Below are 72,089 nucleotides of genomic sequence, written 5' to 3'. Positions count from 1 at the left end.
CATTCTTCTAATTGGAAATAATAAAAAGATGTTGTCATCAGTAAGAACTTGGTTGTCAAACCAGTTCGAGATGAAGGATATGGGAGACGCGGGACACATCCTCGGGATCAAGGTTCTTCGGAATTGAGAAAAGAAGATTTTGTGCTTATCTCAAGAATTTTACATCAACACAGTACTTAGCCGTTTAGCATGCAGGACGCCAAGAAAGGTTTCTTACCTTTTAGACACGGCATCCATTTATCTCAAGAGATGTGCCCCAAAATGCCGTCTGAGATACAAGAAATGACTCTAGTTTACAAAGTAGCCGAGCTCTGTCCTTTGGGATATACTGACTCAGACTTTCAAGCAGGACTCGAGAAAATTTACTTCAGGATATGTGTCCGCTTTAGGAGGTGGAGCCGTAATTTGGAAGAGTGTGAAGCAGAAATGCATCGCGGACTCGACCATGGAAGCTGAGTATGTGGCTATTTCGGAGGCTGCAAAGGAGGCAGTATGGTTCAAGAACTTCCTTATGGATTTAGGTGTGGTTACAAATCTGCCCAAGAGCATCACCATTTATTGTGACAATTCTGGTGCTGTGGCAAACTCGAAAGAACCAAGAGCTCACTAAGCGAGTAAACACATAGAGCGGAAGTATCATATCATTAGAGATATAGTGCAGAGAGAAGACATACAAGTGATCAAGATTACGTCAGAGAACAACCTGGCAGATCCTTTTACAAAGGCATTGGCGGTGAAACCGTTTGAACGCCACATTTAAGGGATGGGAGTTCGACTCATTCAAGAACTCAACTCGCTTTCAGTAAAAGTGGGAGAAATTTAGACGTGTGCACTACTGTTTTGTATACTCGAAAGCTATTTTGAGTATAAGTGGGAGATTGTTAGGGTTTGTATGCTAGAAATCACCTTTCGAGTGATTGAATACTATAAAACTCTAATTATTATTTTCCAATGAATGCAACAGATTATTTTTGTCATAATGTTGTTATGTTTTACATTTAATGGATGTTTATTGCATATTTAAATGTAAAAGTGAACGTAACATAGTCCATGTCTTTGTTTTAGTAGACCGGTTGTGGGCGTCGTCCAATTTAAGGTAACACGATCAGTTCTGAATAAAGAAAAATAAGAATTTCATGACCTAGATAGGCCTAGACTACCTATCGTGAGAGGTTGCAATGTCAGTCCAATTATTTCTAAGCCTTATTGAAATAAGATGACGTTGGTGTGGTATAGCATTGAATTGGATCTAAACGGCAAGACGAGTGTTTATGCTATCTACTGAAAGACGAGGTCTTGATAATTAATTTCTTAATCAATGTACGTTAGCATTGAGCATACGATATTGAGTATCTACTACTTTGACTTACCAATAGGTGCGGCTTTTTCGTCAACCAACGATCCTGGTATATTGGGTAGTGGCGATCATTATCTAGCGGTGCTAGGATTGCTAGTATGTTGAATCGTGCGCGAGGTGAGTCTCGTTTGATAAAATCCACAAGAGGAGCTCGAAACAAGGTTTTATTATTCGGAACCTAGCTAGTTGGAGTATGATTACTCTATGAATAATAAATAAGAGTTTCTTGCTAAGTCTACTCTTAGAGATTAAAATATGTTAATTTATTAAGTCCATAGCAGACATTGATTAATTAATGGATGTTTCTATCTTAAGCGCGGGAAATAAATTACACACGCAAAAAGGAAACCCGGAATACTTGTAATTTCAGATTTGGAAAGGCAGGGCAATATTACTTCTGTAGTGACTGCTTGTAATATTCCAATATAAGCTTGTATTAAATTGTGGGTTCATTTTAATTAGTAAAAAGCTAATTGGGTGAGGCCATATCCAAATTTTTCCTTAAGTCCCTGACTTGGCCCAATATGTGACTTAATATAAATAGGAGAATAATGGAGACAGAATTTACACTTGTGCATACACACAAAATTTTCGTCCCCTCCATCTAGAGAGAGAAACGAAATTTCCTCTCCTTCCTTGAGCAGGATTCTGTCTTCATTATTTAAGTCCTAGTACACTGGTGAGATTTTCCCACACAAATATCAGTTTACAGTCTGGGACACCAGTCAAAAGATCCGAGGTCTAGTACTCAAGATCTTCACGTGGAGAAGACGCAAGCCATCTTCGATTCTTAAGTGAATCAACGAGGTAAATTGGCTAACGCCGTAGCAAGCATGTTTTAGGGATTATTTGTGCTAAAGCATGTTTAAAATTCAAGTTATGAGCATGATACATGTGATAATTACGCGAATAGAATTTATCTAAATAATCTGCTAAATAGATCAGTTTTATGTGATCCGTTAGAACGCACGCTTCCGCTGCCAACCCCTTCACTATACCTATTAAAGCAATAGTTATTTTGAATAATACATGGTGGATAATGAGTAATATGTTAACATTCAAATTTATCTGACCTACTCTAGTTAATATTATTATTATTTTAAAATTTTTCTTGAAAAAGAATTATACAAAAAAAGATGATAATAATAAATTATAAGATAAAAAAATAAAGGAAAAGAGAAGACAAAAGATGGATTTGTATTCTATTTAGGAAAAAGGATAAATGAATTATCTAAAGATTATCTAAAAGAGAATGCTTCAACTTCATTTGATCCCAAAATGAAAATGAAGTAGTACTCTCTCTGTTTCCTAAAAATAGAAATTCTTTCCTTTTTTAATTTGTTTTCTATAAATAGAAACTCTCCATTTAGGAAATGGACCCAACAATCTACTCATCCTAATTTCACTACTTTTTCTCTTCATCTCCTTTATTTTAATAATTTTTTATCTTTCTTTATCTTACTTTACTAATTTTGCATTAAAATTGATATCATTTTCAAAATTTCTATTAAATAATGAGGGGTACAAAATATTTATGGTTATCTTTATAAAACAAAACAATAGTTATTCAAAGACCCCACAAAAACCTTTTGCATGATTCCGATTGAAATGTCAAGACGAAGGTTCTAGTTCGGCTGTTAATCAGTGGTCCGATTAACCTTGAGCACATGTAGTAGTTATAGTTTGTGACTGGTCAACAAAAAAATTGACCGACAAATTCAAATACCACTAAAATTTACCTAAATTATATTGTGGACCAGTGCAAATGATGAGATGCATTAACCATATTCAATATTAAACTGGCCAATCTGCACGGGAATATTATGTAAAGGCTTAAGTTATGTGTTGTTAATTTGACTTTATTAGAGATACAATTTGACAAATAAGAAAGAGGATAAGTGGATCCCAACTTTTGGTCAGAGTATACACTCACAACTCCCTTATGGATAGATGTTTCGTATTTTATAAACGTGGTACTATTACAATTTCGTCAATCCTTCGATCTAACGCTAATCGCGCTTCACAAGGTTTTCCCTCGTCTCGTCATCTCATCATTCCTTGGAATTCGCGCCTTTCTGCGCTCCATTCATTCTTTTACTTCTAATATGCTTCGTTTCAAACTTTTGCCTTATTTCATGTTGAGCGCGGCGAGACGGAGTGTTGAGCTTTAAACGGATACTCTTTTAGTCTAGCGAAACGAGTCTAGACTAGATTGAATAAACGACTCTCGGTCCAGAGCGGAAGGAAAAACACGGCTCTGATACCATTCTGTCACGACTGCACTTCCTAAGGATAGGAAACACGGGGAAACGTGACTAGTGGGGGAACTAAGAAGCGGGGAAGAAGGGGGAATAATCAATTCAAGGCAATACAACTTAACAATCAAAGAGGAAATTCCATTTAAATCGATCAACGTTTCACAACCCAAGTCTCATAATGAAAGATAACAGAGTTCAACCATAAAGGAAGTAACAGAGTTCAACAGTTCAAAGAAAATAACAGAAATTCTGAAAACATTGAGTAGCGGAAGCAATTTTGAGAGTTTAGCTACTACTATGTATGAAGACATAATAGTAACCGGAACAGTGATTTGATACATTCTTGGATCATCGCTCAACATCCTCCGCCTCCCGACCTCGCTCAACCTGCACATAGGGAAAACATATGCAGGGGCTGAGTACTTGGTGCACCCAGTGAACTCATGCCCAAAAACATTCACCGTTAAGATATGTCAAGCCATCATCGAATGAATCCCGGGTTTTACTTTAAAAAGGCCGAGAGACACTAAAGTTCATTTCCTTAAAAAAAGTTTCCGCGCGGACCAACATCATCCTCCATCATATACCATATCTGAACCATCATGTGAAACGAGACTGTGGCCACAATCTCGATCACTGGACCGGCCGACCTAGGGGACGGCTCACGATCCCCATCAGTGCACTAGTCTAAGTAGGGCGTAGACCCTAGTTAGACCCGAATCTGTTAACCATCAAAGTCTAGTAGAGTTTTATTCTAGTAGACAAACAGATAGGCAGTTTCAAAACATAAACACGGCATGACATACTTATAGAAACATCCTTATAACATCGTAAGCATATTGATTCAAAATAAACGTTAAAGAATAAAGCCCACCTCAAAAGCTTAGGATTTCCGTAAAATTCCTCGTTCCGACTTTTAGCGTGCGTGCGAACCACCTTTTCGGAAAACACATAAAATTCATATCAAACTTCTGTAACGACGATAATTTGAATGCATGCACTCTAATTAAAATCTTTTAATTCTCTTTCTCGATTTTCGCGTATTTTCGGTTATTCGGCGGCCGCCCAAGGCGTCGCGTGCGACGCCGGTCGGCCGCTTACGCTCGTTCTTCCTCCGTTGGCTCCTCGTATTTTCCATAACGTCGAAAATAATTTTCTAAAAAAAAAATTTATTTAAGCGTATACTTAAATTTTCCGTAACTATTTACCGTTGAAAAAGTATTATTTCAAACTTAGGTAAATTGTTCACTCGTCAAAAGAACTTACGGAATTTAATTAAATATTTTCCCCCGATTAAACTCTCCATTACCGGCCCGGGATTAAATTTCTTAGCCATCTTATTCCTCCAAAATTACATAGTGAGCCCCATCAAATTATTTAGACTTCCATTTTTTTTAAAAGGCCCAACAACGAAATAAACTATTCCAAGGCCCAAATTAAAAACACATGGCCCAGATTTAATTATCTCCCTCTCTAACATCTTTCTCTCTCTTCTCTCTCTCTCTCCGTCTCCTCTCTCTCTCGGCCACCACACAGCAGCCGCCGCCGTCGCCCCCTCCGGCTCGACGACGTCGCTGCTGGAATAGTCGGCAGGTCGTGAAGCCACCGTTGCCTTGCCGCCTCCACTCGTCGTCGTCGCAGGGTCGCCGGGAGGCTGCTGCCGCGGAGGGACTTCGCACGGCGTCACTGCCAGCTGGAGTCACCGGCCGCTGCTGTCTCCCGTCGCGTTGCTGCTGCCGCCGTCGCCATCGGGAGCCGTCATCCGCACCGGGAACATCGAGCGCGGCTGTCCGCCGCTACCCGTCGCCGGCGGCAACTTCTCCTCCTCCGAAACCACTCCGAACCCGCCCGAAAACACCCCGCAAGGACTCGCAACACGTGTTATTAACATAAAGCTAAGTTCTTTCTAAGCTTCGGCTAAGTACGGCGATCGTTTGGAAGGTTCTACGTTGAATTCTACTTAGTTTGATTATGGAAGAAAAGCTATGGAACAAGGATGTATATCATGTATGCAAAGCTAGTAAACGACTCATGCTTTGAGGATGGAAGGAATGGTATACCTCAAGAGCTTAAATTTGATGGTGGTTGAACAAAAAATGGTGGAACCAACTCCTTCTTCTTCCTCCTTCCTCTCGGCTATCTCTCGCCGCCTCTTCTCCTTCTTCTCTCTTCTCTCTTCTTTTTTTCTTTTGCCAAGTGAAAGTGGTGAGTGGGTTAGAGGGGTTTGAGGGGGTGTAGGTAATGATGAGGGAAGTGGAGAGGTGGAAAAAACCGATCGGTCATCATGGGGGGGAAGAAACCGTCGACGTGGGGGAAAAAATAAGGAGGAAATTAATTTGGCTTAGATAATTCAAAGCCATACTTTGGGCTTCCATAAATAATTTCCAAAGTTGTTGGGCTCAAATTAAATGGGAAGCCCAAAATAATAAAAGTACTATTACTTGGAGGATTTAAAGGGGTAATTATAATTCAAGTTATTTCATATTTAATTGGACTTCAAATTTATTTTGGAAAGTCCAAAATAAATTCATACATTTATATATTTTTCGTATTTTCCTTCATCAATTAAAATTCACGGTCCTTTATTAAATTTTGTTATCTCATTCTTCATAACCAAAAATTTAAAGTACGAGAAATCGTACATAATTTATATTTGGTGTTGTTCCAAATATAATATTCATTCAACCGTTCCTTGCTTTACGCGCGTCGTTATCCATAAAACATATATTTCTTTCCGTTTAATTCATTCGTCTTGCTAAAGAATAGCAATTTCATCATCGACCTTTCAACGAGACCTTAAACGTGTCTCCTAACGTTCATTTTTAAAAAGAAAACACATTCCTTTTTCCCATCAAACCCATAAACCATAATTTTTTCCCATATCACATTTATCGAGAAGCATAGCATTTCAAAATAATTTTATCAATTATTCCGTTTCATAAGATTAATTTCATACTTAAGGTACGGGTGTTACATTCTACCCACCTTAACAGAAATTTCGTCCCGAAATTTACTCATTTCTAACGAAAAGTTCCAGGTATTTCTCTTTCATTTTATCCTCGAGTTCCCAAGTAGCCTCCTCGTGGCTATGGTGTTTCCAAAGTACTTTCACGGACGCGATCGATTTGTTCCTCAACTCTTGTACTTTCCTGTCCAGAATAGCTTCGGGCTTCTCCTCGTAACTCAAGTCAGGATTCTGAATCATTTCCTCCTGATGCACCACGTGTTTAGGATCAAACACGTACTTTCGTAATTGTGACACATGGAAAACATTGTGCACAGTCCCAAAACTGGGTGGTAGTGCCAACCTATATGCTACGGGTCCCACCTTCTCAAGGATTTCATAAGGCCATACGTATCATGGCTTCAACTTCCCCTTTACACCGAACCTCGTTATCCCCTTCGACGGAGACACTTTCAAGAACACCTTATCTCCCATATTGAACTGTAAATCCGTACGCCGGACATCAGCATACAACTTCTGTCGGTCTTGAGCTTCCTTTATCCTTTGTCGAATTTGTCGCACGATCTCTATCATTTCTTCGACCGAATCTGGCCCGAGTATTCTTCTTTCACCAACCTCATCCCAGTAAAGTGGTGATCTACATTTCCTCCCATACAATGCTTCATACGGGGCCATATTTATTGTCGCCTGGAAACTATTGTTATAAGCGAACTCGACCAAAGGTAGTACTACTTCCCAATTTTCTCCTCTGTCGAGCACCACGCTCTCAGCATGTCCTCAAGAGTTTGAATCGTTCTCTCGGACTGTCCATCGGTTTGTGGATGGAAAGCAGTACTAAAATTCAGTCGTGTACCAAGCTCCCATTGCAGACTCATCCAAAACCTTGAAGTAAACCTTGTATCCCGGTCTGACGTGATTATTACTGGCACCCCATGTAGCCGAATGATTTCTTTTACATAAATCCGAGCTAGCTTGTCGGATCCATGAGTTATAGGGATAGGTATAAAATGCGCACTCTTGGTGAGGAGGTCTATGATTACCCAAATGGCCGTATTCCCTTGCCGGGTCTTTGGTAAAACTGTCACAAAATCCATAGCGATGTGTTCCCATTTCCACTCCGGAATCTCCAACGGTTGCAACTTCCCATAGGGTCGTTGATGTAAAGCTTTTACTTGTTGACATGCCAAACATCTTTCCACAAACAAAGCTATGTCCCTCTTCATTCCATCCCACCAAAATGATCCCTTCAAGTCCTGGTACATCTTTGTACTTCCAGGATGAGCGGTGTATGGAGTCTCGTGTGCTTCGGTCAAAATTTCATTTCGAAGTCCTTCGTCGCCTGGCACACATAGTCTCCCCTCGTAGGTGAGAACATTATCAGCCTCTTCTCGAAACTTCTCTTGTTCGCCCTTCCCCACCTTCAGTCGAACTTTCTCCAAATTTTCATCATTCTGTTGCCCTTCTATTATCCTTGTCCGCAGATCGGATGCAATTACCAAGGTGGCAATCTTTCCCTTCACGGTCTCCGGTGCTCTTACTACCTCCAATCGCATCCTGCTTAAATCGCGAATCAACTCCGCTTCCTGAGTGAGAAAAATAGCCAACTGCGGTTGAGCTTTCCGGCTCAAAGCATCCGCCACCACGTTTGCTTTACCCGGATGATAGTTAATACCACAATCATAATCCTTGACTAGCTCGAGCCATCTGCGTTGCCTCATGTTCAAATCTTTCTGCTCAAAGAAGTACTTCAGACTCTTATGGTCGGTAAAAATCTCACACCGAACTCCATAGAGGTGGTGCCTCCAAATCTTCAATGCGTGCACAACAGCCGCTAGTTCTAAGTCATGAGTAGGGTAGTTCAACTCGTGTGGCCTCAACTGCCGCGAAGCGTAGGCAATCACCTTACCATTCTGCATCAGAACACACCCCAGTCCAATCTTCGATGCATCAGTGTAAACCACATAGTCTACTCCCAGTTCCGGCACGGCTAGAACAGGTGCGGTGGTCAATTTCTCTTTCAACAACTGGAAGCTAGCCTCACACTCCGGTGTCCAATTGACCTTGGTCCCCTTCTTCAATTGTTGAGTCATTGGTCTTGCGATTTTAGAAAATCCTTCAATAAATCTTCGGTAGTATCCCGCCAGACCAAGGAAACTCCGAATCTCGTTTGGGGTCCTTGGTGCCTTCCACTGTTGTACGGCCTCCACCTTTGCGGGGTCAACTCGAATCCCTTCGGCTGTCACAACATGCCCCAGAAACTTTACTTCCTTTAGCTAGAATTCACACTTACTGAACTTGGCGTATAACTTCTCTGTTCGGAGTGTTTCCAGTGTGATCCTTAGATGCTCTTCATGTTCCTTTTCATCCTTCGAGTAAACTAGCACATCATCTATGAATACCAGGACGAACTTGTCCAAGTATAGATGGAATACTCGATTCATTAAGTCCATAAATACCGCCGGTGCATTTGTCAGTCCAAACGGCATTACTACAAACTCGTAATGCCCATACCTCGTTCGGAAAGTCGTCTTGGGTATGTCCTCCCTTCGTACCCTCAACTGATGATATCCCGACCTTAAATCCATCTTCGAAAATACTCCTGCTCCCCTGAGTTGGTCGAACAGGTTGTCTATTCTCGGTAGAGGATACCTATTCTTGAGAGTCAACTTGTGCAATTCCCGATAGTCTATGCACATTCTTAGCGTCCCGTCTTTCTTCTTCACAAACAGCACAGGTGCTCCCCACGGCGATACACTTGGTCGAATGAAACCCAAGTCCAGTAGTTCTTGTAGCTGGATTTTGAGTTCTTCCAACTCCTTCGATGCCATCCTATATGGCGCTTTCGATACAGGTGCGGCTCCTGGTTCCAGATCGATAGTAAACTCCAGCTGTCGGTCAGGCGGAGGGCCTGCCAACGCATCGGGAAATACGTCGGGAAACTCACGTACCACTGCCACATCTTCAACTTTCCTCTCTTTCTTGTCATGTCCTTGTAGATACACGAGATAGGCCGGACGCCCCTTTCTGATCATCGTGGTTGCTTGAAGTGCCGATATCACACAAGTTCGTTGATTCATCGAAATTCCGTGGAAGGTAGAGGGCTCCTTCCCCGGGGTTTGTAACGAGATTTGTCTCTCTTGGCATCGGATAGTGGCATAGTTTTCAGCTAGCCAGTCCATCCCCAGAATAATGTCCACATTATCCATCGGCATAACGTGCAAGTTGTGCACCACTAAACTAAGTTCTCCCACCATGAGTTCTATGTTCGAGCAAGATTGTGAAATTTCTACAAGGCCTCCTACCGGTGAGTTCACATTCATCTTATGTTCAAGTTCATCAACAGGCAGTCTTAAAGCATTCACGCAGGAGTGCGATATAAAAGAGTGCGACGCACCCGTATCAAATAGAACAGCAACAGGCATGTCAAGTAATGTTCCCATACCTGCCAGATTATCTTGTTTTGGCTCTCCCTGTGGGGCTCTTGCTTGATTGCGTCCCAGGGCATAGGCCCTGGCTTGAGTCGGGTATGGTTGGCGACGCTGCTGCTGCTGCTGCGGAGGTGGTGTAGAATTCCCTCGAGGTCCGTTCGGCTTTCCCCCACCTCCAGTATTGTTGTTGCTCGGGCACTCTTTGGCGAAGTGTCCGACTCCACCACACTTGTAGCACACGTTGGTCCCGACTCTGCACTCTCCCATGTGGTTCTTCTGACATTTGGCACAAGGAGGTGCTCTCTGACGGAAATCTCCACTTTGGAATGGAGCAGCTTGCTTTCCTTTTCCCTGGGAAGAGTTTGGGGTACTCTGGAACCTCTTGTTGTCGAAAGGTGCGCGGTTCCCATCCCATTTCCTCTTATCCCGGAAATTCTGCTGTGAGGTCGGCGGTGTTGGAGTAGTGGGTGTAACCGTCCTTTCCCGTGGCATCGCTTCCTCCACGTCCAATGCACGAGATAATGACTCGGCATACGAGAGTCTGCCACGGCATGCCAAAGCCATCCTGATTTCATGCCTCAGACCGGCACAAAACTTCTCCGCCATCTTCTCGTCGGTGTTTACTTGCTCGGGTGCATATCGAGACATGTCACATAGGGCACGGTCATATTCTGTCACAGTCATCCGCCCCTGCTTTAAATTGTAGAACTCGGCCTCCTTTGCCTTATGGTAGCTCCTTGGAATGTATTTGTCATACAGTTCCTCCTTAAAGTCTTCCCACGTCAGGGTCTCTAACTGCTCCTGCGTCATTGTCCGTTGCTTAGTCTCCCACCAGAATTCTGCGAACCCGGTGAGCTGATAAGTCACGCACGATAGGCGCTCCTGGTCAGTGCACCTCAAGAACTTAAAGATGCGTTCTATGGCCCGAATCCAGGTCTCAGCCTTGGTTGGATCTCCCATTCCATCGAACACGGAAGGACGTTCCTTTCGGAACTCTTTCTCGATGTTCCGTTCCGACTGTGGCGGTGGTGGAGGTGGTGGTGGTGGTTGCCCTTCAGGACCCACACTGCTTTGGGTCTTGTTGCTTGCCCCATTCTCGTGGTGAACTGCGGCACGTCGGGGAGGCATTCTGTTCAACACATGCATTAGTATAAAAACCAACTTTACCATCACCACTCCACACAACCTTTCCAAAGCGATAACACAACTTTCCATGCACAACATGGTAAAACGAACACAACGATAAAACAACGGAAACTTAATTATCTTTAAACCAACAAGTACGTGTTTCACAAGGTCTTTGAAACAGGGAAGGAAAAACAAACGTCAAAAGAAACTACTACATAGTTCGTCAAAGCAAAACATTCGAAACTAACAAAACAGTAAAAGAACACTACTCCTCGGGAGCTCTCTCATAATTCGCCCCTTCCTCGCTATCAACTTCAACCTCTCTCGCAAGGGGCTCTTCTTCGGGGTCTTCCTCATCCTCCATGGGATCCTCCTCGTCTTCAAGGGGATCTTCTTCCTCTTCCTCATCACTCTCCCGCACATCAGTAGCGTCGTCGATATGCTCATCAACCACAAGGACTTCCGTCGCGGGAGGTGCGGAGGTACGCATCCCAAGCCTTCTCCTCTTAGGGCAGTTTGGTTGCGGCGTCTCACTCTCGTATCGACCCCCGCTGTAGGGACTGCGGCTCGATGAGGACGCCTCCTTCCTAGGAGGAGCATAGGGTGGCGGTCCACCACGAGCATCGACCAGTGCTTCCAAGAGAACCTTCACAAAACCATGCATGTCTCCCTGCATGCTGTAGTCGGGAAGCTTATGCCAGATGTATGACCGTGAAGCCTCGTCGGCCCACCTATTCCAAGGTGCCGGTAGTCCATCAATCAATCTCTTGATTCCCTCATAGTGCCTCACTCCACAGCCATGAGCATCCCGCCATAAGGTCAAGTAATCGGCGACATAAGATATCAAAGGGGCCCTCGCGTCCCTCTCGAACTCGCGATACATTTCCACCGCCCGCAATCCATTCTTGACGTACCTTCCCCTTAGCGGTGCGTGGATCGTGATCGCCATCTACAAAAAGTAAGTTCCCTTAGCAACCACTCGCAGAAAAAAAGAAAAAAAAAACAAAAAGGGCGAGGTAGAAAAAAAAATATATAAAACGTATAGAGAACGTCATCCGTGTTACCGTGCATAAACCTGTCGATTTCCGTAGGAAAAGGTCATAGCAGTTCTTTTCTTGTTAAGTTATCATCTAAGGATAGATGTTTCGTATTTTATAAACGTGGTACTATTACAATTTCGTCAATCCTTCGATCTAACGCTAATCGCGCTTCACAAGGTTTTCCCTCATCTCGTCATCTCATCATTCCTTGGAATTCGCGCCTTTCTGCGCTCCATTCATTCTTTTACTTCTAATATGCTTCATTTCAAACTTTTGCCTTATTTCATGTTGAGCGCGGCGAGACGGAGTGTTGAGCTTTAAACGGATACTCTTTTAGTCTAGCGAAACGAGTCTAGACTAGATTGAATAAACGACTCTCGGTCCAGAGCGGAAGGAAAAACACGGCTCTGATACCATTCTGTCACGACCGCACTTCCTAAGGATAGGAAACACGGGGAAACGTGACTAGTGGGGGAACTAAGAAGCGGGGAAGAAGGGGGAATAATCAATTCAAGGCAATACAACTTAACAATCAAAGAGGAAATTCCATTTAAATCGATCAACGTTTCACAACCCAAGTCTCATAATGAAAGATAACAGAGTTCAACCATAAAGGAAGTAACAGAGTTCAACAGTTCAAAGAAAATAACAGAAATTCTGAAAACATTGAGTAGCGGAAGCAATTTTGAGAGTTTAGCTACTACTATGTATGAAGACATAATAGTAACCGGAACAGTGATTTGATACGTTCTTGGATCATCGCTCAACATCCTCCGCCTCCCGACCTCGCTCAACCTGCACATAGGGAAAACATATGCAGGGGCTGAGTACTTGGTGCACCCAGTGAACTCATGCCCAAAAACATTCACCGTTAAGATATGTCAAGCCATCATCGAATGAATCCCGGGTTTTACTTTAAAAAGGCCGAGAGACACTAAAGTTCATTTCCTTAAAAAAAGTGTCCGCGCGGACCAACATCATCCTCCATCATATACCATATCTGAACCATCATGTGAAACGAGACTGTGGCCACAATCTCGATCACTGGACCGGCCGACCTAGGGGACGGCTCACGATCCCCATCAGTGCACTAGTCTAAGTAGGGCGTAGACCCTAGTTAGACCCGAATTCGTTAACCATCAAAGTCTAGTAGAGTTTTATTCTAGTAGACAAACAGATAGGCAGTTTCAAAACATAAACACGGCATGACATACTTATAGAAACATTCTTATAACATCGTAAGCATATTGATTCAAAATAAACGTTAAAGAATAAAGCCCACCTCAAAAGCTTAGGATTTCCGTAAAATTCCTCGTTCCGACTTTTAGCGTGCGTGCGAACCACCTTTTCGGAAAACACATAAAATTCATATCAAACTTCTGTAACGACGATAATTAGAATGCATGCACTCTAATTAAAATCTTTTAATTCTCTTTCTCGATTTTCGCATATTTTCGGTTATTCGGCGGCCGCCCAAGGCGTCGCGTGCGACGCCGGTCGGCCGCTTACGCTCGTTCTTCCTCCGTTGGCTCCTCGTATTTTCCATAACGTCGAAAATAATTTTCTAAAAAAAAAAAATTATTTAAGCGTATACTTAAATTTTCCGTAACTATTTACCGTTGAAAAAGTATTATTTCAAACTTAGGTAAATTGTTCACTCGTCAAAAGAACTTACGGAATTTAATTAAATATTTTCCCCCGATTAAACTCTCAATTACCGGCCCGGGATTAAATTTCTTAGCCACCTTATTCCTCCAAAATTACATAGTGAGCCCCATCAAATTATTTAGACTTCCATTTTTTTTTAAAAGGCCCAACAACGAAATAAACTATTCCAAGGCCCAAATTAAAAACACATGGCCCATATTTAATTATCTCCCTCTCTAACATCTTTCTCTCTCTTCTCTCTCTCTATCCGTCTCCTCTCTCTCTCGGCCACCACACAGCAGCCGCCGCCGTCGCCCCCTCCGGCTCGACGACGTCGCCGCTGGAATAGTCGGCAGGTCGTGAAGCCATCGTTGCCTTGCCGCCTCCACTCGTCGCTGTCGCAGGGTCGCCGGGAGGCTGCTGCCGCGGAGGGACTTCGCACGGCGTCGCTGCCAGCTGGAGTCACCGGCCGCTGTTGTCTCCCGTCGCGTTGCTGCTGCCGCCGTCGCCACCGGGAGCCGTCATCCGCACCGGGAACATCGAGCGCGGCTGTCCTCCGCTGCCCGTCGCCGGCGGCGACTTCTCCTCCTCCGAAACCACTCCGAACCCGCCAGAAAACACCCCGCAAGGACTCGCAACACGTGTTATTAACATAAAGCTAAGTTCTTTCTAAGCTTCGGCTAAGTACGGCGATCGTTTGGAAGGTTCTACGTTGAATTCTACTTAGTTTGATTATGGAAGAAAAGCTATGGAACAAGGATGTATATCATGTATGCAAAGCTAGTAAACGACTCATGCTTTGAGGATGGAAGGAATGGTATACCTCAAGAGCTTAAATTTGATGGTGGTTGAACAAAAAATGGTGGAACAAAAACTCCTTCTTCTTCCTCCTTCCTCTCGGCTATCTCTCGCCGCCTCTTCTCCTTCTTCTCTCTTCTCTCTTCTTTTTTTCTTTTGCCAAGTGAAAGTGGTGAGTGGGTTTGAGGGGGTGTAGGTAATGATGAGGGAAGTGGAGAGGTGGAAAAAACCGATCGGTCATCATGGGGGGAAGAAACCGTCGACGTGGGGGAAAAAAGAAGGAGGAAATTAATTTGGCTTAGATAATTCAAAGCCATACTTTGGGCTTCCATAAATAATTTCCAAAGTTGTTGGGCTCAAATTAAATGGGAAGCCCAAAATAATAAAAGTACTATTACTTGGAGGATTTAAAAGGGTAATTAGAATTCAAGTTATTTCATATTTAATTGGACTTCAAATTTATTTTGGAAAGTCCAAAATAAATTCATACATTTATATATTTTTCGTATTTTCCTTCATCAATTAAAATTCAAGGTCCTTTATTAAATTTTGTTATCTCATTCTTCATAACCAAAAATTTAAAGTACGAGAAATCGTACATAATTTATATTTGGTGTTGTTCCAAATATAATATTCATTCAACCGTTCCTTGCTTTACGCGCGTCGTTATCCATAAAACATATATTTCTTTCTGTTTAATTCATTCGTCTTGCTAAAGAATAGCAATTTCATCATCGACCTTTCAACGAGACCTTAAACGTGTCTCCCAACGTTCATTTTTAAAAAGAAAACACATTCCTTTTTCCCATCAAACCCATAAACCATAATTTTTTCCCATATCACATTTATCGAGAAGCATAGCATTTCAAAATAATTTTATCAATTATTCCGTTTCATAAGATTAATTTCATACTTAAGGTACGGGTGTTACATGGAGGAGGGAGGCTATGACTAATTATCATGAGACTATCCATCTAGGATTAAGTTAAAGGGTTCAATCTTATAGAAGATGTCATACTTGTAGAATGACACGGAATTTTAGGAGGTTTTGTTTTATGTGTTAAGTGAAAAAAGAAAATATAAATTTTATATTAATGTAAGAGAAATTTTTTTCTAAAAATGAATGTGACCTCTTTAGTGCGACAAGTTAAAAAGGAAAGTGAGATATCTTTTGTGGAACAGAGGGAGTAATAAATGTATGTGTACATGTATAAATTAAACAAGTCTAAGACTTTTGCATTATAGGACGATAAGTGGAACATGTAATCACAGTAGGTGACTCGGTCAGTTCCTTGCAAAAGAAAAACATAGTTACGGCCTAGATAGACTTTGGTTACCTATCGTGAAATATTGCAGTGTCCGTCCGAAATGTTTTTCTTACCTAAGAAAAACAGACACTAGAGTGGTATAGCATTGAATAGGATATAAGGTGAGATATATCTGTATTGCTATCTACTTAAACATATAATCTTGGAGGTTTAGTATTTCTTAATCCTTGTATATAACATATGGCATGTTCCACTTAATCATATGCTACTTTGAGCTATTGATATGCGCAAATTTTCGTAACCCAATAAATATGATAGTTTGGTAAGTAGTAATTGATTACTAGGATATGTCAAATAGGTTATTGCATTGAATTCTGTGTCTGCGAGGAATGGTAATATCGCAAGAGGTGTTTGGAAAAAAGAATTTATTATTCAGTGAAATTGGTCAGTTGGAATTTATTCCATTAATAGTAAACGAAGTTCCTAACTAGAAACTCTTTGGAAAAGATATTAAATTTAATTCATGGTCTGTAGCAAACAAAGAATTAATTTAATAGATATTGACATCTTAGGCACGTGAAATATCGTAAATTAAATGGAACCCAAATTATTCGTAATTTATGAGATTTGATGGGAAGTTGCAACACCCGCGATTTTCGTATAATAAAAATTTTCCTATTGAATGCGATATAGTGATTAAAATGAACATTCTGAAAAATAATTTCACGCCGAACGAGGAATTAAATCTTTTGGGTTTGCACGAATAATTTTCTTTGGGGCGATGAGTTCTTTTAGTTCCTTTGTTGTCACGATCACACTTTTTAAGGATAGAAAACCCGGTTGATCGCGACTAGGGGAGGATGAAAGAAGCGGGGAAGAAAGGGTAAAACTGTGGCACAACTGAAAGTTGAACCGAAATAACTCAAATAATATATATCAGAGTGCACGATACAAGGAGAGCAAACTCGACTTTTACATTGCAGCGGAAGAGTCAAGAGCATATAACGTCATGTATGGAGACACGTCGCATCCGAGTACTATTCTATCGAAGGATCTTCATCGTCTATGTTCAACACCACCCGCCGTCATCACTGCTCAACCTGCACATTTTAAAAACATATACAGGGCTGAGTACTTGGTGTACTCAGTGGACACGTTCCGAAATATATTTTACTGAAAAACTAGTTTTGTCAAGTCACTCTTTGAGTGAGCTGGGGGTTTTAGGAAAAGGTCCGAGAACACTGAAACATTTTCCTTTTTTCCTTTTTCAAAAACGACCTGCCGATCTATTTTCCTAGAACACATGCTGTATCTGACTAACTCCTGGGGAACAGAAGCCCACTAGTGAACAGAATTCACGAAACTCCTGGTGAATCGGAATGTATGGGCTCATCCCACTTACAAACCCGCATTCACTAACTAAAATTGAAACTCCTGGTCTAGTAGGGACATCGCCTTGCTAGTCAATCAGATAGGCACAGTTCAAAACAAAACATGGCTCGACATAACTTTCGCAACCTTATTTTTCTCATAAAACATTTTTGAAACATAAACTCATTTTTTCTTTCCTCAAAATCCGAACACATAACCTTCAATACTTCATTTTCCTTGTAAACATATTTGGAACAAACTCATTTCTATCGGTCAAAGCCGAACTCAAAACTTCAATAAAAGCTACACTTCACAAGCACTCATAAGGCAACACATAACATCAAATAAATCACATCACTTTCACTTTAGGTAAATAGCACTTTTCATAATACCTCACATTAAATAGCAAGCTCGCACTTAACATCACATCTTAAATAGAAGCACACAAAAAATACTTTTCATAAAAACTGTAAACATACTTTAAACAGAAAGCCTTAAAAATATCTTAGTTCGAAAGCCCACATAAAAACACTTTAGTTCGAAAGCCCACATGAAACACTTTAGTTCGAAAGTCCACCTCGTACGCTTAAAACTCCTTAACTTGAATTTTCTTGACTCCACCCATAACTTGCAGAGATAGCCTTTTGAAAACAAACAATGTACTAAAAAAAAAAGAAAAAAAGAAAACAAACAATGTACTAATAAGACTCGAGAAATTCTTAAACTTTAATTAGAATTAGAATGCATGCCTAATTAATCATGGCCCAAGAACTTAATTAGAATTCTAGCATAAGACTAAATTAATTTCAGCCCAAGCTCCTTCGTAAAATAATTCCGTCTGACCCAACTGCTCTTCTCCCTCTTTGATTTATTTTGGCCCAAGGATCAATTTCAGCCCAACAATTAAATAAATACACTGGCCCAAGTATTGAGAGTTCCATCCCTGGCCCTCTCCAGCGAGCTATTTTGAGGTGACAGAACTGCGAGCTATTTTGCTCGCCAACTTAGAACCAAGATCACAACACAACAACTTCTAATGAGAATTTGTTCCATGTGCATTGTTAGAGGCATCCTGTGGTAAAACATTTTGCTCCTTCATTTTCTCTCGATCCTAAGCCAACAAATGAAACGAAGATGACTGTGACGAAACACTAACATGAGACTCCATCGATTAAATATAAGGACAAACCTATGAATATACTTGACACAAATTTTGAACTCATATATACTTCTATCAATTTTCCACTAAGAGACAAGTCCCACTATTTGCCCACACATTTATGTGAATCCAACAGAGCAGGACGGGGCTTAGAGCCAAAATCGTCAAAAACCATATGACATGATTTCAGAGGATTAAAAACGCATACCTTTCTGAAACTGCGAATGCCATTGCTTTCTTTAGCTCTGTATATAGCGCGTTTAATCCTATTAGTATTCATGAAGCCACCGGGCCACAACAAAGCCAGCTGCATTGCAACGAATTGTATCAATTATAATGGTTATCGAATAGTTTCACAAAGACAACATGCAAAGAAATAACCACCATCAAAGACACACACTAGATCGTGCAGTTCTATTTCATCAACGTAGGCACAGCAAAACTTACAGACGGACATGAAGTATTATCTTCTATAGACACAATTAAACCTTACAGACGGACACTAACTCAACATTTAGATTACCTCCCATTTACTCTCAAAATCATACATCCCTGGCCCTCTCCAGCGAGTTCACGCCCTTCGTCTAGCGCCCTCCATCCAGCGCTCTTCCTCTCGTCGTCATCTCAGACAGCAGCTCATCGATTCCTGAGCTCTTCCTCTCACGCCGAGCTCTCTGGGATGCAGCGGCCCCCCGACGGTTTTGCAGCGCCGCCGTCCCCGCTTCGGGTACTCGGTGAGTGGAGTTCCCGCTGCCAGCTGCCATTTCACCGCCTCTGTCTGCTGTCCGGGGTTCCGCCGTCGTCCGATCCTTGCCGGACAGCCCCTCGTCGCCTCCGCGTCCCGGCTCGCCTTGTCGGCTTATTCTTGGCCTAAAGCTAAGTCTCCCCCCTTTCCCTTCTACTTTTTTTTTCAATTGAGTTATGGCAGTAACATGTTGAGAGTTCCATTTGCATCTTGTGAAGCAAGTTATGACTTTTGGGAGGATTGTTAGCTCACTGAAATGAGTTCATTATATTGGGGACTTCAACTGCTACTTGTTCTAAGAGTTGCTACTGTCATGAGATTTCTACAGCCATGATTCTATGTTCTTGGACCTAGTATGATGTTCGAAACAAAAGCAGAGGGTGTGCTAGTGTTTTACCTCTTTCTCGATGACTCCTTCGAACACCGGACTGCCCTTAAGCTCGCCGCCACTCCTTCCTCTCTTGCTGCACTTCTTGTGATTTGTGAATGTTGAGAGGTGTGAGGAAGGAGATGGTGGTGGGGCTGGTATTTATAGCCAAAACTCCTTCGCATTTTGTGTCTAATTTTTGGGAGGCGGTGATGCTAATTTTGGGCTGTTCCTTAGCTCCCTTTCGAGCTTTGTGATACTGCTACTCTTACTAAGTTGATGAATGTTTGGGGCTGCCCTCCTTGGCAGTTTTCTCCCAGCCTTGGTGACGGAAAAAGGGATCTGATTCATGCTCATTTTGAGTATGAACATTGGGTTCATTCTACAATGCTCCTTTGTCCTAACCTCTACTTTGGTGTAAGAGGGGACTGTGACAAAATGGCTGTCTTACTGCCTGAGCAGCCTCTTGGCTGTACAACTCAGCCTGTTTACTCTCCATGTTCAATCGAGCTGGCCCCCTCCTCTTCCTTTCTTATAAGTCTATTTTTCTAACCCCATTTTTGTGTGATTTGCAGGCCTAGGGGCTGCCCCTCTTGGCTGTTATCTCAGCCTCGGTTGAGGGGAAAGAGAGTACATTGTTGCCTCTAAAAGGCCTTAGGGATGATCTCACTCCTTGGTCATTCTTGTCCTTTTTCTTTTTTTTGAAGATTGATGATGTATTGCATAGATTCACATACTTACTATCTTGAAGAAGTCTCCCACCTTGAGTCTTGTGAAGCCTACTTCTCATATCCCTTTTTGGTGTTTCATTTGTAGGTACATGGTTGTCCATGCTTGGTGTCTTGTGGAAGCATGAATTGAGAAGGGAGGAGAGAAGAAAGGGAAATAGGAGTTGGCTAGAATGCCACTTGTCTCCTTGCCAAGATAGTATAGTCTCTATCATATGTACTACTTGTGATTCCATCACTCTTGTATTTCTATTTTTTCAACAATTTGTAATTCAAAACTTAAATTTCCTTGCACTTAAATTTCCAACCGTCTCTTCATCCTAGAATTTTTTTTATACTCCGAAATCTGTGCACGAAAAACTCGGGGGGTTACATTTGTGAACCTTGGAAAATATGAACGTTGAGGAATTATGATAATACTTGGCATAACACCAACGGACAATTTATGTTGTTGGGTTGTGCAAAGAGAAGTGCGTGCTTTGATTTAAAATTCATACTCGTGGGATGCGAATTGTTTTGGTGGAGAGGAATACCTTCGATCTTCGTGGAATTTATCTAAATTACTATACGTAGTACTCGGCGTGTTTGAATCAAGGATCGATTGTGGAATTAATATTTGGAACAACACCAAATGTTAATTGGCTTTTGTTGGGAGAATTTTTGGGAACGGGACAATGAGATTTAATTAAAGTTTTCCGTGAACTTTAATTAATAAAAGGGAATGTAAGATATAAAATAATACACTTGGGCTTCCCAAATAAAATAAGATTCCAATGTCTAATTACAATTGGCTTTGGGCCATGAAAAATAAAAGTCCATGCAAATAAATCAAAATGGTTTGGATCGATTTAATTACAACAAATTAAATCATATCTAGGCCAAAACAAATAAACAATGAGTTATGCTTTTAGCCTAGGGGTGAGCAAAAAAACCGAAACTCGAATATCCAAACCGATCCAAACTGAATTATAAAATTCGGTTTGATTATTTCGATTTTTTGATTCGGTACGATTTCAATTTCAGAAAAAAATCGGTTTTTCAGTTCAGTTCGGATGAAAAAATAACTGAAAAACCGAATTTATCTAGATATTATGTATATATATATATATATTATATACTTTAACTAAAAAACCCTAACCCTAAAACATTCAGAATCGGCGCCGCTTCCAATTCTGAAATTTGAAATCTCCACTTCTCTTCTTCTCCACGCCTCCATCCCGTGATTCCCGTCGCCTCCACACTTCCGGCGACACTTCCACGGCATCGCCTTTGTCGTTCCCAGCCTTCCACGCCGTCTCTTCCACGATTCCAGCCTTCATCGCCTTAGTTTATTAATGGGATTTTGAGTGTGACTGATTTAATGTTTTGTGGGATTAATTTTATCATCTTGTTTTTTTTCAAATGTATATGCTAATACGATACCAATTTCAGCAAAATCCGCTGATTCTTATGCATTAGATACTCCTTCATAGCATCTTGATAGAGTTTATATTTGTATCTAAATGCATAAATATTGAATGCTTCTAGTTCACCGATTTAGTTCATAATTCTCCCTTTTCTTATTCACTAGAACTAGTTGTATTTCAATCTGGTACAGATTACTGATTTCGCATTTTTGTGATGAAGTTGTACATATTTCATATTTTGGTTGACAATCTATGTTTGTGAGTTAATATTTGTTTTTGTCGTTGATGGATGCTAATTATATTGTGTTTGTATGATTTTTTTTTCATATTTTAAGTTTTGATATTTTGAAATCTTTACAATTTCGGTTTTTTTCGGTTAACTCGGTTTTTCAATTTGGTTTTTGGTTTTTTCGGTATCGGTTATCCGGTTTCGATTCGATTTCAATTTTCAAAATATTTCAGCTTTTCAGTTCGGTTTAGACAAAAAACCGAAATGAAAACCGAATGTACACCCCTATTTTAACCCAATTCCTTTCTTCAACATACACTCCCACGCCTAACTCCATGTTTCCGTCTCCAGTTTTCTGCTGAACTCCAGACGTTACACTTGCAGATTTAATCCTGCAATGATTCATACAATTAAATCCTCTTCATGACAACTAATTAGCCTTTAAACACATAGTAAATCCTGCTTAAATTCCACCATTTTATCCAATTAATCCCATTTACTAGCTATTAAACCAAAATTAAACAAAAAATGGACTCGAAACCAAATTAAAAGAATCAAAACCGATCGAACATCATAAGCAACGATGCCTACGGTGCGACGGAGGACGGTGGCTGCAGGCGCCTCCTCTTATCCGGTTACGCAGCGGTGGTTCCGATTGGGCCGTGAGAGAGAGAGAGAGACGGAGGAGGAATGGTGGCGGTGGCTGGAGAGATAAACCGAGCAGCAGTGACCTCCGATTTGGGGGATTTCTTAAGTTGTGGGAATTAGAAAAGATGGGGGAGAGTATGAATAGGCAGTCGACGACGACTTGATGGGAGTGGTTTCCCAGCCGCCGGACATCGGTGTTGGAGGAGAATTGAGTCCGAATTTGGGGAGAGATTGAGGGAGGCGACGGGAAATTGAGTTTTCTCTCAAATTGGGGATCTCAAATTGAGTTTTCATGAACCAGCGGTTTTGGTTCGGAATCGCCGGTTTCGGTTTTGGGAAATATGGAACCGGAACCAAATCGTGAGGCTGTTTCACGGTTTCGGTTTCGGTTTGTTCGTAGCGGCTTAGGTTCGGTTTCGCGGTTTTTTTTCCTTAAATTTTTTTTGTCATATAGTTTGAAATTATAAAATAAATTGGAACAAGGAAATGATAGTTTAAATTGAATTAAGACGAGTAAGGTGAAAATGATATCAAATTTACAATTTACATATACAAATTACAATGTGATAAAATTTATAAACAAATTACAATGTGATAAAATTTATAAACAAATTACAATGTGATAAAATTTACAAACAAATTACAATGTGATATAAATAGAGGGAAATAAAATCCAATTTGAATTTAAAATTAGCATTTAAATATATAAATAAATAAATAAATAAAAATAAAAAAATGGTGTTTTGTGCAATCAATTTTGAATAGTGCTGCCATCACCCACCGCCAACCAATCAATTTTGAATACTCAACTAATCAATTTTGAAGACTACAAATTCATTAACCAATGTTAATTAGAGTATTATGTTTTATTTAAAGTAATCAATTCTTCTAAGTTTTATTAAATAATGTTCAATAAATATTTATTAATAATGATCCATACTCCATAGACTCCATAAGTAAAAAACTGTGTTAATTAATAAAATCGGAAATAGTATTATAAAGTTATTACCATAATCAATGGTCCATACTCCATACACTCCATCTTGTAATCTAGTCTATTTATTTTTATTATCTTTTCTCTTATGTTTACCAAATTACCATCCAATTTACCAAATAGTATTATAAAGTTATTTTTGCTACAAAATTTTGTCTTACATTATTTTTTCCACAGATATTACCAAATCCAAAAATGAAAGTTACTTGTAAAAGTATAAAACTAAAAAACCGGATAATTCAATAATGTTTTATTTAATGGAGTATAGTTTTAATATAATGATTAACTATGTTTAAATTTATCATTGCATTGGCGGTTCGGAACCGAGAAACCGCCGGTTAACCGACGGTTCGGAACCGGCGGTTCGGTCGTGGTTTCGGTTCGAAAAATTTAGAACCTGAACCGAACTACGGTTCTAAAATTCACGATTTCGGTTTGGGGATTTTTTCGCATTTTCGGTTCGGAACCGTAACCGGCGATTACAGTTTCGGTTTTAACCGTCGGTTCGGTAAACCTTGTGTAGCTCTAGGGCCGATAGTGGAGAAGGGAGTATTGCTTCGTGGGTCATTATTCTTGGGCCTCCCTTCTCTTTTATATTTGGAGAAATAAGGGTGGGTAATATAATTCTATTTGGCCTCTCTTGGAGTTATAATAGTTGGGCTTTTTAGTTTAACCGGAAGAAAAAGGTGGGTTAAGTAAATAATTAATTTGATTTTGGGATGATAAATTAATCGTGGGGAATTATTTAATTAGCTCCCTGATAATTTGAAGTATGAATAATTTCATCTTAAGTCCGAAATAAATATATTTTTTCGGGGGAAATGAAGGCGAGAATTTAATTATACGCTTAAATAATTTTTGGGAATTTTATTTCTACATCATGGAGGGAATACAAGGAGTCAAAGTAGGAGTTGGGGTGTGCAAGCGGCCGACCGGCGTCGCACGCGACGCCTTGGGCGGTGGCCGAATAATCGAAAATATACGAAAATCAAGAAACAAGATAAAAAAAACTTTAATTAGGGTGCATGCATTCTAATTAATAGTTTTCCCACACTAATTGTTGTGTTACTATCTTGTTATTTAAAGGGAACTGTTCCGTGAGACTCTAACTTCGGAACGAGGAAATACTCAAGTGCGATATTGTTTTAAGCGAACGAGGTGGACTTTCTTTTAAGTACCGTTCATGAAATATTTTGGGATTTATTCCCAATGATGCTAAATACTTTGACGTGAAATGAATGATTGTCGCGCATTTGGCCGGTTCAGTGACCGTCGTGGAATGTAGCCACATTCCCGGTATACGAGTTATTACATTATGGTATGAACAACGGAAAAATGAGTGATCACTCGACTTTGATGAAAATGGAAATATTTTAGTGTCTCGGACTTTTGAAAAATATGAAAAACCGAGAGCACTCGCGATGGCTTGACAATTATTTTTATGCAAATATTTTCGGCAACTGTCCACTGAAGTACTCAGCCCTGCATATATTTTCCCTATGTGCAGGTTGAGCAATGACGTGTCATGGTGGGTGTTGAGTGGAGCCTCTAAAGTCTACTTGTTATCTGTGCATGACGGGTTGTGTCTTCATACATGATGTCATTCTTTTACTCTTGATTGCTTCCGCTAAGACTATTCATTTTTTTGAATAATGCGCATTGCGCCGAGATACTTTAAACTCGATTACTCTGATACACCATTTTGATGATTAAATAAATTGTTATTTGGCCTATTTCTGTCCAAGAATGATATTGCTTCAATTCCCTTTCTTCCCCGCTTCTTATATCCTTCCCCGGACACGATAAACTGCTCTTTCTATCCTTAGAAAGGGCAGGTGTGACATAAGTCAATTATTTTCATAGTGGTAAAAAATAATATTTCATTGGATAAATATTAAATTATGGGTTGATTAGTTTAATAAGCAAGTATCCAATGGATTAGCCCAATCCAATTCCTCCATAGATCTCTAACCTAGCACATACATACATAACTCTACAAATAGAAATGAAGACAAAACATTACTCTAGCCTTCATTGCCTCACAATCGACGCTTGGGAGAAGAGAGAAGAATTTTTTTTAGTTCCCCTTTACCTGTCTAGACTGTCTAATAGAATTTCATCTTTAAAGGCTAAAATATAATTCTCAACCTTTGAAAAGCCTTGTTTTGCATCTACACGGAGCATCACTTCTGCATCCAGAAAACATAAATTTCACAAAATTTGGGACTTTATTTAATCCCAGTTGCATAGAAAACATGTGACAATATCATACCACGAAATAAAATATAAAAAAACTTGACCGTGAATATCTGGAATGCAAAAGATTTGGGACTTAGAGCATCTCCAATGCCCGGATGTCCCACTCGGACATCCACTAGGACTTCCCAAAAATACCTCCTGTCACGTCACTAGAACTTCCCATCCCACTGCCACGTCACTAGGACTTCCCCTGCACAATCCGCCCTTCCCATTGCCCTTCCCACTAGGACTTCCCGCAAAAAAAATCACAAATTCACAAATAAAGCAATTTACGTTTACGGAAATAAATTTCAACATGAATACGAACGGGAAAAATTAACAACTTCATTAAAAAAACATACATGCTTCGAAAAAAAAATTACATAGTAATAAAACAAAAAAAATTACATAGTAATAAAACAAAAAAATTACATAGTAATAAAACAAAAAAATTACATAGTTTTAAAAAAAAATTTTAATACCGGACGTCCGACCCAGACGTCCGACCTACGCCACAATGGCGGACGTCCACCCGCCCGTCGTCCGCACGTCCGAGGACATCCGACCTCCTTACGAGACATCCGTACCCGACTTGCCACGCCACAATGGCGGACGTCCCGGTCGCCCGTCGCGGATGTCCGACCGGACGTCCGTCATTGGAGATGCTCTTATTATCACCTCAATTGCATGGAAAACATATGTGACAATATCATACCAAGAAATAAACAAGAAAAAACTTAAAAAGTGGTCAATCAAAAACTTAAAAAGTGGTCAATCATTCTTTCAGTAACTTGTGCTTAGTATAAGACAGAAGATTAATGCAAGTTAAACAAATTATGCTAATTTTGAAAATAATACTCCCTCCATTCCATAAAAATAAGGACACCTTCCATTCCATTTACTTTTTATTAGCACTATAAATATCTGCAAGTATACAAAGTATGAATAGTATAGTTAAAGGTTAGTACCGGATATCGATCACGGGGAAAACAGACACAGACTGTCTATCCTCTACTAAAACTCAATTACTATTTGGAAAACCGAATTTTTTTTGAATTTTTGAAAACAAAGAACAGCTTAAAAGCGATAAACAACTAATTGCAGATAAAACACAGAGATAAAAGTATAGAGATAAGGGAATTCCAGGGATGTGCATTCACAGTTATGGTTATACAAATTCCAACTATAATACCCTAGCACAGTTCTTACTTTGATAGAATGAGTCACCTAGTTCAATCTCCCCACTTTCTCCACTATCAATCAATCACATCCTCTTACCATAGTGCGACGAAAGTGTGGCCACACTATTCGCCCACGAGACCGGCCGACTAGCAAGGACGGCTCCCGATCCCACCTATGTACATGATAGGGTTTGCCCCTACTCAAACCCGAATTCGTTTCACACATAGCCCTATAGCCTAACGGAGCAAGCTTAAACGAACTAGGCATCAACATCAAACAATCACAGCCCTATAGCCTAACGGAGCAAGCTCAAACGAACTAGGCATCAAGCAACAATCTCAACATAAAAAACAATCATGGCATGACATAACACTTTAAACCACCCTTATAGCTCCGCAATCATATTTTTGAAATGTAAAAGAGTTTTAGTATGGAAAGCCTACAATAAAACTTTAGTTAGAAAGCCCACCTCGATTTCTTACAAACACGGTTCACAACTTTATTGAAATCCTTGCTCTTCGTACCCACGTACGCACAACAACCCTTATCAACATCATAACCACATAATACAACACAATCAGTTTTCTATCAACACATTACCCATGCGTGCCCTATCGTTCCTTTCATCGTTTTCTTAGATTGCCCATCCCCTAACGTTCACCAACATAAGAAAACACACCATAGTATACCCCAACGTATAACACATAACCAGGCCATAAGATACGTTACTTAATCACACATGCAACATGTAATTCATTTAAACATGACAACACGTATTATTTTAACATGACAGAAATCTGGCAGAACTGCGCAGTCATTTTGTAAAAATCATTAAAAATCCATCCGACCTCCGTTGGGGCTGAAATTTTACCAAAACACAGTAGACACATCAAACATCATCCAGTTAAAACTTCACATCAAAATCACATCTTTAGGTCGGTAAAATAAAAAAATGAAACTCAGTGGATGAGAATACAATTTCTGACAGAACTGCGTAGTGAACTTTAAAAATTCATTAAAAAATCATCTTTGGTCAAAAGAGGCTGAGATTTATACACAACACAGAAGACGTCTCAAATGTTACTCAGTTAAACATTCGTGCCAAAATTAGATTGTTTGGTCGGTCAAACACACGTCGTAATGTACTGTCTGAACACCACAATTTTCATGCTTCACAAATTCGAATTAGGGTTTATCTATTCATTCATCCAAACACATATATTCATGCTTCCAACACATAATCATGCTTCAAAAAGATCTCACAACCATGTTCTCATATATTCACATATCATTCACCAACGAATCATCCACAAACTCACATACACACATACATACACGCACATACACATACTTTCTCATGTAAACATCCTTCCCAACCGATTAATTTTTAGATCTATGATTTCTACACTCACTATATGCATGAGGGGATCAAGAAACATGGATTCAATGGTTAGAAGGAGACAGATGAATCAAAGTATACCCTTCTCTTGAAAAACAATCGGTAGGAATGACGAATGATGCGATTTTTCGATGAATCTTGAATTTTCAACTCCACAATGATGCAAGAACAAGGAATTGGTGAAGGATTGGTGGAGAAGGAGAGGAAGAGAGGGAAAAACGTGTGAGAGGAGAGGGAGGAAAAGAGGTGTGTATGATGAAGATTAGGGTTAGGGATTTTCTTTTTTTTTTATAGAAAGAATCAAATCCTAGTTAAAATAAGATATGGAGAGATTTGACAAGATATGGTAAGATTTAATTGGATTTTAATTCAAGGAAAGAGATAAACAAGATAAGAATTAAATCTACAAAAATAATTCCTTCTCCTAATTAATAAAAGATTTTGAAAATCTCAAGGGATGGCCAAGGAGTCGAAAATCATGTAGAATAGCATAGGGATAATTTGGTTTGGATTTAATTTGGATAGATATCCCAAAGCAATTAATTAAATCCAAGAAAAAGGTATTATTTCCAATAAATAGGAGGGCCAAAAATATCAAATAAAATGGATAGAATGATTATGCATGATCCCATTTAATTTAATTCACACATTGGAAGCTTAATCACATTAAATCACATAACCCACAACATCTAATTTCACCTAATTAACTCAAACACATAGAGACTCAATTTCCAAAAAATAAATTCTTATTCAACATCCACATTAATAGAAATAAAATAAGCCATCAAATATAAAAAAAAGTCACAAATTTCCGGGGTGCTACATCCTTCCCCCCTTAACAAAAATTTCGTCGCGAAATTTGGTCGTCTCACAAAAACAAATCGGGGTACTTCTCTTTCATCTTATCTTGTAACTCCCACGTGGCTTCCTATGTTCGCATGCTTATGTCATAGTACTTTCACACATAACACATACTTATGACATCATGTAATTCATGCTTCATAATTCCACGTGTGGAAATCAAACATCGATCAGAGAGTTCATGCATAATAACAAACTTCCACAAAACATTGATCAATAAACTGAAATCCAAGTCTGAACGTCAAGCATAAACTAAAAGTAAACAGAACTAAAAGTAGAAATTGTTTCATCGCTTCTTCTCGAAGCGGAATTGCAGAACCAAAAGAGAGAGCTGGTAAAACTAACACCACCACGCTGCGAAACTAAACTAAACTAAGACCAAGTGTGTGAGTACCAGAATTCAGGAGTGTTGAGTGTTGGGAGCTCCCATTTTAGCCCTTGAAGAGAGCTGAAATCAGGAATGTGTTTCTCTCTATGTGCGCGCCCCCTCTCCTACTCGCGCTTGGCTTGTTATTTATAGAGAGGCGTACGGCTCTGATCCCTAGGGTATCGTCCTCTCGAAATGTCATTCCTGCCTTTGGATTTTGGTAGGGGTTTTTAGCTCCATCTTCTATGCGGGAACTCATGTTGGCTCCGGTTGATCTGACTTGATCCGTTCACGCAGCAGTTTCACTCCTTTTTCTCGATTCTTCTGTCTGCCTAGTTGATCAGAACATCCTTGGAATATGGTGGACTTTCACACACACCTGGCTCATATTCGCACAAAGTACACAATACACACACTGCACCACACACACCATACACACTACACTCAGTATACATATGCAGTACATACCACAAATATTAAACACATTATAAACAAAATACACAATACATGTAATGCAAACATACCTACATTGAATACACTAGAGATACTAACACAAAATACACAATGTATATACTATACAACAAATATACTAATAAAAATACACAATTTATGCATATATGGCACATCTACAAATATTAAACACAATATAAATAAAATACACAAACACGATATAAATAAAATACACAAACACTAAATGGATTGCACATACTACACACATTATACACAAAATACTCATACTAAAGACGCTACACAAAAATAACACACTTTACGCACATTGTATAGACACAATACACACACTGCCCGCACAAAGTACACAATGCATGTCACGACCGCCCTTACTAAGGATAGTGAAGACGGGGAAAACGTGATAAGGGGAGGGACTAAGGAGCGAGGAAGAAAAGGGGGACGCAATGAAAGACAACATCTTAAACAAAGCTTCAAAAGAAAAGTTTTAATCGATTAAACAATTAAGCAGCGGGTTAATATCTCAAGGTAATTAATGTCATAAAGTAGTGTAGAGCAAAACGAAAGACTTTATCAAGAACGATTCGAAACAAGGCAGCGGAATAAAGGTGTCTAGAGAGTCATAGGGAGACGCCTATGTATGATGATACGATGCATCCGGAATTTCTTAAGGCTCGACTCAACATCCGCCGCAACATCACCGCTCAACCTGCAATTTTTTTAAAAAAAGAAATGCAGTGCTGAGTACCTAATTTACTCAGTGGGCACACGCCAAAATATTTGATAAAAGTTATGTCATCCATACCACAGTGAACTCGAGTTTTAACATTTTAGAAAAGAATATCATCGAGTATCACAACATTTTTGTAGACTGGTCAGTCAAAACAATCTGCCCACTTTCTCCACTATCAATCAATCACATCCTCTTACCATAGTGCGACGAAAGTGTGGCCACACTATTCGCCCACGAGACCGGCCGACTAGCAAGGACGGCTCCCGATCCCACCTATGTACAGTCTGATAGGGTTTGCCCCTACTCAGACCCGAATTCGTTTCACACATAGCCCTATAGCCTAACGGAGCAAGCTCAAACGAACTAGGCATCATGCAAAAATCTCAACATCAAACAATCACAGCTCTATAGCCTAACGGAGCAAGCTCAAACGAACTAGGCATCAAGCAACAATCTCAACATCAAAAACAATCATGGCATGACATAACACTTTAAACCACCCTTTTAGCTCCGCAATCATATTTTTGAAATGTAAAAGAGTTTTAGTAAGGAAAGCCCACAATAAAACTTTAGTTAGAAAGCCCACCTCGATTTCTTACAAACACGGTTCACAACTTTATTGAAATCCTTGCTCTTCGTACCCACATACGCACAACAACCCTTATCAACATCATAACCACATAATACAACACAATCAGTTTTCTATCAACACATTACCCATGCGTGCCCTATCGTTCCTTTCATCGTTTTCTTAGATTGCCCATCCCCTAATGTTCACCAACATAAGAAAACACACCATAGTATACCCCAACGTATAACACATAACCACGCCATAAGATACGTTCCTTAATCACACATGCAACATGTAATACATTTAAACTTGACAACACGTATTATTTTAACATGACAGAAATCTGGCAGAACTGCGCAGTCATTTTGTAAAAATCATTAAAAATCCATCCGACCTCCGTTGGGGCTGAAATTTTACCACAGCACAGTAGACACATCAAACACCATCCAGTTAAAACTTCACATCAAAATCACATCTTTAGGTCGGTAAAATAAAAAACGAAACTCACTGGACGAGAATACAATTTCTGACAGAACTGCGCAGTGAACTTTAAAAATTCATTAAAAATTCATCTTTGGTCAAAAGAGGCTGAGATTTATACACAACACAGAAGACGTCTCAAATGTTACTCAGTTAAACATTCGTGCCAAAATTAGATTGTTTGGTCGGTCAAACATACGTCGGAATGTACCGTCCGAACACCACAATTTTCATGCTTCACAAATTCGAATTAGGGTTTATCTATTCATTCATCCAAACACATATATTCATGCTTCCAACACATAATCATGCTTCAAAAAGATCTCACAACCATGTTCTCATATATTCACATATCATTCACCAACGAATCATCCACAAACTCACATACACACATACATACACACACGTACACATACTTTTTCATGTAAACATCCTTCCCAACCGATTAATTTTTAGATCTACGATTTCTACACTCACTATATGCATGAGGGGATCAAGAAACATGGATTCAATGGTAAGAAGGAGACAAATGAATCAAAGTACACCCTTCTCTTGAAAAACAATCGGTAGGAATGACGAATGATGCGATTTTTCGATAAATCTTGAATTTTCAACTCCACAATGATGCAAGAACAAGGAATTGGTGAAGGATTGGTGGAGAAGAGAGGAAGAGAGAGAAAAACGTGTGGGAGGAGAGGGAGGAAAAGAGGTGTGTATTATGAAGAATAGGGTTAGTTTCTTTTTTTTTATAGAAAGAATCAAATCCTAGTTAAAATAAGATATGGAGAGATTTGACAAGATATGATAAGATTTAATTGGATTTTAATTCAAGGAAAGAGATAAACAAGATACGAATTAAATCTACAAAAATAATTCCTTCTCCTAATTAATAGGAGATTTCGAAAATCTCAAGGGATGGCCAAGGAGTCGAAAATCATGTAGAATAGCATAGGGATAATTTGGTTTGGATTTAATTTGGATAAATATCCCAAAGCAATTAATTAAATCCAAGAAAAAAGTATTATTTCCAATGAATAGGAGGGCCAAAAAATTCAAATAAAATGGCTAGAATGATTATGCATGATCCCATTTAATTTAATTCACACATTGGAAGCTTAATCACATTAACTCACATAACTCACAACAACTAATTTCACCTAATTAACTCAAACACATAGAGACTCAAGTTCCACAAAATAAATTCTTATTCAACATCCACATTAATAGAAATAAAATAAGCCATCAAATATAAAAAAAAAGTCACAAATTTCTGGGGTGCTACATCCTTCCCCCCTTAACAGAAATTTCATCCCGAAATTTGGTCGTCTCACAAAAACAAATCGGGGTACTTCTCTTTCATCTTATCTTGTAACTCCCACGTGGCTTCCTATGTTCGCATGCTTATGTCGTAGTACTTTCACACATAACACATACTTATGACATCATGTAATTCATGCTTCATAATTCCACGTGTGGTAATCAAACATCGATCAGAGAGTTCATGCATAATAACAAACTTCCACAAAACATTGATCAATAAACTGAAATCCAAGTCTGAACGTCAAGCATAAACTAAAAGTAAACAGAACTAAAAGTAGAAATTGTTTCATCGCTTCTTCTCGAAGCGGAATTACAGAACCAAAAGAGAGAGCTGGTAAAACTAACACCACCACGCTGCTAAACTAAACTAAACTAAGACCAAGTGTGTGAGTGCCAGAATTCAGGAGTGTTGAGTGTTGGGAGCTCCCATTTTAGCCCTTGAAGAGAGCTGAAATCAGGAATGTGTTTCTCTCTATGTGCGCGCCCCCTCTCCTACTCGCGCTTGGCTTGTTATTTATAGAGAGGCGTAGGGCTCTGATCCCTAGGGTACCGTCCTCTCGAAATGTCATTCCTGCCTTTGGATTTTGGTAGGGGTTTTTAGCTCCATCTTTTATGTGGGAACTCATGTTGGCTCCGGTTGATCTGACTTGTTCCGTTCACACAGCAGTTTCACTCCTTTTTCTCGATTCGTCTGTCCGCCTAGTTGATCAGAACATCCTTGGAATATGGTGGACTTTCACACACACCTGGCTCATATTCGCACGTTAGATAGTAGAATTGGGTGCAGTTTTATCATGGAACACATGCATGAAACTAGCCTCATCAGCAGTGCAATATTAATTCTGTAGTGGCTGCTAATAATATTCCAATATAAGTTTGTATTAAATTGTGGGTTCAATTTAATTAGTAAAAAGCTAATTGGGTGAGGCCATATCCAAAACATTCCATAGATCCATGACAGGGCCCAATATCAACTTTATATAAATAGGAGAATAAATGAGATAGAAAATATAATTTTGTTTACTATGAAATTTTTTTCCCTCTCATGATTGGAGGAGATGATTTTTTCTTCAGCTCTCCTCCGTGAGGAATTTCTGTCTTGTTTATTCGAGTCATAGTATTTTGATAAGATCAGCCACACTAATTTCGGAATACAGTTCGGGAACCAGCAATAGACGATTCTTTGGAGAATCAAATCGGTAACTCTAAACTGTAGTATTCATGTTTTAGGATTTTTATTTTCTAAGCATGAATTATTTGCGTTCTAGCATGAAATTATTTGTTTAACATGTGAATTGATTAATTGCATAATCGATCAAATAGTTCCTTATCTGATTAATTTATTTTGTCCAAGTCTTCCGTTGTGCAAGGGGCACCAAACCCCGACACTTTCTAGTCGAGTCCTTTCGGTTTTGACAAGCTTTGCCCACCCAAAGGTCATAACTTGAGTTCAAGTACAGATTAGAAGATCCGTGGTCTCGTATTAAAGGTCATCACGTGGAGAAGGTGCAAGTAATCGATGATTCTTTGGATAATCAAATCGGTAACTCTAAACCGTAGTATTCATGTTTAGGATTTATTTTCTTTAAGCATGAATTATTTGCATTCTAACATGCAATTCTGTGTTAACATGTTATTAATCCCATAATCTGTCAAATAGTTCCTATGTCTGGTTTATTTGTTTTGTACAAGTATTCCGTTATAAAAAATAACAACAACAAAAATTGTCAACACAATGTCAACGGTTATGTTGACATTTTTGTTGCTGTTATTTGGCCATTTATTGACATTTTCTAACGACCTTGATCATAGTTTAGAGTTTGTACGATATATAGAGTTTGCATTTTATCATTACCCAATGATTCATTACCACAATTAATGCAATATTATGTATGAATTTTCAAAAACCAAACTTTACTTTAAATGAAACTAGAATAAAAAGATGCGTGAATGTCCTTCTGTCAGCGAGTAATCATATCCACACTCTGCTTTTATTTAATAGCTAGTAATTCATAATTTATGAAAAATATACAAATTAGCGGTAAATAAAGAAGAAGTAATACAATTGTACTAATACTACATAAATTAGACTAATATATTTCTTAAAGAAGAAGTAATCATATCCCCTCACATTCTATTATAAACCTAATATGTATAAAAAATGGGTTCCACATTCCACTATTTTTACTCACCCACTTTCCATTATATTTCTTAAAACCCGTGCCAAACTCAAATGAGACTCCTAATGGCTACAGAGGGAGAGTGATGTTATTATTCAATTCTGAGTTCAATTTACTTTTTAAGTAAATGGTCTCACACTACACATAATTAATACTTTCTCACTTCATCTATAAATAAGTATCTTATATTTTCTTTATTAGTATTTCGTATACTGTAAAATATTTTTCGAGTGCTTGAATATTGTAAAAATTCTTCGATTATTTTTCAAGGAATAAAACAAATTATTTTTTTCATATGTGTTTTATTTTTACATTTAATGGTTGTTTTACATATTTAAATGTATAATAAACAAATAAGTCAACGTCATTTGTTTAGTAGATTGGTAGTGCCAAAGTATTTAATTTTCGGAAAAGAAGTTTTGTAAAGCCAAATAGGTATGCTCCCCCCCGTGCTAGTCAAACAAATAGAAAATGATCAAAACAAAACATGAGAGTGAAACTTTATATTTTTTTAGAAATGAGACTAACTTATACTCCCTCCGATATAAAAAATAGTCTCATTTGTGGACGACACGTGTTCTAATAAGAAATTGATATAGTAAGAGAGAAAGATAAAAAAATAGATAAAATATGAGAGTGAAACTTTATATTTTTTTAGAAATGAGACTATATTTTATGAAAATCTCATAATGACTTTATAAGATTATTTTCCATGGATGGAGGGAGTATTTAGGAAGAAAAACCACACAATAACAATAATGTAGGATAGAAAATCCACCACGTTTGCTTAGATTATTAATTTAAATTTTCACTTCAGTCTTAACTTTCTTGCCAGTATAGTTCCTTCTAAAATAAGAATAACATACTGACTAGACTCAATAAAATATTCAAACTTAATTAGAATGCAAGCATGTTAATTTTATTTCCTGCCTTTACAACATTATTTTGCATGAACTTAAACTAGCAATTCCTGCCTTTAACTTGAATATGTTGAAGAATTAAATAAATCTGGATATTAATTCGTGTCGAAGTTAATAAAATAATCCAACATATTAGCCACCATTAACTAAATCAATTTAGACCAAAAAATTAATTAATCAGCCAATTTAAAGAATTATTTAAATATAGCCCACTTAAAGTCAGCCCTAATTTATTCAATTCATTGGCCCATCATGGAATTACTCACGTCCCAAAGAATTATCCTTAATAGTTAAAATTTTTGTCGATTAAAGCTATATTTTGAATTCCTCTCAAATTTCAGTTGCCATTATATCTGATCATTTTTATTTTATCAATCAATTTACTAGTATGATATAATGTGTGCTCGGGGGCCTCCTTCCACCCTTATCTACAAGTTGGAAGTCAGAGCCATTTTAATCGACCAATATTTTGGCCATTCAAATGCACCTCCCCTACAATATAACAATGATATAAAAAGTTAAGTATGCTCATTGATTTTAGGGATAAAAATGTAAAATAGCATTTAATACAATATCAATAAAATACCATTGGGAAGTTTTTCATCCAACAATTCTTGGGTGTATCAAACTCAAATATATGAATTCATTTTTTTTAGTTTTCTTGGTCAAATTCTTATTTTGCTTCCTCACGACAAACACGTCCTAAAGCTATATTTTGAATTCCTCAAAAATTTCAATTGCCGTTATTCAATTTGAATTTCCTTCTCCCAAATCATAGATCCCCAAATGAAGGAACCAATTCCCGTCGGCACCCTTCCGCCTTTCTCACGCCGGAGACTACACTCCATCACCGGTCTGATTTCTCCCCAAACAATTCGACGCAGCCTCCGTTCGGTCGATTAAAGCTATTTTGAATTCCTCCCAAATTTCAATTCCGCCTGACCATGACCGCCCACCGCTACCGCCGTCGGTCAATAGCAGCCGGCACTGACTCTCCTTTGCGCATACACTCGCTGGACTCGCTTGCAGACAGCGGCCTCCGTCCCTTCGGAGCCGCTCCCTCCGTTCCAGTTGCACTCTCCTCGGTCTGGAATCTGTTACGATCCGAGCTCGTAGCTTCCCTATTTTAGCTCGCCACTGCCGAACTCAGTGACTTCTTCGCGGTCTTCCTATCTTAGCTCGTCACTGCCGAACTCAGTGACTTCTTCGCGGTCTTCCTATCTTAGCTCGTCACTGCCGAACTCAGTGACTTCTTCTCGGTCTCCCTCTCTTAGTTCGGCATTGCCGAACTCAGCGATAATACGCAAAGCAACTCTTGAATGAACAATCGAGGATCGTATTATTGAATCAACAAGAAGTTTACACGATAGAAACAATCAAACGAAGAGGAGGAACTAGATCCACGATCTAAGCTCCGATTTACAATTCAACACTATACTCGACATAACCGAAAGAAATAAGCAACTCCTCTACTTATACTGTTCATCTTAGCTCACTTAACTAACTAACATCCACGTGCTCGACTCTTATTGGCTGCAACACGTCATATCTCACGTGATGATTGCCAGCTGGCTTGAGTTAGTTACACAGCAACTAACTCCTACTTAACTCCCAACTTCCAACGACTTCCTTTATAGCTCGCTATCTTGTGTTGCATGCATTTTACGCATGAATGATCATGCATGCAACAATACCCCCGACTTAAGGTTCCTTGTCCTCAAGGAACCAAGGGAAACGCTCGGTGATCACGTCCGCGAATTCCCAAGAAGCATCGGCAGGGGATCTATCTTTCCAATGGATCAGCCATTTTGTAGCCGCTTGATTGTGTCGCTTCACCATTTTTCTATCCAGAATCGCTTGTGGTATAGCATCATTGATATGAGATGTAGATGGTAGATCTGAAATAGGCCCGAGAGGAGGTTGCAGCGGGCTTCAGTAATGAAACATGAAAGACATCATGTATAGCAGCTGATGAGGGTAAATTCAGCTTATAAGCTACCTTCCCCATTCTATCCACGATCTGATATGGTCCAAAAAACTTAGCTTCGAACTTGTGGTGTTTGCCCCGAATAGATTTCTGCCTATAGTCTTGAAGCTTCAGCCAAACCCAATCACCAATCTGAAACTCTCTGTCAAAACGATGAAGATCAGCTTGTTTCTTCATTCTTGCTGCAGCTTTCTCAATATTTTTCTTTAATATGACAATCATCTCCTCTCTATCTCTCAAAGCAATGTCTATAGCTTCAATATCTGAATCCCCAGGTAGGTATGGGACATGTAAAGGAGGTGGAAATCCATATAATGCTTCAAAGGGAGTCATCCGAATACTCGAGTGATAAGTAGTGTTGTACCAATATTCGGCTAATCCCAGCCATTGAACCCAAGAGTGTGGTTTCTCTCCCATAGAGCATCTCAAATAACATTGTAAACATCTATTAACAACCTCAGATTGTCCATCGGTCTCAGGGTGATAGGCTGTAGAATATAGCAATTCCACACCCAATAAAGTCATAAACTCCTTCCAGAAAGCTCCCACAAACACAGCACCTCGATCACTCACAATTTTAGCAGGCATGCCATGTAATTTGAAAACAAAATCCATGAATATTTCTGCTACTTTCTTGGCTGTAAAAGGATGGGACAAAGCCATAAAATGAGCATACTTACTCAACCGGTCTACCACCACAAATATAGTGTCGTTTCCATGCGAAGTAGGTAAAGCCTCTATGAAATCCATAGTGATATCAGTAAAAATTGCAGCAGGCATAGGCAGGGGTTGAAGTAATCCAGCCGGGGAAGTAGTGCTTGGTTTATATCTTTGGCAAGTCACACACATCCTCACAAATTCTTTAACATCCTTCATCATCTTAGGCCAATAACACAAGGCAGAGATCCTCTTGTAAGTTCCCAACACACCCGAATGGCCAGCTGTTGCAGACTCATGGAATATAGTTAGAATTTTGGCCTTCAAGAATACATCATTTCCAACTACAAGTCTGCCATTTCTCCTTAACTCACCATTTTTCCAGCTAAATTTAGGGTGAGAAGTAGTATCAGTCTGTTTTGCATTCAAAATTAATTGAATTTGTTGATCTGCTTTCCAAGATTCCTTAATCTGCTCAATTAATTCCAAGGGAATTATAAGAGAAGTTAGAGCAAATATCATAGATTCTGGCACCCTAGATAAGGCATCAGCCACTGCATTATCACATCCTTTCTTGTACCTTATCTCATAATCGAATTGCATAAGTTTTGTCATCCAAGCTTGTTGAGTTGGAGTTGTCAACTTCTGCTCAACCAAATATTTGAGGCTCTGATGATCAGTTAGGATTATAAACCTCCTACATTGCAGGTAGTAATACCATTTTTTTACTGCCATCAAGATAGCCAAGAGTTCTTTTTCATACACAGACAGGGCTTGATGTTTAGGAGTTAAGGCTTTGCTGATAAAAGCTATAGGATGTTTCTCCTGCATTAGTACAGCACCAATACCCACTCCAGATGCGTCTGTTTCAACTACAAACTCCTTGGAGAAATCGGGTAAAGCTAAAACTGGTGCAGATATCATAGCACTTTTTAATTTATCAAAAGCTTCTTGTGCTTCCTCAGGCCAACTAAATGCAGCACCTTTTGTCACCTCTATCAATGGTTTAGCAATGACTCCATAATTGTATACAAATCGCCTATAATATCCAGTTAAACCCAAGAAGCTTCTAACATGTTTAATCGTTTTTGGTCTTGGCCAATTCTTAACCGCTGCTATCTTGGCTTCATCAGTAGCAACACCATCAGCAGAAATGACATGTCCCAAGTATTCCACCCTTCTACACCCAAAACTACATTTAGACTTCTTAGCTAGAAGGCTGTGCTGCTTCATTAAGTTCATCACAGCCTTCAAGTGAAACTCATGGTCTTCCTTACTTTTGCTATAGATCAAGATGTCATCAAAGAAAACCAAAATAAATTTCCTCAAATGCTCTCTGAAGACAGAATTCATCAAGTTTTGAAAGGTGGCCGGAGCATTTGTTAATCCAAATGGCATCACTAAAAATTCATAGTGACCGGAGTGAGTTTTGAAGGCTGTTTTATGGATGTCCTCCAGCCTCATTCGAACTTGCCAATAGCCAGACCGTAGATCAATTTTAGAAAACCAAGTAGCCCCACCCAACTCATCCAAAAGCTCCTCAATAACCGGTATAGGATATTTATCCTTAACCGTGATAGCATTTAAAGCTCTATAATCCACACACATGCGCCATGATGAGTCCTTCTTCTTGACTAAAACAATAGGGCTAGCAAAGGAACTCTCACTATGCCTTATAACTCCAGATTTCAGCATTTCATCAATCATAGTTTCAATGATATCTTTCTGTTTGGAAGCATATTTATAGGGCCTTATGTTGACAGCATTAGACCCCTCTTTCAAAATGATTTTGTGATCTTGCTCCCTCGGTGGTGGTAATGAACTTGGCTCTGCAAATATGGCTTCATTCTCATCCAATATCAGTTTAAGTTCTGGCCATATTTCCTCTGTACTGATCTCATAACAGAAGGAAATTTCCTCTTCTATTGAAGGCATCAGCTGGCTGATCTTTCTTTCATTTTCATCTTTTTCTTGCAGGTTGCAGATATGTAAACAATGTAATTGATCAGATTTTGGTGACCATAGCTCTCCTTGCAACTTCACAACCGCACCAGATAATTTGAATTGCATAGTCAGCTTGTTGAAATCCCATGTAATCTCACCCAAGGTAGACAACCAAGCACCACCCAATATCAAATCATAAGTTTCTAAATGAATAAGATAGACCTCAGCTTGAAATGTTGCTCCCTGCATTTCCCACTCAAGGCTACTACATTTCTGATTGCATTGCAGTAGTTGTCCATTAGCAACCTCTACAGCCTTAGAGCTCACTGCAGTGAGTTCACACTTAATCTTTTTAGCTACTCTGGAACTCAAGAAGTTATGAGTACTCCCAGTATCAATTAAGATCTTTAAAGCCTTTTTCTGACAGATTCCCTTAATCCTCATCAGTTGAGGTCCATTCTTACCCCAAACAGCATGTAAAGACAGCTGGAGATCCGGTTCTTCACCAGCCCTTGTTTCATCTGCCAAATCTGCTTGTTCCTCACTTTCTGCTGTGTCTCCCAGCTCAATCAGTTGTATAACATAAAATTTCCTCTTAGAACATTGATGATTAGGAGTGAATTTTTCAGTGCACCAGAAACACTCCTTCCTAGCTCTTTTTTCATCCATTTCTTTGGGTGATAGATTAGTGCTAGCTCTAACACCACCCAAACGATTAGGCTCCTTATTACCTCCACTCCAATTGTTAGTATTCACCACAGGTTTACTATTAGTGGTGACTGCCAGGGGCTTACTACTCGAGTAATAACTGCTATTAGAATACACATTACTCTGCATCACCTTAGGCTTAATTCCTAAAGCCTTCACAGTTAGTTCTTGCAATTTAGCTAATGAGTAAGCCTCAGCCAAGCTCTTAGGTTTAAACATTCTCACTGGCATTTGTAGTTCATCAATAAGTCCAGATAAGAAAAAACTAAGTGCTTGATCCTCTCTTATACTAGCTCTCGGATACAACTCATCAAAAGTATCCATGTATGATTGTAGCGTACCTTTTTGTTTGAGATTCCTCAGATCTGCAAGCGGATCCTCAAAAGCATGAGCTCCAAAGCGAGCTGCTACGCACGAGATGTAATATCTCCAATCAACATACGCCTCATTTCCATGTAGAGTCAAAAATCCTCTATGCCATTGGAGAGCTTTTCCTTCCATATGAATTGCTGCTACCTTTACTTTCTCCGCCTCTGGTACCCTTGCTACTTGAAAAAAATATTCAGCTCTCATCATCCAACCTTCAAATCCTTCACCATCAAATTTAGGAAACTCATATCGAGTAGATCTTCCCCAATCTGATTTTCCTTCGCTACTTCCTTCACCATTATCCATTGCTGCGTTGTTTTTCTGATTCTGCAAATTAATCGTAGCGATTGCTTGCCTCAATTCCAAAATTTGGATTTCCTGCTCATGAATGACTTGATCACGCTCACTTAACTTCTGATCCATCAATTCCGCCATTTTCTTCTCCATTTCAGCGCCTCGCGTCACCGTTCCAGTTTCCGGAGATCGACTGCTCTGGATACCACTTGTTACGATCCGAGCTCGTAGCTTCCCTATTTTAGCTCGCCACTGCCGAACTCAGTGACTTCTTCGCGGTCTTCCTATCTTAGCTCGTCACTGCCGAACTCAGTGACTTCTTCGCGGTCTTCCTATCTTAGCTCGTCACTGCCGAACTCAGTGACTTCTTGTTGCATGCATGATCATTCATGCGTAAAATGCATGCAACACAAGATAGCGAGCTATAAAGGAAGTCATTGGAAGTTGGGAGTTAAGTAGGAGTTAGTTGCTGTGTAACTAACTCAAGCCAGCTGGCAATCATCACGTGAGATATGACGTGTTGCAGCCAATAAGAGTCGAGCACGTGGATGTTAGTTAGTTAAGTGAGCTAAGATGAACAGTATAAGTAGAGGAGTTGCTTATTTCTTTCGGTTATGTCGAGTATAGTGTTGAATTGTAAATCGGAGCTTAGATCGTGGATCTAGTTCCTCCTCTTCGTTTGATTGTTTCTATCGTGTAAACTTCTTGTTGATTCAATAATACGATCCTCGATTGTTCATTCAAGAGTTGCTTTGCGTATTATCGCTGAGTTTGGCAATGCCGAACTAAGAGAGGGAGACCGAGAAGAAGTCACTGAGTTCGGCAGTGACGAGCTAAGATAGGAAGACCGCGAAGAAGTCACTGAGTTCGGCAGTGACGAGCTAAGATAGGAAGACCGCGAAGAAGTCACTGAGTTCGGCAGTGGCGAGCTAAAATAGGGAAGCTACGAGCTCGGATCGTAACAGAATCGCTGACGTCGCGCACACCAGCCGCCGCGTCGCAAGGCTGTCATGCCATCAGTCCATCCGTCGGATATCAGGTGCCGCCGAGCGGTGAGAGGCACTCGAGAATCCACCGAGCAGTAGCTGCCGTCGGGGTCTGCCGTGGACTGTACTGTATGTATGTCATTCTCAAACCATATCGGCTGCACTGTCAATTTCGTTGGACTGCCGTGGACTTCTCGGCTTAGGTAAGTTTCCATTAATTTTCAGTTTACAAATTTTATCTTCTTGTTTGGCTAGATATGTTAGGGAGTTAGATTTGGGTTCATGACATTGGGTTTTCTTCTTGATTTGTGAAGCTAATAAACTTGTTGTGATGTCCAAACATTCTTGGGTTGATATCGCTTGCTTATTTGTAGATTGGTGTTATCCCTTTGAGCATTTATCTTAAAATTTGGGCTCAGCCACTGACTCTCTATTTCTCTCTCGGTTTTGGTGGTGAAACAATTGTGTGATAGTGAAACTGATTGGGAGTAGGTGCATATGTATCTATCTATCTATACATATACTAGAACTGTAGTTTGTTGGGATTTTCGGCAGAGGTTAAATCTGCAATTTCTTGGCTTGTTGTATCTGGGATGTACTCATAGAAACTAATAGGGTTGTTGCAAAAGTTGTTATTTATGTTATAGATATTGTTATTGCTATTTACACGTCAGAATGCACATGTTGGAATCACATGATTATTGCAGGTTGACTTGGAAAAATTTGCAAGGAATCTTCCTCTTCACCTTATCGCAGCGATTATGGTTTGGGAAAGGGAAAAATCCACGTTCAAGTATTTGCTATGTGGAATTCTTCAGTTGCATTCCATGTGTGATCTTGCCTCCAGGGTGCCCAAAATTGAACAGGTTATCGGAAGTGATACTGAGCTATCTATTATCATATCAAGTAGATGGCATTGCTCTATTTTTTTGTTAATTTTCAAAAGTCCTATATTACACTTATAATTGGATTTGTGTGCTGATTGATGCAAGACAACAAACATAAACGGATGGAAAGAAAATCTTTATTTTGACTTGGTTGCTTTACTAGCGACCTGTATTCCTTCAGTGGTTTTTTTTCCACTACATCATGTAACAATCTGCTTGTTTTCGCTTTCCTTTTTTAGCTTTAGGTTGCTTCTCATTTTTCATTCTCAATATTATGAGATTTGCAGTCAAGAAACTATTGTAATACGTGGAGGTTTAAAAGTATTTTAACAAGTTTTTTTCTAGTTATCCTGACAACCTTTCTACTTAATTTCCTCTAGTCTTCTTTAACTGTAGTTGCTAATGTTTTTGCATAAACCACAACTTCCTAAGATCATAAACTCACCCATCATTTGTATGATATGAGCTACTTAATGCTTTATAGGTTTTTTAGTTCCACCTCTCCTGAGCCCTTTTAGCCTTTAACTTTAATAACTTTGATTCACAGCTCCTTATCTTCACATTGATCCTAGCTCTTTCTTAATTTATCTTCCCTGTTTATGTACTTGAAAATATAGTCATTCTCAACTTCTGGCAACATATTTGTTACGTGTGTTATGATGTGGTTATATGTGTATACATCATCAGTATGCCCCTTAATTCATATATCATCATATGTTTTCTTCAGATATTGCTTGATGATGTGAAGATATCGGAAGAACAACTGATTGACCTGGTCTTTTATCTGCTAGTTCTACTTGGAGCATACATACAGGTCAATATTCATTTCCTTATCCGTTGTTTGTAGATATATACTTACTACTTCGTATCTAGGAATATCACACCATTCCCAATGACATGATTCTTTTTCATGCGGCTCTCATAGATTGCAGTCTATAATTGTTGACGGTCATTGTTTCTTCACAGTACCAAGAGGTTGCTCTAGCATTGACTGCATATTACAAGGTATAAATCTTCCCACTTCATCTTCTTGATTGTTGTTATTTCAAAGTGTTATCAAATTATGTTGTGGCTGAGTAAGTGGTGTTGGTGGCAGGTGTACATATGCAAAGAGGCAGCATTTGCTGCTGTTTGTGTAGAAGTCAAGTATCTGTGGACCAATGATTCATCTAGAAGTGTATCCCATACTACTGAAGAGACCTTGAATCACCTCGGCTGCAGTGTGATTCTTCTCTTCAATTTCTACAGTCCCTGTGTCAGCAAAAGTTGTTTCGGGAATGCATTGTTAACAAACAGGTTTTTCTAGATTTTACCCAGTCATCTGATTAGAGTTTTTACTGCCTGAAAGCATTGACATTTCTTTCATAAACCTGCTTCACTCACCACATTTATCATTATGTGCATGCGTGCATTCTGTACTTAATGCATTTTTAAGGCTATCTAAGAATGACAATCTTCTTTGTAGGTTATTTATAAGTCAATTTGAGTTCCGAATCGTTCGTGCTGCATCAGAAGATCATTTATTCCATGTAAAACCTCTCTTGCTTAACCTATGGATATCATTCATCCTTTTCCATAAAATGTTAAGTGCATCTGTTTTTATCATAATCATATCTGTTGTCTTCTTGATAAGATTTTAATGAAGTTTGTTTCTTCTTGCAGGAGCTTGGGAAGCGGTGGATTGCAGGAGCAACTAGCTTCCTGTGTTGGACTCGGCCCTGATGAAAAAAGGAGTAGCTCTACTTCTCATTTTTGTAGTCGTCAAAATCATGGTCTTTGAGGATTCTGGTAACTCTACTTCTCATCTTTTTCAGGTGTTGTTCGAGCCCGTATATACTCAACTTGGGATTCTTCCTACTTATACATGAGTGCCTAGCTGCTATTTATTTTCATTCATGCCTGATATGTTGATTTTTATAGAGAATTTAAATGTGAATTGACATGTTATGATTAAGAGTAAATTTCCGAGAGGTTGTCTCACAGCTCTCTAATCTGTGCATCTCCCAAGTTTTTAATGATTTCATACACATCACCAGTCGATAAACAGAGGATATTAGCTTCATAAATATCCAAAAATTGCCCTAGTACTATGCTACTTTGTAGTGAGGACGAAAAGCTTCCACGAACAGTGTTTCACCACTTGTTATTTGTGTTTGCATGCAAGATTTTCTCTCTATTGATTGTCACTACTTTCACCACTTTTTTATGGGTTATTAGTGTAGACTTCGTTTCTCTCGAGGGTTGGTCTGTAAACTTCTTGTTGCTTACTAACTTCTGGAGAACTAGGTTTCCCGTGCTTCAGATACAGTGACAATAATGTTCTTTGGTGCCCGATTTCTTGAGCTAAGGAGAGAGAACTATTCCGGTTTTGAAAAATTAATTCAAAAAGCCATACGGCCGATCAACTGAATGAGAGCTTTATGAGTTGCAATCTTGTTGATATTGGTGCATAAAAATGATTTAGGCAATAGGACTAAAAGCCTCATATCCAAATTATCACATGCCTAACCCTACATAAACCACTAGTGAGCCGGTTTGAGCCCCAAAAGCCTATTTTCTTTGTTGAAAATTTTGAAGTCACTATATTAGCCTACTTATTATATCCGTTTGTTGGCCTATATTTTCTACCCTAGTCACTAAAATTAAAGTGCTAGCACATTATTATTGGGAGGGTATTTATGGTGGCAAGGAAAAGATGGAAGTCCTGGAACATTCATTAGGTGGTATTCATTTATATTGAGATACAAATGAAAAAAGCTGTCTCTTCAAACAAAAGTAAAATAAAAAGGCAGCCTTTAATGTGTATAAAAAAGCCAAGGCTTGAAAAAATAAAAAATAAAAAGGCAGCCTTTCACGTGTAAAAAAAAGCCAAGGCTAGAAAAAAAATAAAATAAAAAGGCAGCCTTTCATGTGTAAAATAAAAAGCCAAGGCAAGTAAAAAAAATAAAATAAAAAGGCAGCCTTTCATGAGTTAAAAAAGCCAAGGCCAGAAAAAAGAATATCGAGCGAAAAACAGAAATATGCTCAAAAGAATAAGATCACTTGGTTTAGAAGGTAGAAAAATCTCAAGTTTGGGGTGTTGAGCTGCCAGAATTTTGTATTTTAGTGAGATGGGAAGGATGTTGTGAGGGATGTGCTAGTATTTTAAGAATAGTGATAAGCTACTTATCCAAATATGATCACACCTTTACCAAAAGCCCCGTTACATCCAAATGAAAAGACCTTTTGATTTATGCATCATATTGACTTGTGAGCGATGAATTTTGCTTGATTTTGGGAGAAAGATCTTATGTGCTTAAAATAAAGAATAGCTGGAAGAACTTCTCTTTATGAATTAGCGACGATGGTTTGAGACTCCCAAGACATAAATCGAACTTACATTGAAGCATTGGATGCCTATCTCTTAGGGAATTAGTTCGTGTACAATTCTTGTTCTAAAAGTCTTACTCGCGAGTGAATTCGGGCTCAACCTAGTTTCTCTAAATGATTCGTGTGATTTGACGTGACTTGAAGTAGAGGATCATCTAATTTCTTGTGAATGTGCTTATTTATCTAACTTGCTTGAGGGCGAGCAAGACTTATGTTTGGGAAGTATTTGATGTGTGTGGGTAATTGTTTAACTTGTTATTACATAATGGATGGAATGGAGGGCAGTGTACTACTGCTCCGGTTCAATTTTGACCACCTCACTATTTATTCCAGCGAGTTGAAGGGTATAAAGTTGCAACCAATATTTGCTTCAATATTCAAACATTTATTTACTTTAGTTCGATATTTAGTGTGTCATTTCATACTAAAGCCATCAATGAAAAACTACTGCCAAATCTTTATGATGCTCTACACTTGTTGGTACCTGATAAAATTGGGGTTGGAATTGCTTTGTCTGATTCTGAAGAACACAATATCACCACGATACCAGGATGTGTGGTTAGTTATTCTCTTCTACTTGTTGCACTAAACCTTAACCCTTTTCTTGGCTGTATTTAGGAAAGACTTTCTGTTTGAGTCAGATTGCAGAGCTGCTGTGTACCAATCCTGTTGCGTTTGAGGCTACTGAGATAATTCAGCATATTCTTGTGCTACTCTTAGTCGATTTGAAGGCCTCTCTAAGCATTTAGATTCGTTCTTGCAAATGTTATCTCTCGTGGAACTAAAGTGTTTTCCGTGATAGTTCCTACTGCATAAATAGACTAGAAAGTACTTAGTCGATCCGAAGGTCAAGGGTGGTAGGGGGCGACTGAGTTCTTAACTTAAAAGATGAGGGGGAAAGGGTGGAAAACTGAAGGCACAAGTCTATTTATTGAGGGCGAGCAAGACTTATGTTTGGGAAGTATTTGATGTGTGTGGGTAATTGTTTAACTTGTTATTACATAATGGATGGAATGGAGGGCAGTGTACTACTGCTCCGGTTCAATTTTGACCACCTCACTATTTATTCCAGCGAGTTGAAGGGTATAAAGTTGCAACCAATATTTGCTTCAATATTCAAACATTTATTTACTTTAGTTCGATATTTAGTGTGTCATTTCATACTAAAGCCATCAATGAAAAACTACTGCCAAATCTTTATGATGCTCTACACTTGTTGGTACCTGATAAAATTGGGGTTGGAATTGCTTTGTCTGATTCTGAAGAACACAATATCACCACGATACCAGGATGTGTGGTTAGTTATTCTCTTCTACTTGTTGCACTAAACCTTAACCCTTTTCTTGGCTGTATTTAGGAAAGACTTTCTGTTTGAGTCAGATTGCAGAGCTGCTGTGTACCAATCCTGTTGCGTTTGAGGCTACTGAGATAATTCAGCATATTCTTGTGCTACTCTTAGTCGATTTGAAGGCCTCTCTAAGCATTTAGATTCGTTCTTGCAAATGTTATCTCTCGTGGAACTAAAGTGTTTTCCGTGATAGTTCCTACTGCATAAATAGACTAGAAAGTACTTAGTCGATCCGAAGGTCAAGGGTGGTAGGGGGCGACTGAGTTCTTAACTTAAAAGATGAGGGGGAAAGGGTGGAAAACTGAAGGCACAAGTCTATTTATTGATTTTTGAGCTTGCTTTGTGATCTTTTGTTTCTTGGTTGTTGCGCCTATATTTTTCCTACTTATTTAATTCATTCTTTGCTGCATTTTGCAGTTTTATAATTGATCTGTTACACATATTATATTTTTGTTTGTTATAATTGATATGTTACATATATTATATTTTTGTTTGTTATACTGTGCCTGGCGTTTTTCTACTTTTTCTAATCCACTTTTTGCTACCTTGCACCATAATTAATTAATACATACATAGCATCCTATTTTTCTTTGTCTCATATGCCCTGACAAATACGTGCTATATAAGTGTTTCTTTGATAAGTAAACCCCATTGATTGTCAAATCTTGGTTTCTTAATATATATGTTAAATGTTTTTATAGGCTCTTTCCTAGTTACTTACTACACACATTTCCTTTTTACTTTGGCATTCGGTTTGCTGTAATTGCGTCTAAAAAAAGAAACCGTGTGCCTTGGAAGCTGGTTGGACACTAAATTAGTGTCAAGTAAAGATACTTTCTATGAGGTTAGTGTTGCCACTACTGTAGCAGAGTGACTGACCTTTCTCATGATTTTAATATTTTTGCAATGCAGGAATGGAAACTGCAGCTTGTTGCCACTATGTACAATACATGGAATCTAGACTACTTTGATTTCTGTATATTTGGTCAAGTTCCTCAACAACTTAATTTGACTTAACATCTCTTATATGCCAGTTCAGTAGTTTGTACATAGTCTACTGTGTTTGAGTTTGTTTTCTTTACCTGTCCGTTTGATGATTATGATTGATACAACAAATTATGTTTTACTGAGTGAACATAAGAACAGATTAATAGTGTTGTAATATACTATTCAACTTAACTATGAGTTGTAATGTTACCCCGTTCTAAAATTTTCAGCTTGCCTGTAATGTTTATCCTTTGTGAATGTTTCTGCTTCAGGATCAGTCAATAAGCATCAACTTGTGACTCACCATATGCTGTGTATTGCTCTACGAGCTGCTTTAGATGCTTTAGGAAAGCTTGCAAATTCCAGAGTTTGTTCCTTCCTAGGTTATTGGTTAATGTTATTATTGTGAATTTCAGTCTAACCTTGGATTTATGACATTCCAATGTTTTCCTTCGGGAGAAAGGCATTAGAGCAGTTTCTGGACCATCTCATTCAGTATAACTGCTCTTTTTTGACCACCTCACTATTTATTCCAGCGAGTTGAAGGGTATAAAGCTGCAACCAATACTTGCTTCAATATTCAAACATTTATTTGTTAAACCTAACTTTAGTTCGATATTAAGTGTGTCATTTCATACTAAAGCCATCCATCAATGAAGAACTTCTGCATAATCAAACTGATGCTCTACACTTTTTTGTACCTGATAAAATTGAAGTTGGTCTAGCTTTGTCTAATTCTGAAGAACACGATACCAGGATCTGTGGTTAGTTATTCTCTTCTTTATACATACATTTAGATATAATTTTTTGTTTAGTTGTAGGAAGTGGAATACATACAGCAGTTTATTATTTTTATGTCTTTGAATTCTTCTTCGTGTTGCACTAAACATGTAACCCTTTTCTTGTCTGTATGCAGGAAATAAATTCTTTTTTAGTCAGATTACAGAGGTGTGTGCCAATCCTGTTGCACTTCCTGTTGCACTTGAGGCTGCCGAGATAATTCAGCATATTCTCGTGTTACTCTTAGTCAATTTGAAAGCTTCTCTTTGCATTTAGATTCATTCTTGCAAATGTTATCTATTGTTCAACTACTAATGTGTTTTCCTTGATAGATCCTACTGCATAAATAGACTAGATTGTACTTAGTCGATCTGAAGGTCGAGGGTGGTAGGGGTTGACTGACTTCTTAACTTAAAAGAAGCGGGGGGGAAGGGCTGAAGACAGAAGGCACAAGTCTATTTTTTGCTTTTTGAGCTTGCTTTGCTTGATCTTCTACTTCTCTGTTGTTGCGTCTATATTTTTCTACTTATTTAATTCATTATTTGCTGCCTTTTGCAGCTTTATAATTAATCTGTTACATATATTATATTTTTGTATGTTATTATACGGTGCCTGATATTTTTCAGCATTTTTTAATCCACTCTTTGGTACCTTGCAGCTTTATAATTAAGGCATACGTAGTTTCCTATTTTTCTTCGTCTCATATGCCGTGTACAAATAAATATGTGCTATATTAGTGTTTCTTTGATATATAAACCCCATTTATTGTTAACTCTTGGCATATTAATATATCTGTTAATGTTTTTACAAGCTCTTTCCCAAGTACTTATGTGACACATTTCCTTTTACTTTGGCATTCGGTTTGCTGTGTTGCCACTACTGTGGCAGGGTGACTGATCTTTCTCATGATTTTAATATTTTTGCAATGCCGGATTTAATGACAATGTATGGAATCTAGACTACTCTGATCTCTATATATTTGATGGCATGATTTTTTTCTGTTGAAGTGATCTGTTTGGTCAAGTTCCTCAACAATTTATTTTGACCTAACATCTCTTATATGCCAGTTAGGTAGTTTTATACATAGTCTACTGTGTTTGAGTTTTTTATCTTTACATGTCCGTTTGATGATTATGATTGATAAATCAAATTATTGGTTTACAGAACATGGTCCCGGATAACTATGTTAATTGTAATGTTACCCTGTTGTAAAATTTTCAGCTTGCCTATAATGTTTATCCTTTGTGAATGCTTCTACTTCAGATCAGTCATTAAGCATCAACGCGTGACTCGCCTTACGCTGGGTATTGCTTTACGAGCTGTTTTAGATGCTTTGTAGAAGCCTGCAGATTCAGAAGTTTGTTCCTTCCTAGGTTATCAGGGAATGTTATTATTGTGAATTATAGTCTGACCTTGGATTTATGACATTATGATGTTTTCATTTGGGAGTATGGCATTGGAGCAGTCTGTGGACCATCTAGAGTGGCCTTAGTACTGCCATCATATCCTATACTTTGCAGCATTTATAGAGAGGGAACTTAACAGTATTTCAGCGGCTTATACTGAACCTGATGTTGGCCATAGTGCCAATACTGATCACCGACGCGGTTATTTTGGTTTCAGATTGCAGGCCCACCATTTTCTCTGATCGGACCCGGCAGCATATTGTGTGGATTAGCAATTCCCTCTTCGATCTCACTACAACGGAGACCACCAAGTTCTCTAGATGAGAGTTGACTCCTAATTACATGAAGCCATCACAACACACCTACCCTTCCTAAGGCAAGTATTAGGGTCTTTGTCTTCTTTGATGTAGTTCACTTGATACTTTTTTCTATTTTGACCTTGTTTTTGGCTTTATTTTTGAGAGCTAATCTACTCAAACCCACAATGCAGTCACTCAGTGGTGCTTTGCTGTCAATACAATCTGCCTCGTCAGATTTACCACGGTCTTCTAGATCAACCTCAGTAAGTAAATTATGACGTTTAACTGTGCTACTTTCTCTCATTGTGCGCTTTATGGATTACATTAACATTGGGACCGGTGTTACAACTATGAGAAGAGAATTTTCTTCCTTGTTATGACTTAGTATATTACAAGTTCTATTAATAGCACATATAACTTTATCCCATTGGTTAACTAAAATCTCACACTTCTGAATTCTTTCTTCATTCCTGATTACTTTCTCGTTTTCCTTTCCCCCCTTTGTTTCTTTATTATTTGTTTTAATTCAGGAGTAGTGGGGCAATGGAGGCGTTCTGATTCTGGTTCAGGCCGTCATGAACTTAAAGTTATCGGGCTCAGACAATATTTCCTCATACATGGCTGCTATCTCCCGCCTAAAATCTAAAGCTTTATCTATTGTGAGTGCACTTTCCAATTAAGATAAATTGATATATTTCTTTAAATCTTACAACTGTTGGTAAAGTTATCACACCTTAAAAATTTTATGTGCTTGTGCTTTTACTTGTGCTTGGTGTGGTTGTGTGAACAGGCGCTTAATTCTTTAAAGTAAGTGTGATTTTTTTCGCTGCAGCTTTTGCAACTCTGTGAAGCTGAAAGTGTATCATACCTAGATGAGGTGGCTAGCAACACAACAACTCATAATATGGCAAAGTTGGACTCGAGGTATTGGTTTCTAAAATCAAAGCATCATGCAATTTCTGTCATAACTCTGAGAGAGATACATGTTCATTGCATTTATAATAAAAAAGATTTCCCAGACCCTTTAGATCTATTGTTACAATTACATAGATAATCCAGCAAGTTTTGTACTCTAAAAATGAACTGAAATAATCTTGAATGTACTGCAGAAATTTAACACATCGAGAAAATCCAAATACGACACATTTCCAACTTTTTCTTGTGATGTTTAACTACTTATTAGTAATGCCTAGTCGCAATTGGGTCTATAACAAATATTTATTGTATTTACTGTACAATAAGCATTGCAATATCTGCACTATGAGAAGATTTTGCCTTCTATACATATGTAGTTATCAAATTTTTCATTTTTCCTTACTTGGTGCTTTCATGGGCATTTGTTTGGTATAGGTTCTTCCATTGCTGGTAAAAGCTTGGTATAGATTCAAGACAGTTATATGCTCCCTCCGAGGCAAGTTAAGTTATATGCTCCCTCCGAGGCAAGTTACCAGACTGGAACTTAATATAAACCGCTTGGCAGATGTCGTCTCAGATGATTCAAATTTTTTGGTCATTCAAATTTTAGCTTTCTCGTCATTTTATAAATTTGATCATTCTATAATTTTTCTTGGGATTGGATCTCCTTGAGGAAACCCTTTGGTTACTTTCTTGCATTTTTCTGCGCTCTCCTTAGTATTATGTGTTCAGCACCTTCTACCTCCTCTTATGAATACAGTAGGCAACATATAGTTTTTGGTATCCTGATGATGAGAAAGCTGAAATTCATTGTGCTGAAGAATGACATGATTGCATCTGCTCAGCAAGTTCAGTCTGCAAAATAAGTTTCCTTCAGAAACATTCTGGCATCTGAGAAGATTAAGAAAATTAGCTTGGTTCCAGAGCATGTGTTAATGACAAAGCTCTGAAGTATTTGTTAAGATTTACCTTTTTCTTCTATGGTTTAGGGTGTTCAATACATTTGGATCTATCGCCTAGGTTAATCAATAAGATTTGTTTTGTGTGCATTTGCATCCTTCTGGTGTTATCATACATGGTTATGTATGTGTCTCAGTGAGAAAAACTCGATTGTTAAAAATTTAAATTCTATCATCTTTCATGAAATATAGCTTCCTGATAACTGCTTGGTTTCCTATGTGCAGGTACTGGCTGCAGTCATTAAGGCAGGTGTTTCTAGAGAGCATGAAATCCTGGCTGAAATATGAGATGTTTATTCTTTCATTCGCAAAATGGAGCCCAGAAGAGTGATGGATCCGATGCTTGTCTCTCGTGTTAGGATTTTCTATATAATGTCCCTGCTTGCTCGATCACCAGAGCTACAATCAATTAAGGTGCCCTCCCTATCATGTGTCGATCTACTAGCTGAATAGACAAATTTTTCTACTTGAGTGAAACATGAATTCTTTTAATATGATAAGGCATTGAGTGTAAAAGTGAAAATGTCTTTTGTGATGTAAGGTTTCTCCGGTTGAGCGCTTTCTTGAGAAGCCAAATAATGGACGTAGTAGAAGCTCTAGCCGTGGTAGCAGCCTTGGAAGATCTCCAGTTCGTTACGATTCTAGTTCAAGGAATATGCTGGTTGGGGACCAAATTTAAGGTTCAAAGTAAATATAAAACCAGAAAAGAAGTCAAAGTTGTCATCAGTAGTTCTGAAGATACTTGGAATTGATCAGGTAAATTAGTAATGTTTTCCTTCTTGATTCCATTCGTACTCATCACTAGATTTAATGTCTTTTCCATTCTAGCATGTTTATGTTATTCTTTATTTCTGTATAGATGAGTTACACCTCTAACAACTGAAGCCTGAATACGTGTTTTCCTTCTTGATTCCATTTGTACTCATCACTAGATTTAATGTCTTTTCCATTCTAGCATGTTTATGTTATTCTTTATTTCTGTATAGATGAGTTACACCTCTAACAACTGAAGCCTGAATACGTGTTTTCCTTCTTGATTCCATTTGTATTCATCACTAGATTTAATGTCTTTTCCATTCTAGCATGTTTATGTTATTCTTTATTTCTGTATAGATGAGTTACACCTCTCTAACAACTGAAGCCTGAATACGCTACTAAATTGAAACGATTTCCTTGTAATTTCATTAGCAAAGCAACAAATCCACACACAGTGGATGGGAGGGCTGTTCTAACCTTGTCATTTCAGAAGCAAAGCAACAATCAATGATTTTTTTATTCAGGGAGTGGTTTTGGTACCTCGAGATTGTTAGTTTTGTATTATTCTTTCGTACACTTTTTAAAAATATATAGCATTTCAAAGTTCAAGCCTGACCTGACCTTAAGATAAACTGCATAAACGTAAAAAGGGAAAACATGGAAAGAATATGCCCTTAAGTTACCTCCTCCTCCTTATCTCTTTGTTCATCGAAGAGGATTTAGCTATTATTGTGTTTCTTCAGTTGGTGATGTCTATTATGTTTTCTTTCTATTTCCATTATAAAAGCATTATCTCAGGTCTTTTGCTGATTTTTTACAATGAATAAGTGAGATCAATGATGCTCGAATAAGTGAGATCAATGATGCTGAGCAGTGTGTTTGATTCATCTCATTTACTAATATAGGAGACCTGGTGACAGCATATAGCAGGCGGAAAGCTCAAGGAAATAACCGAAGAAGCAAAAATTTATTCAGATGGAAAAAAGGCTCTTGCGGCTCTTTTTGTTCATACCCCTGCTGGCGCGCTCCAGCGTCAAATTTGAAATTGGCTTGTAGAGAACTTCGATTTCCTTTCCATTGCAGATGACATGGCTGCAGGAGCAACTGGTCAGCTGGAAATTCTCTCTACAGCAATAATGGATGGTTGGATGGCTGGACTTGGTGCTCAGCCTCCGACTACCGATGCTCTTGGACAGCTGTCTGAATATGCCAGATATCTTTATATGTAATAATGGAGTGCTCATTTCAGTTGGAAGAAGAAGGCAGAAGAAGGAAGCTCGGCTTTGAGCTGAAACTAGCCGAGAAGGGAGTTCGGTTTTGAGCCGAGAAGGGAGTTCGGTTTTGAGCCGAGAAGGGAGTTCGGTTTTGAGCCGAGAAGGGAGTTCGGTCTTGAGCCGAGAAGGAAGAAGCAACCTAGAGAAACTAGCCGTTGGAGCAGCAGTTAGTTAGCTGAGATGTAGCGGTTATTCTTCTTGTTTTCTTGATTCTTGTTGTAGTTAGTTAGTAGCAGTTGCTACTTGATTGTAGAGCTTTAAATAGCTCATAAACCGTGTATGTAGTTAGTAGTTTTATCAATAAAGAGTTTTCCAGTTTCTCTCCAAGATTATCATCTTCAATACTCAAAGTGTGAGTGTGTGTGTTTCTGCATTGTGTGATCTCATACAACAGTGAGTGTGTGTGTGATCTTCTTGAGTGTGTGAAAGCCTTGTGTGTGTAAAACCCAACAAGTGGCGCCGTCTGTGGGAAGGGATATTGAAGCTGATTTGCAGAGGATCAAACGGTTTCAGAGATGGCAGCAAGGCTTGATGCAGAAAAGTTCACAGGCAAGAATGATTATAGCCTGTGGAAGATGAAGATGAAGGCGGTTTTGATTCAACAAGGCTTGGCCGCAGTTCTTGCAAAACCAGAGGAGAAAGGAAAGGCTCCAGTGCTTGATGATAAAGCTCAGGCAAAGATGGAGGAGATGCAGCTCAAGGCACATTCTGCAGTGATTCTGTGCCTTGGAGATAAGGTCTTGAGGGATGTTCAAGAAGCCAAGACTGCGGTGGAGATCTTGGACAAGTTGGATGAAGTTTACTTGGCCAAATCCTTGGCTAACCGGCTGTATCTCAAGAAGAGGCTGTATGCCTATAGTTTTTCTGGAGATAGGTCCATCATTGAGCAGCTAGAGGAGTTCAACAAGATCATTGATGACCTGGGATCTGTTGATGTCAAGATTTCAGATGAGGATAAGGCCATTCTCACATTGAATGCCTTGCCTAGCTCGTATGACCAGTTAAGTGATGCAATTATCTATGGAAGAGATAAACCTATCACCTATGCAGAAGTCTATTCAGCCTTGATGGCCAAAGAACTCCAGAAGACAGCCAACAGAGGCTCTGCAAGCTCCAATGTTCAAGCTGCAGAGGCCTTGAATGTGAAGAAGTTCAAGAAGCAGAACTTCAAGAAGAAGTTTGAGGGCCCTAAACCCTCAAGTTCTGATGCTCAGAAGGAAACCAGAGCTTGCTATTGGTGCAAGAAACCTGGACATTTGAAGAAAGATTGTCATGCATGGAAGAGAAAGATGGCCTCTGAGGGACACAACCAATCTGATTGTGTGGAGAGTGCTGATCCCCCGGCTCAACTTATGAATATTAGTGACAGTGGGGTCAGTCACAGGTGGATAATGGACTCGGGGTGCAGCTTCCATATGTGCCCCAATAGAAGCTGGTTTCATGATCTTCAAGAAGCATCGGGTACGGTTGTTCTTGGAAATAATCATACTTGTCAGATAAAAGGGATAGGGAAAGTGAAGCTAAGCCTACAAGATGGCTCTGTGAAGATCCTGACTGGGGTGAGGTATATTCCAGAAGTGAAGAGGAACTTCATCTCATTGGGAATGCTGGAGCAGAGGGGGTTCACTATATTAATGAGTCAAGGAAAATTGTTTGTGAAATCTGGAGATGCAGTGATGATGGAGGCTGACAGAGAGCATATTCTCTATTATTTGAAGGCTAAGGCTGTTGATGGAGAAAGCAATGCTGTGTCAGATGATTCCCTAATGCTATGGCACAAGAGGCTGGGCCATCCAGCAGAAGGAAGCTTGAAAGAACTCATCAAGAAGGGCCTGATCTCTGGAGATTTCAACAAGATGGACCCCTGTGAGCAGTGTATACTTGGAAAAGCAAAGAAGGCACCCTATCCTACAGGTATTCACTCTTCTACAGCCCCTTTAGACTACATACATAGTGATCTTTGGGGGCCTTCACCGGTGTGTTCAATTGGTGGAGGAAAGTATTATCTAGCTATCATTGATGACTATACAAGGAAGTTGTGGGTATATATTCTTAAGGAAAAATCTGAAACACTCACTAAGTTCAAGATATGGTGTAAGGAGGTGGAGCTAGAGAAAGGAAGGAGTGTTAAATGTTTAAGAACTGACAATGGCTTGGAATTCTTGTCTGCTGAATTTGATATATTTTGCAAAGAGAAGGGTATGAAGAGGCACCGTACTGTTCCTGGTAATCCCCAGCAAAATAGTGTTGTGGAGAGGATGAATAGGACTATCCTAGAGAGGGTGAGGTGCCTGCTTCTTGGTTCTGGTTTGAGCAGCAGGTTCTGGGGAGAGGCGGTGTATACAGCAGCCTATCTCATCAATAAATGCCCATCTACTGCCCTGAAATCTGAAACTCCTGATTACATATGGTATGGAGCTCATAGTGACTACTCAAAATACAAGGTGTTTGGGTGTGCAGCCTATGCTCATGCTAGGCAAAGTAAGCTTGAAGCTAGGGCTCTGAAATGTATCTTGCTGGGATATCAGAGGGGTGTTAAGGGGTATAGGCTCTGGTGTATTGAGCCTGGTAGGCAGAAGGTGGTGGTGAGTAGGGATGTGGTGTTCTTGGAGGATCAGATGCCCTACTTGAAAGGTAAGCTGGACTCCAGTGACTCCAGTGAAGTTGAGAGTGATTTCTTCAAGGTGGAGCCTATGGGAGTTGGCCTAGGAGCAGGTGGAGTCACTGACTCAGAAAATGAACCTGATCCAGAGGGTGATGGTGCTCCAGCTCAAGGTAGAAGAAATGATGAGCCCACAGCAGATCCTACCAGAGAGTACCAGATTGCAAGAGATAGGGGAAGGAGAAATGCAAAGCCTCCTTAGAAATTTGCAGATATGGTCTATTATGCACTGTGTGCTGCTGAGAGTATTGATATTGCTGATCCTCTCACCTATAAAGAGGCCATGAGAAGCAAAGACAGAGAGAGATGGATAGAGGCCATGAATGAAGAAATAGAGTCTTTACTCAAGAACAAAACCTGGATTTTGGTGGACAAATCCAAGCTGAATACAGATGGAAAGGAGAGGAAGCTGATCAGTTGCAAGTGGTTGTTTAAAAAGAAGGTAGAGACCACTGATAAAGACAGAATCAGGTTCAAAGCAAGGCTGGTGGCAAGGGGATTTACACAGCAAGAAGGAGTTGACTTCAATGAGGTGTTTGCTCCGGTTGTTAAGCACACTTCTATTAGGATTTTGTTGGCTGTGGTGAATCAGCTAGATTGGGAATTGCAGCAGCTTGATGTGAAGACTGCCTTCCTAAATGGAGACCTAGAGGAGACTATCTTCATGGATCAGCCAGAGGGCTATGTGAAGAGTGGTGAAGAAAGCAAGGTGTGCTTGCTACAAAAGAGTCTTTATGGTCTTAAGCAAAGTCCTAGACAGTGGAACAAGAAGTTTGATGCACAAATGAAGAAGATTGGCTTCATTAGATCAGAGTTTGATGATTGCATCTACATCAAGAGGAAGGGAAAAACACCTATTGCCTATCTATTGCTCTATGTGGATGATATGCTACTTGCAGGACCTTCTATGACAGAAATTCAGCAAGTCAAGGAGGATTTGAAGTCTAGCTTTGAAATGAAGGATCTAGGAGAGTCAAGGAAGATCCTAGGCATACACATTCAGAGAGACAGAGGCTGCAAGAAGCTGTGGATGCTTCAAACTGACTATATTGAGAAAGTTTTGCAGAGATTCAAAATGGAAAATGCAAAAGCTGCATCAACTCCTCTGTCCCAGAGTTTTAAGCTTTCAAAGGAGCAGGCCCCTAAATCTAAGCAAGAGGCTGAGGAGATGGAGTCTATTCCTTATGCTAGTGTGGTTGGAAGTGTTATGTATACTATGATCTGTACCAGACCAGATCTGGCACATGCTATCTCAGTGACTAGCAGATACATGGCTGACCCGGGGAAGGAGCATTGGAATGCTCTTAAGTGGATATAGAGGTACATGAAGTCAACCAGTGGCTGGGGAATTGTCTTCAATGGCTGGGAAGGTGAATCTGAGGAGGTTGTGCAGGGCTATTGTGATGCAGACTATGCTGCAAACCTGGACAACAGAAAGTCCCAAACAAGTTATCTTTTCACCATGTTTGGAACTGTAATCAGCTGGAAATCAGGTTTGCAAAGTGTTGTTGCTCTCTCAACAACAGAATCAGAGTATATAGCTCTCACTGCAGCTGTACAGGAGAGCTTTTGGATTCAGGGAGTGATTTCTGACTTTGGTTTTGACCAAAAGACAATGGTGATTCATTGTGACAGCAGCTCAGCTATGTGCTTGGCTAAACATCCGGGTTTTCATGAAAGGAGCAAGCACATAGACATAAAGTTGCATTTTATTAGAGATGAGATTGAGAAGGGGAGAGTGAAGGTGATTAAGATTAACACCTTGCACAATCCGGCTGACATGCTAACAAAGTCTCTAGGTAGAGACAAGTTTGATCATTGCAAGAAGTTGATCAATGTTTGTGCAAGAACTGAGATGAGCCCTCAGGTGGAGAATTGTAATAATGGAGTGCTCATTTCAGTTGGAAGAAGAAGGCAGAAGAAGGAAGCTCGGCTTTGAGCTGAAACTAGCCGAGAAGGGAGTTCGGTTTTTGAGCCGAGAAGGGAGTTCGGTTTTGAGCCGAGAAGGGAGTTCGGTTTTGAGCCGAGAAGGGAGTTCGGTTTTGAGCCGAGAAGGGAGTTCGGTCTTGAGCCGAGAAGGAAGAAGCAACCTAGAGAAACTAGCCGTTGGAGCAGCAGTTAGTTAGCTGAGATGTAGCGGTTATTCTTCTTGTTTTCTTGATTCTTGTTGTAGTTAGTTAGTAGCAGTTGCTACTTGATTGTAGAGCTTTAAATAGCTCATAAACCGTGTATGTAGTTAGTAGTTTTATCAATAAAGAGTTTTCCAGTTTCTCTCCAAGATTATCATCTTCAATACTCAAAGTGTGAGTGTGTGTGTTTCTGCATTGTGTGATCTCATACAACAGTGAGTGTGTGTGTGATCTTCTTGAGTGTGTGAAAGCCTTGTGTGTGTAAAACCCAACATTATACTTCACAGCTGCAACATTTGTAGGTATGTTCTTACCATTTTCTTTAGATTCCCATCTTTTTGCAGCTACGGACAGATTGCCATTATCTAGTTCTTTTGTTGTATGTTTTTTTATATTGTTTATAGTAATGTGGTTTTTTATGGTTCGCATATTGATATTTACGGTTATATTGGTCCATAAGGATATTGCTGGTACTTTGGCGACTGAAGCAGCGGAAGACTCTGCTCAAGTAGCTAAGCTAAGTTCAACTCTTGAATATTGTTGATCACAAGAGAAGAAAGGTTTGTATCATAGCGCGCTGGCTCTCTTTATCTTGGTTGTCTCACTTCTCAAATACTGAAATTCCGCAAACACTGTTTACTCGAATTAGATTTTACAACAAATGAAAAACGACGCGGAGAAGTTAAATTTAGAAAGTGGTGCTGCACCTATTCGGAATCCTTCCACTGTTGTTGAAGATGCAAGGCTAGCGTCGTTAATCTCCCTCGACAGCATACTGAAGCAAGTCAAGGGTTTTCATCTTTCTCCAATTTCTCCTCTTTTAACTTTCTGACAGATGTCGTCTCAGATGCTTCAAATTTTTGGTCATTCAACATGAAGTGTGTTTATAGTGTTTGTACTTTCTGTATGTAATTTGTGTAGTGTGTAGTGTTTATTTTATGTATGTGTAAGTGTGCGTATTTGTGTGGTGTATAGAGGTATGCAATGTGTATTGTGTGCTATGATGTATAGTACATAGTACGTACGCAGTGTTATTCATTATTTTTATAGTTTGTCGTATGTTTATTTGAATATGGTGTGTGTGTTTTATTTATATTGTGTTTTGTGTATTTTATTTATATCGTGTTTAATGTTTGTAGTATGTAACATGTGAGAAATTGTGTATTTTATTTGTGCATTTGTTGTATAGTGTATAAGTAGTGTATTTTGTATTAGTATTTGTAGTATGTGCAATGTGTGTATGTATTTATGTTGTGCTTGTGTTTTATGTATTTTATTTATAGTGTGTGTAATGTTCGTAGTATGTGCCGAGTATGTATTGTATGTTTTATAATATTGTTTGTATTGTTTGTTTTATATGTATGTGTTTAAAGTATGTGTATTTATGTAGTTATGGTAGTGTATGTATCTTGTGTATAGTGTATTTGGTGTGGACAATGTGTATTATGTTTATTTTGTGAATTATTTACTAGCGTGTATTTTGTATATAATGTGTGTAGTATGTGCATTATATTGTTTGTTTTATATGTATGTGTTTAAAGTGTGTGTATTTATGTAGTTATGATATTGTATCTTGTGCATAGTGTGTATTGAATATTTTGTGCGGACAATGTGTATTTTGTCTGTAAAGTTTTTATTTTTGTGTAGTAGTGTTTAGTATGTTTATTTTGTGAATTGTGTACTAGTGTGTATTTTATATATAATGGGTGTAGCGTGTGCAGTCCATTTAATGTTTGTATATTTTATTTGTATCGTGTTTAATATTTGTAATATGTGTCACGTATGTGTATTGTGTATTTTATGTAGATTGTATGTGTATTTTGTCTATACAGTGTACTTAAAGTAATATGCCACGTGTATAAATTGTGTATTTTATGTATATATTTGTTGTGTAGCATATAAATTGTGTATTTTGCGTTAGTATCTCTAGTGTGTGCAATGTAGGTATGTATGTTTGCAATACATGTATTATGTATTTTATTTATAGTGTGTTTAATATTTGTGGTATGTACCGCATATGTATATGAGTGTAGTATGTATAGTGTGTGTTGTGTAGCGTGTATTGTGTACTTTGTGCGTACATTGTGTGTATTTTGTCTATACAATGTGCATAAAGTGTGTTATTTTTTTATAGCGTATTTAGTATGTTTATAGTATATTTTATTTATATTGTCTTTGTGAATTTTATTTATATTGTGTTTAATGTGTAGTATATGTGCCATGTATGTCTAAATTGTGTATTTTATGTTGTATTTTATGTATACATTTGTTGTATAGTATATAAGTAGTGTATTTTGTGTTACTATTTGTAGCGTGTATAATGTACGTATGTATTTTTACAATACATGTGTTTCGTGTATGTTTGTATATTTTACTTATAGCATGTTTAATGTTTGTAGTATATGCCGCATATGTATATATACCGAGTGTTGGGTTTTTATAATGTTTGTATTTTATGTATGTATCTCGTGTACAATGTGTACTGTTTGTTTAATATATATGTGTGTAAAGTGTGTGTATTTGTGTGGTGTATATACTTTGTGTGCAATTTGTAGTGTGTGCTATGATGTATAGTATGTATATGGTACGCGGTGTTAGTTTTTGTATAGTGCGTAGTATGCTTATTTGAGTATAGTGTGTGTGTTTTTTATTTATAATTTGTTTGTGTTTTTTATTTATAACGTGTTTAAGTTTGTAGTATGTTCCACGTGTGTATTAGTTGTGTATTTTATTTGTGCATTTGTTGTAGTATGTATAAATAGTTTATTTTGTATTAGCATCTGTAGTGTGTGCACAATGTGTGTATGTATTTATGTTGTGCATGTGTTTTGCATATTTTATTTATAGTGTGTGTAATATTCATAGTATGTGTCGAGTATGTATAGTATGTTTTATAATATTTGTATTTTGTTTTTTGTGTACAGTGTGTATTGTTTGTTTTATATTTATGTGTTTAAAGTGTGTGCATGTATCTTGTGTATAGTGTGTGTAGTGTGTGTATTGTGTATTTTGTGTTGTCTGTGTGTATTTTGTCTATTGTTTATACTTTTTATTTTTGTGTAGTGGTGTTTCGTATGTTTATTTTGTGAATTGTGTACTAGTGTGTATTTTGAATATAATGTGTGTAGTATGTGCGGTCTATTTAATGTTTTTATATTTTATTTATATTTGTTTGTGTATGTTATTTATATTGTGTTTGCGTATTTTATTTGTATTGTGTTTAATATTTGTAATATGTGCCACGTATGTATAAATTGTGTAATTTATGTGTATATTTTTTGTATAGTATATAAATTGTATATTTTGTGTTAGTATTCGTAGTGTGTGCAATGTAGGTATGTATGTTTGCAGTACATGTGTAGTATATTTTATTTATAGTGTGTTTAATATTTGTAGTGTGTAACACGTATGTATAGTGAGTGTAGTGCGTATAATGTGTGTGGTGCAATGTGTGTATTGTGTACTTTGTGCGGACAGTGTGTGTACTTTGTATATAATGTGAGTGGTATGTGCAATAAGTGTTTATGTATTTTATTTATATTGTGTTTGTGTATTTTATTTATATTGTGTTTTATATTAGAAGTATGTTCCAAGTATGTATAAATGGTGTATTTTATGTATGTTTGCAATACATGTGTTGTATTTTTTATTTATAGTGTGTTTAATATTTGTGGTATGTACCGCGTATGTATAAGGGTAGTGTGTATAGAGTGTGGTGCACTGCGTGTATTATGTACTTTGTGCAGGCAGTGTGTGTATTTTGTCTATACAATGTGCGTAAAGTGTGTTAATTTTTGTAGCATTTTATGTGTGTAGTATGTGCAATCCATTTAGTGTTTGTGTATTTTATTTATATCGTGTTTAATATTTGTATTATGTGCCACGTATGTATAAATTGTGTATTTTATGTGTATATTTGTTGTATAGTATAGAAGGTGTATTTTAGTATCTGTAGTGTGCACAATGTAGGTATATATGTTTACAATATATGTGTAGTGTATTCTATTTATAGTGTGTGGTGCACCACTGTGTTTATTGTGTACTTTATGCAGATTGTGTGTGTATTTTGTCTATACATTGTACTTAAAGTGTTTTATTTTTGTGTTGTGACTTTATACGTGTATTTTGTGTATAATATTTGTAGATGTGCCACGTGTGTATAAATTGTGTGTATTTTGTCTATATGCGTAAAGTGTGTTATTTTTGTGTAGCGTTTTGTGTATAAAGTGTGTAGTATGTGCATTAGATTTAATGTTTGTGTATTTTATTTATATCATGTTTGAATATTTAATTTCGTCTTTAGTATGTGTATTTTGTGTATAATGTGTGAAGTATGTGCAATCCATTTAGTGTTTGTGTATTTTATTTATGTTATGTTTAATATTTGTAGATATGCCACATGTGTATAAATTGTGTATTTTATGTGTATATTTGTTGTGTAGTATATAAATTGTGTATTTTGCGTTAGTATCTCTAGTGTGAGCAATGTAGGTATGTATGTTTGCAATACATGTTTTGTGTATTTTATTTATAGTGTGTTTAATATTTGTGGTATGTACCGCATATGTATATGAGTGTAGTATGTATAGTGTGTGTTATGTAGTGTGTATTGTGTACTTTGTGCGTACAGTGTGTGTATTTTGTCTATGCAATGTGCGTAAAGTGTGTTATTTTTTTTATAGCGTATTTAGTATGTTTATAGTATATTTTATTTATATTGTCTTTGTGAATTTTATTTATATTGTGTTTAATGTGTATAGTATATGTGCCACGCATGTCTAAATTGTGTATTTTATGTTGTATTTTATGTATACATTTGTTGTATAGTATATAAGTAGTGTGTTTTGTGTTACTATTTGTAGCGTGTGTAATGTATGTATGTATTTTTACAATACATGTGTTTCGTGTACGTTTGTATATTTTACTTATAGCATGTTTAATGTTTGTAGTATGTGCCGCATATGTATATATACCGAGTGTTGGGTTTTTATAATGTTTGTATTTTCTGTATTTATCTCGTGTACAATGTGTACTGTTTGTTTAATATATATGTGTGTAAAGTGCGTGTATTTGTGTGGTGTATATACTTTGTGTGCAATTTGTAGTGTGTGCTATGATGTATAGATACAAAACACACACTGCCCGCACAAATTACACAATACACTCAGAGTATTATTTCGACAATCAACAATTCAAAATGAATATTATCTCAACAATACTTGAAATTGAAAGAAACAACATTCAGCGGAAGCATTCGAGAGAAGAATAATATTATGTATGAAGACATAATATATTCAGAATCTTTTATTTACTATCTTCTTCACTTTCATTCTCAAAATAACACACTTTACGCACATTGTATAGACACACACTGCCCGCACAAAGTACACAATACACAGTGGTACACCATACACACTATACACACCACACTAAGTATACATACGTGGTACATACCACAAATATTAAACACGCTATAAATAAAAAACACGAAACATGTATTGCAGACAGCCTACCTACATTGCACACACTACATATACTAACACAAAATATATTATTTATATACTATACAACAAATATACATATAAAATACACAATTTATACACACGTGGCACATACTTCAAATATTAAACACAATATAAATCACAAACACACACACACACACTATACTCAAATAAACATACTATACACTATACTAAAAATAACTAACATCGCGCACCTTATACATACTATACATCATAGCTCACACTATACATTGCACACAAGGTATATACACCACACAAATACACACACTTTACACACATATATATTAAACAAACACTACACATTGTACATGAGATACATATATAAAATACAAACAATATAAAAACCCTACACTCGGTATATATTCATATGCAACACATACTACAAACATTAGACATGCTATGAACAAAATACACAAACATAATATAAACAAACTACACTATACACATACTAAAGACGCTACACAAAAATAACAAACTTTACTCACATTATATAGAAAAAATACACACAATGCCCGCACAAAGTACACAATACACACACTGCACCACACACACTATACACACTACACTCAGTATACATATGCAGTACATACCACAAATATTAAACACATTATAAACAAAATACACAACACATGTAATGCAAACATACCTACATTGAACACACTAGAGATACTAACACAAAATACACAATGTATATACTATACAACAAATATACTCATAAAAATACACAATTTATACATATATGGCACATCTACAAATATTAAACACAATATAAATAAAATACACAAACACGATATAAATAAAATACACAAACACTAAATGGATTGCACATACTACACACATTATACACAACATACTCATACTAAAGACGCTACACAAAAATAACACACTTTACGCACATTGTATAGACACAATACACACACTGCCCGCACAAAGTACACAATGCATGTCACGACCGCCCTTACTAAGGATAGTGAAGACGGGGAAAACGTGACCAGGGGAGGGACTAAGGAGCGGGGAAGAAAAGGGGGACGCAATGAAAGACAACATCTTAAATAAAGCTTCAAAAGAAAAGTTTTAATTGATTAAACAATTAAGCAGCGGGTTAATATCTCAAGGTAATTAATGTCATAAAGTAGTGTAGAGCAAAACGAAAGACTTTATCAAGAACGATTCGAAACAAGGCAGCGGAATAAAGGTGTCTAGAGAGTCATAGGGAGACGCCTATGTATGAAGATACGATGCATCCGGAATTTCTTAAGGCTCGACTTAACATCCGCCGCAACATCACCGCTCAACCTGCATTTTTTTAAAAAAAAGAAATGCAGGGCTGAGTACCTAATATACTCAGTGGGCACACGCCAAAATATTTGATAAAAGTTATGTCATCCATACCATAGTGAACTCGAGTTTTAACATTTTAGAAAAGAATATCATCGAGTATCACAACATTTTTGTAGACTGGTCAGTCAAAACAATCTCCCCACTTTCTCCACTATCAATCAATCACATCCTCTTACCATAGTGCGACGAAAGTGTGGCCACACTATTCGCCCACGAGACCGGCCGACTAGCAAGGACGGCTCCCGATCTCACAGCCTGATAGGGTTTGCCCCTACTCAGACCCGAATTCATTTCACACATAGCCCTATAGCCTAACGGAGCAAGCTCAAACGAACTAGGCATCAGGCAACGATCTCAACATAAAAAACAATCATGGCATGACATAACACTTTAAACCACCCTTATAGCTCCGCAATCATATTTTTGAAATGTAAAAGAGTTTTAGTAAGGAAAGCCCACAATAAAACTTTAGTTAGAAAGCCCACCTCGATTTCTTACAAACACTGTTCACAACTTTATTGAAATCCATGCTCTTCGTACCCACGTACGCACAACAACCCTTATCAACATCATAACCACATAATACAACACAATCAGTTTTCTGTCAACACATTACCCATGCGTGCCCTATCGTTCCTTTCATCGTTTTCTTAGATTGCCCATCCCCTAACGTTCGCCAACATAAGAAAACACACCATAGTATACCCCAACGTATAACACATAACCACACCATAAGATACGTTCCTTAATCACACATGCAACATGTAATTCATTTAAACTTGACAACGCGTATTATTTTAACATGACAAAAATCTGGCAGAACTGCGCAGTCATTTTGTAAAAATCATTAAAAATCCATCCGACCTCCGTTGGGGCTGAAATTTTACCACAACACAGTAGACACATCAAACATCATCCAGTTAAAACTTCACATCAAAATCACATCTTTAGGTCCGTAAAATAAAAAAAACGAAACTCACTGGACGAGAATACAATTTCTGACAGAACTGCGCAGTGAACTTTAAAAATTCATTAAAAATTCATCTTTGGTCAAAAGAGGCTGAGCTTTATACAAAACACAGAAGACGTCTCAAATGTTACTCAGTTAAACATTCGTGCCAAAATTAGATTGTTTGGTCGGTCAAACACACGTCGGAATCTACTGTCCGAACACCACAATTTTCATGCTTCACAAATTCGAATTAGGGTTTATCTATTCATTCATCCAAACACATATATTCATGCTTCCAAAACATAATCATGCTTCAAAAAGATCTCACAACCATGTTCTCATATATTCACATATCATTCACCAACGAATCATCCACAAACTCACATACACACATACATACACGCACATACACATACTTTCTCATGTAAACATCCTTCCCAACCGATTAATTTTTAGATCTACGATTTCTACACTCACTATATGCATGAGGGGATCAAGAAACATGGATTCAATGGTAAGAAGGAGACAGATGAATCAAAGTATACCCTTCTCTTGAAAAACAATCGGTAGGAATGACGAATGATGCGATTTTTCGATGAATCTTGAATTTTCAACTCCACAATGATGCAAGAACAAGGAATTGGTGAAGGATTGGTGGAGAAGGAGAGGAAGAGAGGGAAAAACGTGTGGGAGGAGAGGGAGGAAAAGAAGTGTGTATTATGAAGATTAGGGTTAGGGCTTTTCTTTTTTTTTTTTATAGAAAGAATCAAATCCTAGTTAAAATAAGATATGGAGAGATTTGACAAGATATGGTAAGATTTAATTGGATTTTAATTCAAGGAAAGAGATAAACAAGATACAAATTAAATCTACAAAAATAATTCCTTCTCCTAATTAATAGGAGATTTCAAAAATCTCAAGGGATGGCCAAGGAGTCGAAAATCATGTAGAATAGCATAGGGATAATTTGGTTTGGATTTAATTTGGATAAATATCCCAAAGCAATTAATTAAATCCAAGAAAAAAGTATTATTTCCAATAAATAGGAGGGCCAAAAATTTCAAATAAAATGGCTAGAATGATTATGCATGACCCCATTTAATTTAATTCACACATTGGAAGCTTAATCACATTAACTTACATAACCCACAACAACTAATTTCACCTAATTAACTCAAACACATAAAGACTCAATTTCCACAAAAGAAATTCTTATTCAACATCCACTTTAATAGAAATAAAATAAGCCATCAAATATAAAAAAAAAGTCACAAATTTCTGGGGTGCTACATCCTTCCCCCCTTAACAGAAATTTCGTCCCGAAATTTGGTCGTCTCACAAAAACAAATCGGAGTACTTCTCTTTCATCTTATCTTGTAACTCCCACGTGGCTTCCTATGTTCACATGCTTATGTCGTAGTACTTTCACACATAACACATACTTATGACATCATGTAATTCATGCTCATGTTCCAACATAATAGTGTATCATCACATTAGCATATTCACACATAACTTCCATACACATGCATACTCTTGCCAATACACCTGTAACGCCCCACTTTTTGAACCCTAATTTTCGAACCCTAAGATGAATGCATTTATTTCTTGTAATGTCGTGAATTAAATGACGAATTGTTATGTGATTTCTTTGGTGACCTAATTTTGGTTCGTAGTTATGATTTCGGGTTGACGGAGTCAACTTCATTGAATTGATGACATAGCTATTTGAATATTTGATGCGGGGTGAAATATATTGCGGTGAATTATTTTTTTTTCTAAGGGTGAGTGAGATTAAATAGGATCATCAATAATTATCTTGGCCATTTTATTTAGAATCTTCTACCACTATTAAATATTGGAGAGGAATTCTATTTTCTTGGATTTAATTATTTATTTGGGATAATTATCCAAATTAAATCCAAAGTTGAATTACCTTATTTCTTCATGAGAAAAATCGATCCCTATGCTTATTCCTAGGGAGATTTTGAAATTTTCCTAATTATTGGAGGAGGAAATTATTTATTTTTATCCCTTATCTATTTCTTTCCATGAGTGAATTGAAATATTCTAGCAAATCTTGCATTGCCTTATTCAATTAAAGATTTGAAATTTATTCCTTGTGGGAGGAACTTAATACACGGCTATTTCCCTATATCTTGGGAGGATTATTATTAATTTTTCTGCTCCGTATTATTTTATTCTACTCCGTGAAATACCAAATTAAATCATAGGCTAATTAAATAGCCTATAATTTTTGAAATCCCCCTTATTCCTCCCCAAGAATCACGTTAATTCCCCCCATCAAATCTCCTCCAAATCTTCATGTAATTAATTGGGATTTTATTTCAACTCTTTACATATGAGGTGGAGAAAACCCTAAACCTACAACTACACGCCCCCCCACCCCCCCACATCCCACACGCCACTTTCTCCTCTCCACTCCTCCTCCACTTGTTCTTCTATTCCACTGAAGACCTCTTCATTTTTGCCAAGAATTTGTTGAAGAATCAAGATTCATACTTTGTTTCTACCGATCGTTTCAATCAAGAAAGGTACAATTGAACTTCTTTTCCTCATCCTCTCCATTCAAAAATTGATTTTGATTCCCTCATGCATAATGAGTGTAGGATCGTAGGTCTAAGAAATTAATCGGGCGGGATTGATGATTTCATGCGAAAAGATATGTTTATGCGTTATGGTTGTATATGATTTATCTTGTGGATGATTTATGTTGAATGCTATGTGAATATGTGAGAACACAATTGTGAGATCTTGCTGAAGCATGAATATATGTGTTGGGATGAATATTTGGTAAACCCTAATTCGAAATTATGAAGCCTGAAATCTGTAGTGTTCGGACAGTAGATTCCGACGCGTGTGTGACTGACCAAACGAACTCCTTTTTGTTCGATTCTTTTTTCTGAGTAAACTTTAAGGCGTCTTCTGTGTTGTGTGAAAATTTCAACCTATTTGGAAGAAAGATGAAAATTTAGTGAATTATTGAAATCGACTGCGCAGTTCTGCCAGAAATTGTTTTCTCGACCAGTGGGTTTCGTTTTTATTTGACCGACCTAAAAAGGTTATTTTGATGTGAAATTTTAACTGAATGGTATTTGATGTTTTTACTGCATGTTGGTAAAATTTTAGCCCCAACGGACGTCGGATGAAATTCTTAACGATTTTTACAAAACGCTTGCGCTGTGCTGCCAGATTCCTACAACGGTCAAATGATCTTGACGATTAAGTTTTGAATGATATACATGATGCATATGTGGTAAGAAACCAATTCGATGATGTAGTGAT

General features: G+C 38.1%; 4 long non-coding RNA genes across 4 annotated transcripts; 3 read left to right on the top strand and 1 right to left on the bottom strand.

The window, feature by feature from the left end:
• Positions 1-16,794: 16,794 nt before the first annotated feature.
• Positions 16,795-20,486, bottom strand: LOC121774786. Its single transcript, XR_006045020.1, has 3 exons — positions 18,943-20,486; positions 18,628-18,726; positions 16,795-16,989 (listed from the first exon to the last, which is right to left on the bottom strand). It is a non-coding gene; the product is annotated as an uncharacterized LOC121774786 (long non-coding RNA).
• A 25,088-nt stretch (positions 20,487-45,574) lies between these two features.
• Positions 45,575-46,052, top strand: LOC121774785. Its single transcript, XR_006045019.1, has 2 exons — positions 45,575-45,613; positions 45,747-46,052. It is a non-coding gene; the product is annotated as an uncharacterized LOC121774785 (long non-coding RNA).
• Positions 46,053-52,489: 6,437 nt separating this feature from the next.
• LOC121774781 lies at positions 52,490-53,685 on the top strand. Its single transcript, XR_006045014.1, has 4 exons — positions 52,490-52,536; positions 52,804-52,932; positions 53,106-53,197; positions 53,624-53,685. It is a non-coding gene; the product is annotated as an uncharacterized LOC121774781 (long non-coding RNA).
• Positions 53,686-61,244: 7,559 nt separating this feature from the next.
• LOC121774787 lies at positions 61,245-61,647 on the top strand. Its single transcript, XR_006045021.1, has 3 exons — positions 61,245-61,270; positions 61,429-61,528; positions 61,618-61,647. It is a non-coding gene; the product is annotated as an uncharacterized LOC121774787 (long non-coding RNA).
• The last annotated feature ends 10,442 nt before the right edge of the window (positions 61,648-72,089 follow it).

The sequence above is a fragment of the Salvia splendens genome, chromosome 17 (genome assembly GCF_004379255.2).
Source record: "Salvia splendens isolate huo1 chromosome 17, SspV2, whole genome shotgun sequence".
NCBI classification, from domain to species: Eukaryota; Viridiplantae; Streptophyta; class Magnoliopsida; order Lamiales; family Lamiaceae; genus Salvia; species Salvia splendens.
The sequence above is the reverse complement of the archived record's forward strand: the minus strand, read 5'-3'. Positions and strand labels throughout refer to the sequence as shown.